At 38.9% G+C, this 72,089-nt stretch overlaps 2 protein-coding genes across 2 annotated transcripts in view; both read right to left on the bottom strand.

Moving 5' to 3' along the window:
* The window catches only part of LOC118915685 (follitropin subunit beta), a 1,967-nt gene extending 1,859 nt beyond the window's left edge, over window positions 1-108 (bottom strand). The window contains exon 1 of the mRNA XM_036891806.2: window positions 1-108. This exon is cut by the window's left edge and continues 51 nt beyond it. Coding sequence (XP_036747701.2) covers window positions 1-108 — 108 coding nt within the window.
* Window positions 109-46,743: 46,635 nt separating this feature from the next.
* LOC118915683 (follitropin subunit beta-like) lies at window positions 46,744-48,636 on the bottom strand. Its single transcript, XM_036891805.2, has 2 exons — window positions 48,483-48,636; window positions 46,744-46,970 (listed from the first exon to the last, which is right to left on the bottom strand). The coding sequence occupies exons 1-2, from the start codon at window positions 48,634-48,636 to the stop codon at window positions 46,786-46,788; spliced, it is 339 nt and encodes a 112-aa protein (XP_036747700.2). The 3' UTR covers window positions 46,744-46,785.
* Window positions 48,637-72,089: the final 23,453 nt, after the last annotated feature.

Genomic DNA, 72,089 nt, shown 5'->3' with positions numbered 1-72,089 from the left:
GCCACATTCCTCTTTCTCCACTGTGATGGTCATGTTGGTCAGCTCACAGCTACTGCAGCACATTGCTTTCCAGCAACAAAAAAGGAAACAAAACTGCACTGACTTCATCGTGGGCTGGGAAGCAAACAATTAAGTCCTATGAGAAACTGAAAAACCAAGGAATTATAATTGTGTAAGTTGATCAAATCAAAAGTAATTGGTCTACCCATCCTCCCCAGTCATATTTTGATCCAGCATTATTTTCCTCCCTGTTTCTTTTCTTCTTTGTTTCTTGAACAAGCTTTTCTTCTTTTCCTCCTCCTCAATTTTTTTTTTGTCAAAGTAGAAACATATTATAGGTCCAAATTCCAATATAATGACTTAAGCAGAGCAATATTTAAAGATGAGAGTATTACTACTCTCTTAAAGTGATTACTCTGAAGCAGGTAACTGTGATCATCATATCTGTCCCTTCATTATAATTTTTGAAGAGTATTTTTGTTTAAAAAGAAAAAGAAAATTTTATACTACAAAATAAGTTCATCATTTTTAGCATCTCACATATATTATTTGCTTTTGCCTGCATTTGTTTAAAGTAAGACTATTTCAGAGGCCAGGGAAATTGAACTATATAAAGTCAGTTGTTTTCTAATAGCAATTGCATTGTATTAACCATATTTAAGAAGCCTAGTTGAAAAGTGCAAATTCCCTACACAACAGTAGTTGAAAAGCCCTAGATTTGTTCTCCAGAAGTTGAAAAATCTAATTTCAAAAATAATGTTCCCCTCTTGATAACTATAGTTGCTGAGACTTACCTGTAGTCAGCTGCCTTGTCTGGGGAAAGCTGTAGACTGACTTAAGTCTCAGTTCACCTTTTATACAAAATTATGTGTAACTAACACCTTGTGGATTTGTCAGGTATTAATAAGACCAATGTAAGCCTGAAGCTTGTAAGTGAATCAGTGTTTAGATAGACAGGGAGATCAAGCCTTACTGTAAGTGCAGTACATGAGGAAAAATAATGTTACCAGAGATAATGATTTTGTACAAATTAAATTTGATATAGTAGCACACCCACTCCTTTACTTTATTAAATTAAATATGACTCTAGGTTTTTTCTTTTGTAACTTTAACTCAGTAAATTCAGAATCCTTTCCAAGCATTGCTTTGGTCCTATTGAGGTGGTGCATCTAAAATATATGGTTAGTTAATAAATTGCTCTGAGAGCAGATTGAAAGCTGCAAGGGAAGAAACAACTAGAAAGTCCTTCATGATCTGACTTCTGTCTAAAGTGCTAACTGTATTTCTCTATGCTTGTCACACCCAGATCCCCCAATCTCAAATGTTATTCTTTAATGCTTTATTTGTAAAGCTGTATTTGCAAGTAAATACAGCTTTACTCTAAATTTCCTACTGATTCATTTCTCCAGATCTTTGCATGTGCAAGTGTTTGCTCTGCTTGAAGTGCCCTTGCTTCCTTCCTGTGTCCCCCAACACCACTTCTAACCCTGGCATATTTCTCAACCTTCAGCACTCACCTTCTGGATTTAGGATGGGAGACGCAGGAGATCTTAAGTCACCACTTTTTGTTTGTAATCATTTCTATGCCTCTGTCTTTTCCAGTAGATTATGAGCTCCTTGGAGACTGGCATTGATTTGTTTAACAAATATTAATTCAGTGGTGTGCCTGGAGCAAAGGAGCAGTGGTGGCAGTATCAGGATATGTTGTCAGAGATGTAACAGGAGTCAAGTCATGTATGGCCTTCTAGGCCTTTGAGAGGGGACCAGTTGCAGAACTTGAGTAGAGCTGTGATGATTTGATTTAGGTCTACAAAGATTGCTCTGGCCACTGTGTTGCTAAATATAGGATAACAAAGGTATAAACAGGAAGACTTATTAGGTGCTATGACAGAAATGATATTTGTTCAGACTAGTGTATCAATGGAGGATAATGAGACATAATCTGATTCTGTGTATATTTTGAGAGTAGAGCCAACAATTTTCTGATGGATGAATGTTCAGTGTGAGAGAAAAAGGAGTCAAGGACAGCTTTGATTCTGAACTGAGCAACTTGAAGGATAAACTTGCTATCCACTGAAATGGGATGACTGTAGATGTAGGAAGTTAGGAAAAAGATAAGGAGTTCAATATGGACATGTTGAGCTTGAGGTCATAAGACTGGTCTGATGGCTGGCCTTTGTGTATTACATATTTCTAGGCTAGCTCAATAGCTATAACCATGAAAAATAATAAAGTCAAAAAGCTCACTGGTTGCCAATGCTTATAATGTACTTTATATTTTTTCCGTGAAGAAGTCAGGAGGGTAAGTCTTCCTGTGAGCAGGTAAACATCTTGTTCTCATCCACTGGGGCAGTCAGATGGAACTTAAATTTATTTCATCAGATGAGATAGTAACATGCTGTGAACAATGAAACAAAATCTAATGCTTACCTCTGTTGTATTTTCTTTTCCTCAGAGCAAGATGGAGCAAAGTGGCATAGGGTTCACCTGATAGGAACTTTTTTAAAAGCAGTAATGGCACTGAGAATATTCCAGGATAGTGTTCCAGTAAGAAGTCAGTACATTTCATATCAGTCAACTGATAATGCATGAAGCTAAAAATACTTCCTAGGCTTTACGGCAATTTTATCTTGCATAGAGTAAGCATTCAGTAAGTACTTATAGATTTGATTTTTGTTCTGATGCTGGTTGGCAGGTTTCTAGAAACTGAAGCATAAAGCACTAAGAATGGGATGTACATCCAAATAAGACAGTAATCTAATGATGGGCCAGCAGTTATCCCAGCACAAAATGCAGATGCCAGTTGTTCTACTTTTTTTTAAGAAAGAGCGTCTTATATATACATATACACAGACACATATGTATGACATACAAAGAAAACACTGATATAACAGTTTATGGTGCTTTCACAACTTCCTTAATCTTATGTGTGTTCTCTGAGAAAAGTATTTTTGTCCTCATTTTACAGAATGCAGGCATTTATTGAGCATTAGCTCTATACTAGTCACTGTACTAAATGCTTGCATGTATGACACTATAGAATTCTCAGTGGTCTTATGAAAAACATATTACTATTATCTATGAATTATAAAGAAATGAGGGTCAGAATGGTACATTGAGATGCCGAATATCACAGTAAGAGACAGAGCTTTCGTTCCAGACCATGAGACAAGACTCTAGAGTCCCTGGTATTCTTTCTGTAGTCACTTAATTATTTGTTAGACAGACTGGACCAGTGGAGAAGCAGAATCTTAAGAAGAGAGAAGGAAAAGATAAGGAAACTATACAATGAATCATTAATCCAAGGAGACTTGTTAGAAAGCTGAAGTCTGAAACTGAGTCAGTGGGATAAAGAGCCAGGACATTATTAAAGAATGAGTAAACTTTTATTGAAAATGTCAGTGCTAAGCTTAGTGCTAAGTATTTTATATGTACCATTTTAATTGATGTAATCATCAAAGGAAACCATAAAATAAGTACTATAATCATCTCCATTTTAGAGATGAAGCTGTGGCATGGAGAGTTCAAATATCTTTACCAAGTCCACATAGCTGGTAAATGGGGGAGCTGAAATGCAAACCCAAGCTGTCTGGTTCTAAGGCCTGTTTTTTACCTACTACAGTGTTCTATCAGCCACTCTCATCAGAACATAGTTTAGCCTATTTTAGAGTTAATAGGTTTTTGTACCTCCATGCCTTCTAAGATGGATTTTTATTCTTTCATTGTGTGTGTGTGTAAAGTGAATTGTGCCAGAAGACCAAGGTATTGTCTTACCTTCTACAAAACAGTTACTCAAAATAAAACCTAACATTCTCAGACAGCATGAAGAAAAAGTGAGTCAGGAAGCATTTCTTAGATAATTCAGCAATCACTGTGACATAGATAAATCACCAACTATTCCCTGTACTCAACCACATTCTCTAGCTTCCTTGTATTTAGATTGGGACCATGTGACTAGTTCTGGCCAGTGGGCTATGAGCAGTAGTGAAATGTATTATCTGTGAGCTTGTAAGACCCAACGGCCTTATTCCGGTCTGCGCTTTCCCCCCAGTGAGGAGACGAAGGCCACGGCAGATCGATGCAACAAGCAAGAGATTTATTGTTATTCCAGCTAGCTGGGGTCCAAGTGTCTGCCCGACACAGCGGGTTTCAACAAGGACCCCGAGCACTCAAAACCAAGGGTTTATATAGCATTTTCAAAACACTTAACTCTTAGTAATTTTCTACAGCTGCACATTATCTTTGCAAGACATACATCCTGGGGTTAAGCAAGAGCAAGATAAGACTACTCCTCAATTGTTAGGGAGGTTCTGCACGATAAGCTTGGTATGTAGGATTAACTGACCAAGGTTAGCTGACCGAAGGCCACAGCTGCCCCCATCCCGGTGTTCATGATTAACCTGTTTTCCAAGGCCTTACCCAGTTCCAGTTTTTTTTCTTTTAAGTCACAACTTCAGAAAACTGCTTCTAGGCCCTTAAGATGGCTACTCTTATGCTAACTTATTCTCATTCTTACAAGCTGAAGTGGTAAAAACCTCTCACATGGCTCCCCCATGCTCTCTCCTTTCTGGGGATATTGCAGACACTTTATCTTTTGTGTGGTACAGCTAGAAATTGGTAGAGACTCTCTCTCTGACAGCCTATGTCCTTAGGTGAATGTGCAGAGCACAGTTTCCTCTGACTCATGTTGGATATGTGATATGGGAAAGAAATTAACCTTTATGGTGGTAAGTCATTGAGAATATGAGATTCTTTTGTTATTGCACCATAACCCAGTCTGTTCTGACTAATAAATCTCTACCAAAAGGGCTGTCAGCAGTCTGCTTGACTTTGTATGATGACGAACAACAGGGAGAGGAGACAAAAGTACATCCAAAGCCTGGAATCTGCCCCAACATGATTTTCAGAATTGTCCTCTTTACTTTTTCAAAGCTGTCAGTCCCACCACACCTTTTGCTCTCTCTGTGCTCCCTCTGCCTCCAGCAGAGCCTGGCAAAACCATAGCATCTATAAAAGTCACCTTTAATAGGACTCCCTTTGCCTGAATTTATTCCCTCCCTTGAAGCAGTTCAAAATTACTAGATGTTTCCACACATCCCATCTTTCTACTGCTTTTCAACAAACGATGGAAGCAACAATAATGGCAGCAAAACTAAACACTCCAGAGAATTACAAAAAGAACAACAAAAAATAAACAAACAAACACACCAGCTGATTTTATAGCTCTCTGTTTGTCTTAAATGGCCCGGGTAGCTTCTTTCATAAAACAGAAGCATTAGAACCTATAATTTTGCTTGAGGAATAACTTCTGCTATGAAGCGCTATAGCAATATCTCATAATAACAATTACATATAGGAAGAAGATTGAGAGACCAGGCTGACAGTGTGAGTCTTCATAATTATTGACAATTGCTAGAGAATTTCTATTTTTTCTCTCTCATAGACCAGTGACCTTATCTGAATCACTTAATACTCAACCATATACCTTCTGGTCCTTTGGTCACTTGACATCTACCTGCTACATTTTATTAAATATCTAAAAGGAGAATGGAGATAATTTGACAGAGAGATATGCATGTTTAAAGGAGATGAATGATAATTTATTGCTTTAATTCTACTTTGAGAGTTATTTATATCTCTTTCAAAAATTACTTTTACCTTTATTATCTCAGTTAATTCCCAATGGATCTTAGTGTAACCTTTCAAGGAGGCAGGACAGAGATCACTATCATAGAATGGCCAAGAATTAAACCATTGAATGACTTACCTGAAGTTACACTTAGTGACAGAATTTTGACTTGTACCTCAACTGTTTATAAAAACATGGAATTTAAAGCACTCTATTTTAGGTGATTGCCCAGTTTAGTTTTAGAACTGAAAAAGGTAGTGATTTCAGAAGCACAATGTGACAAAGACTGCAAGTTCCTGATATCCATTCTCCCTCCATTCTCCTATTGGAATAGAATTTTTAATTGAGCACATGGCTGTTCAGAACAAAGAGTAAAATATCCCCATCTCCTTTGTAGCTAGGAATGGCTATGTTATGAACAAAAAATGAAATTGAAATGTTGTGTGAAATGTTTTCAGCAACCTCAAGAGACAGGTGGCAAGCAACTTTGGCCCTTTTATCCTTCTTTTTCACGCTTTTTCCGTCCTGCTCCTTGTAACATGGGTATGTCATTTTGGGTGTAAAGGATGAGAGCTGTTCTCTAGAGGTGGTGGTGTGGTCACCTGGAAAGCATATGAGTGGCTGAGGACTTTCCAGAACAGTATAGCTCCAGACTGTATAACTTGAGAATTTTACACAAAAGAGAAAACCACTTCTCTATTCTTTAGGCCACTGTTATTTTGGGTCTCCATTACTTGAAGGTGAATGAATTTAACTGATACATTGTGTAAAAAGCCATTATCTCAGGGCACAGCTATGATTCTTATATTAAATGCTTAGGATAACTGGCTTATATAGAGTTTTTGGAGGACAGGGGATGCCTATGTACCTTGAGGTGAACCTGAAATTGAGTCTTGGCCCTAAAATCTTGGAAATATCAAAATTAGGGGAAATTACCATTTTAAAACTGCATGTTTGTATCTTCCAAAAGATGGGGATTTTAATCATCTTGGGTGCAGAAACTTTCGGATCAACAAACATACAAGTGATATGGGGGATTTTCTGTCTCCATTTCCTTCATTCTTTTTCTTTTTCCATTTTTTAAAAAGTGAAATATAGTTGATTACAATATTATATTGGTTTCAGATATACAATGTAGTGATTCAACAGTTATGTACATTACTAAATGTGCACCACAATAAGAGTAGTTACTTTCTGTCAACATACAAAGAAATTGCACTATAATTGGCTTTATTCCCTATGATATACTTCCATCCCCATGAATAGTTTATTTTAAATTTGAAGTTTATACCTCTTTATCCTCTTCACCTACTTTACCCATACCCCCAGCTCCTTCCAGTATGGCACCTATCAGTCCATTCTCTGTATTTATAAGTCTATTTCTGGTTTGTTTTGTTTTTTAGATTCCCTGAATAAGTGAAATCATGTGGTATTAATCTTTGTCTGATTTGTTTTACTTAGCATAATACCATCTAGGTCTAACCATGTTGTTGCAAATGGCAAGATTTCATTCTATTTTATAGCTGAGTAATATTCCATAGTGTATATGTACCACATCTTAATCCATTTATCTATTGGTGGATACTTAGGTTGCATTTCCTTCATTCTTTATCTTTCTTGGTGCTGGCAGAAAACGGGTATCTTGGCATAATTTTTGGATGTGATGGTATTAGAGACAATAAAGGAATGTTTGGCTTATAGATGTTCAGCTATGAAAGATTTGAAAACCCAAGTGACAATTATGGAGGAACCAGAAAGAAAGATAGATGTGGCTTTAATTTCAGGGACAGCATGGAAACCAGCAGGCCCTGAGCAAAAGGGGAGAAAATAGAAGCTAAAGAGAGGGAGAGAGAAGATGCTCATCTGAGGCTGACTCAGTATGTATGAAAAGTGATCAGGAAAAGTGGAGATATTTAGATGATTATGAATATTCCTGGGAGACTATTAAGATGTTTATTCTAATAATACATTGTATCCATTCACCTTTATGTCTGCTCAATGCTGTGGAGCATAGGAGAAAGGGGGTTACATAAATCCAGACATTACTTATAAAATGGACATGTTTGTGGAGGTGTGACTGGGGGACTGATTGGAAGGAAAATCTCATGTTGGTAAAATGAGAATTTGGGGAAATATATTTTTAAATACTAAATTTAGACTATGGATGACTGGTTTGTGGGCATGTGAAACATCTCTTTGCATACATCCTAAAGAGTTGGGGACACTTTGGATGGGGAAGGGGGCCAAGATTCTCCCTGAGATGATGGGAAAGGGAGGGGACAAAGGGTCATCAAATTCTGGGTATATGGTGAATCACTGGTAGTAGAATGAAGATTCATCGAAACAGAAGACAAGGTATTTCAATCAAAGGAAGAGTCTCTGTAAAGTCTAGAGAAAAGTGAGAGCATAGTGCCTACAAAGGTCTCTGGTGTGAGTAGCTCTACAGGGTCACATGGGGGACTGACATAATTGACAACTGGGCAGCAGAGAGTGTGACTTTATATGGAGACTAGGATAAGTGCCAGCTAACCACCTTTAGTGGTGAGCCCTAAACTCCATTTAGGGATCAGAAATCTGGGGAGACTCTGAAAGGGCCATTATTTTTAAAAACAAAAGATAGAGACTATAATTATTTAGAATTTAAAAATATGAAGTGGGACTTTTTTAGCAAATAAGAAAAATATCCCTGTTTGGCACCACCATGTTCTTACTCAGTATCAGTCCATTTTCTATTCTTAGGCCAAATTTCCTCCAATGTACTTATAAAAGCCACTTCAGTTAAGTACTTCTACCTCTGAGCGATTTCGTTTGATGTGGCGTTTCTGCAGACACCACTATTTTAAAAGCCCAAGCCTGAAAGAATAGTTTAAAAAAAATAGTACTTTTGTGTGAGTTGACACATTTAGGGATTAAAAAAATGGGTCAGAGGGCTTTTGAGTGGGTGGAAAGAGCGTATATTATATGGTTTTGTGTACCATTGTGGAAGATGACAGGCAGCTTAATTTTAACACACCAAGTTGACCCTAGAATGAGGAAAGATATAAAAGTCCATTTTGATTTGTAACTCGAGCAGATAATTAAGAGAGTGTTCATAGCATCAGAAACTACCTGGTTTTCTTTTGCGTACCTTCCTTCTGTCTCAGCACTCTCCAGGTATGCTAAAACAACCCCAGCTTTCACACAAGTTCTTTAAAAGTCATTATTCCTGAGGCACTTTCCAGGGTCTCTTTCATAAATGCTAATCCCATTCATGAAGGTACCACCCTCATGACCTAAGCACATCCCAAAGGTCCCATCTCCTAATACATCACATTGGGGATTAGGTTTTACCAAATGAATTTATATAGAAACTAATGTAAGTGCCAGTGAACCAATTAAGCAGATTAGCCCTAAGCCAATCCACAAATATTCAGTCCATAGCAGCAGTTCCTATGGTCTCTACTGCAGTGATTCAACTCTGCCCTTATAGTGGGAAGACCATAGATGATGCAAAATAATTAGGTGTGGCTATGTTCTGGGCAGTAATGCAGTGTGATTTTGGTTATAGTATGTTCCAATAAGATCACAGAAAAGGGCACAATTAGACCCAGCTAGGATATAAGCAGCCTCCTCAGATGTTCACAGATAGTTTCTGATAGACACATGGGAATATATGTAAGGGGAAGTTGAAGTGTGATAATCAAGAACATGATAGAACAAGAAGACTGTCAAAAACTGAAATCAGAAGGCCTTAAAAGCCCAATTTTCTCATATCAAAATTTGCCTAAGGCCTACCCTATGTTGCTTTAGGAGGTTCATAAGAACTTTGACTAATTTTCACTTCTCCTGACACTTGACTATGCAAAAACTCTGTCAAATAAATGAGAGAAGACAGACCCCAACTTGTTCAGTCTGCAGAACTCAGGTTCCTTTGAACCAGCTGAGGATGAGTCATGGAGTAGTCTCTGGTGCTTTGTTACCTGAAAGTGGGAAAGGTGCCTTTGGCCATAACTGTGGCCTTTTGAAGGAATCCTATTAATAGTCTATTTGGAACTGTCCCAAGGTTCACCTCTTGGTCACTTACATTCTTGACTTTTAAGTGAGTTGCAGTCTAATTTCCAAAGTGAGGTGAGGGTTGGGAGGCTCAAACTAGCATCTCTGATGGGTGTCCCTATGAGCTCAGCTGTTGTTATAGGCTGTTGGGAACAAGGATCATGGACAGTTGTCCTAAAAGTCTTGAGAGGCAGTGAGAAGTTGATGAGATTTAGGGAAGTGGGGGTGGTGGGTGAGAGAAGAGTGATGATTCCATGGTTTAGAATCATAGAGAAGACATTAGAGCCAACATATAGTATATGAAGGGTATTGGTCTTAAACTTGATAAATCTGCTTCATGGAATATGGATAAAGTGAAGGTTCCTGTGGCCAGGATTCTCACCTGGCCCTGTTGGCTTGCTCACTACACACGTGTGGGCAATACATTGCCATTGACTCTATATAAAGAGCTCTGTCCAATGCTCTGGGTGACACAGTGGCATGACTGCAAGGCTACAGGAGAGCAGAGATGAGACTGGAGTGGTGGCAGCACCAAGGACAGAGACTGAGACAGCTGCATGGGTAGAGAGGCCCAGAGGCAGAGACCGGCTTGCTGCACGCAGACTCACTCTGAATGGATGGGATTCTACTGATTGACCTGCTACCATGGAAATGAAGTTGGGTATAACCCTTTCATTCCAAGAACATTCTACTGTCATTTCTTTGGCCACATTGAATCCATAGTGAACTTGCCAGGGGCTGAAACCCATTGGCAAAACAATTGGCATAGTTGGCAGGATGCATTGTTGACCAAGGAAAAGAAAAGGCTGCCCTCATGGGAAGCGTGCTTCAACAGGCCACATCTATGGACGGGGAGACATTCGAGTGTCCCCTGTGGACATGTGGTACTGTGAAGGGGTGGAGGACTGGGGTCCACCCCAAGAGAAAGAAAATTTGTTGCTGACTGAAATAGCATCACTACAAAGTGCTATGGAAATGGTAAAGGATGTCATTATAGCCCAGAGGAAGTAACATGAGAAGGAGCAGTAGCCCGAGAAGAAGCAGCATGAGAGGAAGGAGCACAAGAGCACAGGCTGCCAGGTGTCATGGGGCAGGTGAAGGATGTAGTGGAGCTGTCAGCCCCAGAAATGGAGAGGTGAAGCTTTGACGAACAGGTGGGGGTGGAGGGTCTGCTGCTGCTGGAGGCATCAACCCCTGCTTGGTTGAAACCCCACCTGGTTGAAAGCTGGTGGAAAGCCAAAAGGACTTGGTAACCACGGGTTCATCTAGGAGAGGTGCAGCCCCCTCCTTTGGTTGTGTAGCACTCCATGCTCCTTTCCTATTCTCAGGCTCGAGCACAAAAGAAATATGGTCTGCTTCTCAAAGGAGGAATATAAAGGGCCTTATGAAGGTCATGAGGACCCAGATGTGGGTCGGTTTGAAAAGGCAGGAGCAAACAGAAAGAAATTGGATGACTGGAGCTGTGGCAACAACTGAGACTGGAGCAGTGGTTCCGGCTGCTAAGGATAAAGGAAAAAGCAGAGGTAAAGCAATAAGTGTGTTTGCAAGACTTTTTGATGGAGAGGCTGGAGAAGTTTTCTCTCAAGGGGACCATTGCAGAAGATTGAGGGCATACAGACTGAGAGGCAAAAATCCTGAAGAGGTGGAGTGTGGATAAAATGAAGGTTCTATGGCCAGGATTCTCACCTGCCCCTGGTCGGCTTGCTCACTATACATGTGTGGGCCATACATTGCTATTGACTCTATATAAAGAGCTCCGTCCAGTGCTCTGGGTGAAATGGTGGCATGGCTGCAAGGCTGCAGGAGAACAGAGACGAGACTGGCGTGGTGGTAGCACCGAGGACAGAGACTGCGATGGCTGTGTGGGTAGAGGCCCAGAGGCAGAGACCAGCTTGCTGCATGCAGACTTGCTCTGAGTACATGGGATTCTAGTGATTGACCTGCTACTGTGGAAATAAAGTTGGGTATAACCCTTTCACCCCAAGAATGTTCTACTGTCATTTCTTTGGTCACATTGAATGCAGAGTGAACTTGCCAGGGGCTGAAACTCGTTGGCAAGACATGGACTTAAAGGATGGAGGACAGCTTTGCCTTGTTATTTCTTGAATAATCAGCAAGCATTTATGGAACTGAGAAACCAGCTCCATTCCAGGCACTGCTCATGACCACTAGTTATGCTTCATGAAGAAATATTTAAAAAATTTTTAAATATTTGAAAATTGAAATTCAGGTATCAACATTAGGGGTTGCTTTATTTCTTTGTGCACTTGGGGTTTGGAGATTGAAGTCATTAAAATTGCAGTTGAGACTTTCCATTTCTTCCTGGGAGATTTATCTCACCACAGGTGGCTGTTACCAGGTAAGAGCTGGAACTGATATTGCCATCAGCTGTTCAGCCTTCCTGCTTTCTAGCAGGTGCAGCTGAACACATGCCTGCCTCAGCGTGGGTCCTCACTGTGCTTATCCATAAATGAAATAAGGTGGACAGCAAAAGTGAGGCCTATTACTAAATCACAGATCCCCCCTGTGGTAAGCACAGTTGCAAAACAACAAGAAAATACTTGAGTGCTGAATGATCCATTGCCTATTTGAGCTGATAATTCTGATTTTGTTCCCTGATAGGATTTTACTCTTATCCAAAGCCTTTTTTCTGCAGAAACTTTCCCCACAGTTGTACTCTATCTATATTTTGTTAGTTTGGCTCAGTAGCACATTAATTTAGGAAAAAAAACCTTTATTATAAGTAGTAGCCTACTTACATTGTTTTTGAAGATTCTGTAAATCCATTTTGGAATAAGGTAGGCTGTGAATAATTAGTGATGCTCTAAGTCAAGCTGTCATTTTTCCAGACCTTTACTGACAATCTGAAAAACTGGGCCTTGGAAGAGGTTCTGGGAAAGATGCTGTGGAGAAAGTGAAGGTTCCAATGCCAGGATTCTCACCTGGCCCTGGTTGGCTAACTCACTACACACATGTGGGCAATACGTTGTTATTAACTCTATATAAAGAGCTCTGCCCAGTGCGCTGGGTGGCAGGCCTACTGGAGAACAGAGATTAGAGTGGTGGCAGTGCCGAGGACAGAGACTGAGATGGCTGTGGGAGCAGAGAGGCCCAGAGGTAGAGACCAGCTTGCTGCACGCAGACTCGCTCTGAGTGGACAGGGTTCTAGTGATCAACCTGCCACCGTGAGAATGACACTGGGTATAAACCCTTTCGCCCCAGGAATGTTCCACTGCCATTTTTTCAGCTTGGGCTCTGAGACTTCGATCTACTTTTACATTTCACCAGCTATGTGGTCACTTCTCAGTCCGCACCATTTTAGGTTGGTGAGGAATATTCTTTTGTTATAAGACTGTGCAAAGAGTAATTGATAAGATTTATGTATGTAAGCCTTATAATAGGGATTTAATATTCCTTCAACCTTTGATAGAAATATTATCTTATAGTTTTCCTTTAATTGTGTTCTTAATTGTCAAAGAAATGGTTTTTTGCTTTTCAAGAGCATGCAGGAAATCCATTCTCTTTGGCTGTTGTGTTTTCCTTTCCACCTGATGGTCAATTTCCATTACTGGTATTGAGGTTTTTGTGCTAATATTCTCCCTACAATGCAAGTAACAGGAAATGCTGCAACCAAACCCAATGGGAGCTAACGAAAAAGGAGACTTTCTAATTTGAGATTTGACACTCATTTCAGCTGAAAATGACTTGGTAAATCAATTGGTTTGGTGAATATTTAAATGGTCACACTTCTTGAAAGGACTCCCATTGAATTTTATAAGTAAGGATCAAAGACTTGAGGTTTAAGTTCTGGTTCCACATATTGCCTACTTATAGTGAAATCTTCTGTGTCTTTTTCTCCTACAGAAAAGTTTTATCAAATCCTTGTTGAATCATTTCCACTAGAAAAGTGGTCTTTATTACCAAGAAGTGACTGGATATTTTAATTTATGGTTGAATTCCAGTTCCAGAGCATCTAAATGTTCTCATCTTTTACAGCATGAATGATCAGTTAGCTCACTATATTATGACCCTGGTTTATATAAAATCCACATAGGGAAGATTTTGAACTAATTTATCCTTAATATCCTTTGAACATAGTTCTAAAAGTACAAAACATCCTCGAATGTAATGAGAATAATAACAGCAACATTAATTATAGCATCTAATGTTTGAGTGCTTAATATGTCCTAGATACTTTGTTAATGATTTTATACATATTATTCCATTCAAGTATCATAACAACTCTGAAAAGTGGGTACTAAATTACAGATGAGAAAACTAAAATTAGAAAGATTGCATAACTTACTTAAAGCAATATTAAAACTGGCCTAGTTGGAATATTAGAAATCTAATTCACTTCAGATCACATGCTCTTAACCATTAAGTGCTATAGCTAATAAAAAATAGAAGTTTATGGAAGACTGCTGTAAGGAGTATATTTATCTGTGGATTCATAGATTCTCAGAATTAGAAGACACCTGAAAGGTCATTTAATCCAATCACTGTTTATATAGCGAGTTTTATTTTGCTAAGATTTTTTTCAAGTACCTGGAATTAAGGAAAGACCTGTTCTTGTCATGGATCTGACAATTTGCTGTATTTTCCTAAATAATGTCTTTGTATCTAAGTTTTCTTATTTTGTTGTTGTTTTTTAACACAGCAAATGGTGATAATAACATTAGCCAAACAATATCAAAGTATTATTATATAACTTGGTGGGTACAGACAGGTTTTGAAAAGCATCATATATGGGGTATTATAGTAATGAATACCTTTACATCTTTACTCCACATTAGCATAGCATTCCAGCTTGACTTTGATGAAGGTCCTGATGGAAGCAGTACCCTACCTTATCTGTACCAAAATTACAATTTCAACATTGTAGAAAGTTTTGTATACAAGCTTACAACCTAACATATATTACCTTCAATATTCAGAGTTTAATAACATGTTAAGAGGGATGTTAACATATTAAGACAATTAAAATATTAAGTAATAATTACTATAAATGAATGCATTTGGAAAATATTTGTAGTGTCTAAATAAATCATTCCTAAAGCTTCAAGAACAAATGTGTTCTGGGTGTAATCCTCATGCTCAGTGATTAGATTGAACACAAATAGAGAGTGAGGGTGGTTACATTTCTACTGACCCTGAAATAAATATCAAAGGACAGAACAGTATTAAATTCCAGACATAATAATCCAACTGTATGAAAATACTTGAATCCTGAGTAACTGTCTCCCCTTGTAATAAGTGACCACATTAAAGAGTATACAACACATCTGACAGCTGAAAGACACTAAGTCAACCAAGAAAACTCATCCCTTCCACCAAACAGGTGAGTCTGTACATCAACATTTTCAAATGTCAGCTTCTGGGTTTTTATTTAATTCTGCTTGATACAAAACAGCATTAGTTCATTCATTCTAAAAGCTATTTTTTGAGCACCTACTATATAGCAAGCACCATGGCAGGCTTCAAGGGGTGCCAGAGATAAATAATACACTGGATTTTCCATAAAAGTCTTTAGTCCAGTGCAACAGATAGATGTACAAGAAGTTAATTTCATAAAGAGAAATTGCTAAAGGTGGCAGTGGCCTTGGAAGGATGGTAGGATCAGGGTTAGTAGTATAATATCAGGGGCATTCCTGTGTGAGGATATAATAGGCACAAAGGGGCAGGGGCCACAGAACTTTATATAGGAACAATTCTGTGTGACTAATGCTGAAGGATTTTGAAGGGCACTGAAGGGAGATAAAATTTAAAAGGGATTAGAATTAAATTGTGGTGGGCCTTGGATTGTGGGCATATTGTTTCCTTGCCAGTGGAGTCATTGTGGTGGCCTTGAACCAAGAGTAGAGGTGCACTCCAGGATTGGAAGGATTGTTTGTAAGGTGCTCTTTCAGGACGTACACTTTGTTGCTGTTCACCACTGTCCTTGAAACTTGCATGTCCTCATTCTCGTCTAGTTGTCCTTCTTGGGTCATGCCTTCTCTATCTCAGTTTTTTCCCCCTCTGTCATTGACTCCTCAGGCTACAGGCTCTCCTAAGGTCAGTTAATTCATACTCATGAAAGAGTCCCAGGTTTTTACTTTGTGTGCTATGTGCAGCTGCAAGACCACATTTCCGTCATCCTCTGAGAATCTTGCCCTGGATGGACATAGTTATGGGCTGAATTGTGTTCCCTTGCTCCCACCTCCCAAATTCATAAGTTGAAGTCCTGATCCCCAGTACCACAGAATGTGACCATATACAGAGATTGGTTCTTTAAAGAGGTAATTAAATTAAAATGAGGTCATTACGGTGGGCTCTAATCCAATATATCTGACGTCCTTATAAGAAGAGATTAGGACACAGACACACTGAGAGGGCATACCACATGAAGACACAGAGGAAAGGTGGTCATCTACAAGCCAAGGATAGAGGCCTCAGCAGGAACAAACACTGTGTACACCATGGTCTTGGACATTAAGTCTCCAGAACTGTGAGAAAATTTCATGTATTTAAGCCACTCAGTTTGTGGTAACTAATGGTTGTCCTAACTAATATAGATATCTCACACTGGCATATTTAAAATGAAACTCTATCATCACCTGCCTCCCAAGCACTGAAATCAGACACTTAACAAGGGATGAAGTCCAAAGTTAGTCAGAGGGCCAGTAGAACTCTCCTCTAAAATATTTATTAGGATAGGCAGATATGGTAAGGATATTATGATTCACTGGAAATAGTACTAGATTGAAAGTCAGGATTAATGTTTGGGCAATGAAAGAAAAGTAAGAACAAAAAATTAAGAAGAAAAAATTAATAAAGTCACCTGAGATCCCACCACATTCATCTAAATTTTTCCAAAATTTCTGCCAGGTGAACACTATGTATTTTTTTTGGCAATATGTTATGTTACTGTCATATTGTCCTTTAATATGCTTTTTTAAAAGTTATCAGATGTATATCGAAGTGGCTTAACAGTCCCCCTCCCCCTCCTACCCACCCCCACATACTCCCCACCCCACTGGTAACCACTACTCACTTCTTAGTGTCTATAAGTCTAATGCTGCTGTGTTCATTCTGTTTTGCTTTGTTTTTATATTCCACAAATAAGTGAAATCATATGATATATGTCTTTCTCCACCTTGTTTCACTGAGCATAATACCCTCTAGCTCCATCCATGTTGTTGCAAATGGCAGGATTTCTTTTCTTCATATGACTGAATAATATTCCATTGTGTATATGTACCACTTCTTTACCTATTCATCTGTTAATGGACATTTAGGTTGCTTCCATATCTTGGCTATTACAAACAGTGCAGTGATAAACATAGGGGTGCATATATCTTTTTGTATCAGGGATTTTATTTTCTTTGGGTAAACTCCTAGGAGTGGATTTACTGGGTCAATGGTATTTCTGTTTTTTAGTTTTTTGAGGAACCTCTGTACATGGAGGTTGCACCAATTTGCAGTTCCATCAACAGTGTAGGAGGGTTGCTATTTCTCTGTATCCTCACCAGCAATTGTTGTTTGTTGTCTTTTGGATTGTGGCCATTCTAACTGGTGTGAGCTGATATCTTATTGTGGTTTTAATTTGCATTTTACTGATGATTAATTATGTGGAGTATCTTTTCTTGTGCCTGTTAGTCATTTGTGTTTCTTCTTTGGAGAAGCATGTGTTCAGGTCTTCCACCTGATCAGGTTATTTGTTTTTTTGGGTGTTGAGGCATATGAGTTCTTTATATATTTTGGATGTTAACCCCTTGTCAGATGAGCTGTCTACAAATATGTTCTCCCATACTGTAGGATGCCTTTTTGTTCTGCTGATGGTGTCCTTTTAGTTTGATGTAGTCCCACTTGTTCATTTTTTATTTTGTTTCCCTTGCCTGAGGAGATGAGTTGAGGAAAAAGTTGCTCATGTTTATATTCAAGAGATTTTTGCCTATGTTTTCTTCTATGAGTTTTATAGTTTTGTGACTTACATTCAGGTCTTTGATCCATGTTGAGTTTACTTTTGTGTATGGAGTTAGACAATAGTCCAGTTTCATTGTCTTGCATGCAGCTGTCCAGTTTTGCCAACACAAGTTGTTGAAGAGGCCATCATTTCCCCATTGTATATCTATGGCTCCTTTATTGTATATTAATTATCCATATATGCTTGGGTTTCTATCTGGATTCTCTATTCTGTTCCATTGATTTGTGGGTCTGTTCTTGTGCCAGTACCAAATTGTTTTGATTACTGTGGCTTTTTAGTATAGCTTGAAGTCAGGGAGCATAATCCTCCCACCTTTATTCTTCCTTCTCAGGATTGCTTTGGCTATTCAGGGTCTTTTGTGGTTTTATATGAATTTTAGAATTATTTGTTTTAGTTCATTGAAGAATGCCATTGTTATTTTGACAGGGATTACATTGAATCTGTATATTGCTTTAGGCAAGACGGCCATTTTGATGATATTAATTCTTCCTATCCATGAGCATGGGATGTATTTCCATTTATTGCTGTCTTCTTTAATTTCTGTCAGGAGTGTCTTGTAGTTTTCATCATATAAGTCTATCACCTCCTTGGTTATGTTTATTCCTAGGTATTTTATACTTTTTGATGCAACTGAATTGTTTTCCTGATTTCTCTTTTTGCTAGTTCATTGTTAGCATATAGGAATGCAACAGATTTCTGTGTATTAATTTTGTATCCTGCAACTTTGCTGAATTCAGTTATTAGTTCTAGTAGTTTTGAGGTAGATTCTTTAGGGTTTTTTATGTACAATATCATGTCTTCTGCAAAAAGTGACAGTTTGACTTCTTCCTTACCAATCTGGATGCCTTTTATTCCTCTGTGTTGTCTGATTGCTGTGGCTAGGACCTCCAGTACTATGTTGAATTAAAGCTGGGAGAGTGGGCATCCTTGTCTTGCTCCCAATTTTCAGAAAAAGCTTTCAGCTTTTCACTGTTAAGTATGATGTTGGCTGTGGGTTTGTCATATATAACCTTTATTATGTTGATGTACATACCCTCTATACCCATTTTCTTGAAAGTTTTTATTATGAAAGGATGTTCAATTTTTTCAAATGCTTTTTCAGTATCTATAGAGATGATCATGTGGTTTTTATTTTTATTTTTGTTAATGTGGTGTATAATATTGATGGATTTTCAAATATTGTACCATCCTCACAACTCTGGAATAAATCCCACTTGATCATCATGTATGATCTTTTGGATCTGGTTTGCTAATATTTTTTTGATGATTTTTACACCTGTTTTCATCAGGTTTAATGGTCTATAATTTTTCTTTTTTTGTGGTGTCTGTCTGGTTTTGGTATTAGAGTGATGCTGGCCACATAGAATGAGTTTGAAAGTATTCCCTCCTCTTCTACTTTTTGGAATGCTTTAAAGAAGGATGGGTATTAGCTCTTCTTTAAATGTTTGGTAGAATTAGGCTGTGAAGCTCTCTGGACCTGGAATTTTGTTTTGGGAAGTTTTTTGATTACCAATTCAATTTTGTTGCTAGTAATTGGTCTGTTCAGATTTTCTGTTTTTCCTGGGTCAGTCTTGGAAGGTTGTAGTTTTCTAGGAGGTTGTCTATTTCTTCTAAGTTGTCCAATTTATTGTAATAAAATTTTTCATAATATTCTTTAATAATTCTTTGTATTTCTGTGATATCCATTGTGTTTATTCATTCTTCATTTCTGATTCTTTATGTGTGTAGACTCATTTGTTGTTGATATGTCTGGCTAGGGGTTTATCTATTTTGTTTATTTTCTTGAAGAACCAGCCCTTGGTTTCATTGATTCTGTTGTTCTTCTCTATTTATTTCTTCTCTGATCTTTATTATGTCCCTCCTTCTACTGACCTTGGGTTTCTGTTGGTCCCTCCCTGCTTCTGACCCACAGATAAGGGAGGAGACACAATGAGATATGGAAGATCTGAGAGGACCAACCAGGGGACTTGAGGCTTAACAGCACAAGAATGGTGCTGAGAGGGCACCCTTTGTATTTATTGAGCAAATAAATGTTGACAACAATAAAATTCTGTGTAGGGGACTTAATACACAATCATTAACTAACTCTTAACTTAATCTTTAGCAGTCTCCAGTCTCCTGGAGCACGACGTCTCACATGGTATTGAAACAATAGCAAGGGCATTTAGGTAACAGAAACTGTTTTGGTCTTGTTCTGTTCTTTATCACTTATCAGGAATTACAGGAAAAATAATCAAGTCATATATGATTATACATTTGATTCTATACTTAATTTACATTAATCCCACAGGTTTCATTTGTTCTTCTTTTTCTAGTTTCTTTAATTTTGATTTTAGACTGTTTATTTGGGATTTTTCTTGTTCTTGAGGTAAGCCTGTATTGCTATGTACTTTCCTCTTAGAACTGCCTTTGCTGTGTCCCACAGATTTTGGGCTGTTGTGTTTTTGTTTTCATTTGCTCTGTATATTGCTTGGTTTCTGTTTTAATTTGTTCATTGATCCACTGACTATTTAGAAGCACGTTGTTTAGCCTCCATGTGTTTGTAAGTCTGTTTTCTTTGTGTAATTTATTTCTAGTTTCATACCTCTGTGGTCTGAGAAGCTGTTGGTACTATTTCAGTCTTCCTGAGTTCATTGAGGCTCTATCTGGAGAATGTTCTATGTACACTTGAGAAAAATGTGTATCCTTCTGCTTTTACATGCAGTGTTCTGTAGATATCTATTAAGTCCATTTGATCTAATTTATTGTTCAGTGCCTCTGTTTCCTTATTTTCTGACTGGTTGATCTGTCTTTTGGAGTAAGTTGTGTGTTGAAGTCTCCTAAAATAAATGCATTGCATTCTATTTCCCCCTTTAATTCTTTTAGTATTTGTTTCACATATTTAGGTGCTCCTATATTGGGTGCATAGATATTTATAATGGTTATATCCTCTTGTTGGACTGACCGCTTTATCATTAAGTAATGTCCTTCTTTGTTCTGAAATCAATTTTGTCTGCTACTCCTAGCAGAGTAGTACTGCTACTCCTGCTTTTTTCTCCCTATTATTTGCATGTAATATCTTTTTCAATTCCTTTACTTTCAGTCTGTGTATGTGTTTGCATCTGAAATGAGTCTCTGGTAGGCAGCACATAGATAGGTCTTGTTTTCTTATCCATTCTGCCACTTTATGTCTTTTGATTGGTGCATTCAGTCCATTTAGATTTAAGGTGATTATTGATAGATATGTACTTATTGCCATTTTATTCGTTTTTTCTGCTGTTTTTTTATATCCCTCTGTTCCTGTCTTCCTTCTTATACTCTTCTCTTGTTACTAATGGTTTTCTTTAGTGTTGTAATTGGATTTCTCTCTCTTTTTAAAATTTATTTATTTTTGTGTGTGTATTTGTTGTATGCTTTAGTTTTGTGGTTACCAAAAGTTCAAGGATAGCTTCTTCACTATATAATAGTCTATTTTAAATTGCTGATTACTCTATTTCAAGCACAATCTAAAGCTACTTTTTTTTTCTTTCTTCTCCTTTCTCCTCCACACTTTTCATATTAGATGTCATAATCTGCACTTTTAATACATCCCCAGGCTGATTTTTTATATAGTTGATTTTACTTCTTTTGTTTTGTTTTAGTTTGTACTTGCTTGGTAATTAATTGGTCTACCACCTTTACTGTGGGTTTATTTTCACTGTGAATGCTATGTAGCCTTAGGGTCTTTCTATCTACAGCAATTCCTCTAACATATCTTGTAAGACTTGCTTAGTGGTGGCAAATTCCTTCAACTTTCATTTATGTGGAAATTATTTAGTCCCTGCTTCAAATTTAAATGATAATCTTGCCAAGTAGAGGATTCTTGGTTGGCAGTCCTTCTGTTTCGGTACATATAATATATCATGTCACTCTTTTCTGGCCTGTAGTGTTTCTGTTGCATAGTCTTCTGGTGGCCTGATAGGATTTCCTTTATAAGTAATCTTTTTCTCTCTCTGGTTGCTCTCAACACTCTTTCCTTATTCTTGATCTTTGTCCTTTTAATTATTATATTTCTTGGTTGTCTTCTCCTTTGTTAGGGGATCTCTGTGCTTCCATGACTTGAGTGTCTTTCCTTCCCCATATTGGGGAAGTTTTAAACAATTATTTCCTTAAAGAGACTTACTGTGCTATGTCTTTCTCTTCTCTTTCTGGTACCCCTATTAAGTGAGTATTGTTTTGGATTGGTATCAGAGCTCTTTTATCATTCTTTCATTCCTAGAGATCCTTTTTTCTCTCTGTTCCTCAGCTTCTTTGTTGTCCTGTTCTCCAAATTCTATTTCACTTACCATCTCCTATATAAGATCTAATCTACTTTTAAATCTCTCCATTGTATATTTCATTTCAGATCCTGTATTCTTCAACTCTGAATGACTCTTTCTAGGTTTTCTCTCTTTTCATTGAAGTCATCTCTGAGATCTTGAATACTTTTCTATAAATCTGTGAGCATGTTTATGACTTGTATTTTGAAATCTTTATCAAAAAGATTGGTGATACTTGTTTCATTTAGCCCTCTTTCTGGAGTTCTCTTTTGTAATTTTGTGTGGATCAAATTCCTCTGCCTGCTCATTTTGTCAGGAATTCTGTGTTTCTTCCTTTGTATTAGATGTCTCTGCTATGCTTTCTGGTCCTTTTCTGTGTGGTCCTCTCTTCTTTCTCAGTTGTAGGGGTCTGTTCTGAAGTCTTCATGTCGTTTTCAGGTCTAGTTGCATTTGCTGTATTTTCTTCTTTTATGTGTTTTGGGAGGAGGTTTCTTTCTTGCCTTTCTATTCTGCCATCTTTAATCCTCTTTAATATGCTTTTTTACTGTCATACTGTGAATATATTTCTACATACACACACACACACACACATATATATATATAATACAGGATTTATCTCCAACCCAATAGCATCTCTTGTTTGAATTATTGCTGTAGGTTACTATCAAGTTTCTGTTTTTTTTCCTGCCTTCCTGCAATCATTGTCCACTTAGCAATCTAAGTACTGTTTAAACCTGATGATGTTCTAGATCATCTCTTCCCCATCCTTAAACATTAAACCTCTATCCATTGGTGGCATATTGCACTTCAAATAAAGCCTACACTTTCACCATGACTATAAAGTCTTCATGCCTATCTTTCTGACCACATATCTCACCGCCTTGCTTGCCTCAGCACTGGCACCCTTTTTTTTTGTTTCATAGACTGTTGTAAGACTTCAGAGCCTTTACATTTTCTAATTGTTCTTCCTGGACTCCTTTTCTTCTTTGAATGACTTATTTTTATTATTGTTGTGTCATATCAAATGACACCTTCTCAGTGATCATCTTCCTGTCTACCTCATAAGAAACAACATCTGTGTCGCCCATTATCACATTCATCTGTTTTATTCCTTTGGTGCACTTACCACTCACTGACTTGGCCTTATTTGATCCCTGCCTGCCTTGACTAGTATGTCATCTCCATGAAGGCGGTGGCTTTGTGGGTCTTTTAGAATCTAGAAGAGTACCTAGTATATTGCCAGCATTTAACTCACATTTAATTAATAAGTTAATAAAACCCATTTTTCACTGTGGTGTTAAAAGTATCTTTTTAAACTTTTTATATTTTTTAACTGGGAGATATTTTTTGCATTTAGAGAAGAAAAGAGGTTACTACAATTGACTCTTGAACAACATAGATTTGAACTGCACAAGTCTGCTTATATGCAGATTTTTTTCAATAAATACATTGGAAATTTTTTTGGAGATTTGCAGCAATTACTTTACATTATTTTATTGTAAGAACAGTGTGTAACACATACACAGAATATGTGTTAACTGACTATGTTATCAGTAAGGCTTCTGGTAAATAGTAGGCTATTAAGTTTTGGGGCAGTTGAAAATTACCTGTGAATTCTCAACTGCACAGGGGGTCAGTGCCCCTAATCCCCAGATTGTTCAAGTGTCAGCTGTATAACAAATGTCTTTATACCCATCAGCTAGCTTTATACTTATTAATATTCTGCTATTTTTGATTTTTTATTCAGATTTTATTTCTCAGAGCTTCTGTATTGGTTTTTATTAATTTGTATTGCTACTGTAAGAAAATACCACAAACATAGAGGCTTAATCAACACAAACTTATTATATTATTGTTTTGGAGGTTAGGAGTTGGAAATGGATCTCTCTGGGCTAAAATCAGTGTGTTGGTAGGGCTCTATTCCTTTCTGGGTCTAAGAAAGAATGTTACCTTGCTTTCTCCTGCTTCCAGAAGTCACTTAAGTTCCTGCACTAGTGGCCCCTTCTCCCATCTTCAATAAGCCAACAACATTTCATCTCTGTGCCTTTCTTTCATGGTCACATCTTCCTCTGACTGACTCTCTTTAGCTTTCCTTTTCTACTTCTAAGGATCCTTGTGGTTGCATTTGACTCATTTGGATAATCCAGGATAATTTCCCCATTTCAAGGTTAGTTGATTTTCAATCCTAATTTCTCTAAGGGGAACTTAGTTCCCCTTGACACATAATGTAACTTATTCACAGGTTCTAGAGATTAAAATGTGGACATCTTTGTGGGGGAGGGTGCATTCTTCTGCCTACCACAGTGCCAGCATGGTAGTCTGCTATTAAACAACAATAGCTGCAGCAGTGGTGCGACTGCTGCCTTATGTGGTATTGCAGTGCAGTAGAAGGGAGATGATCTGGTTTGAGTCCTATTGTTGGCTCTGCCAGTGAACTGAGCCATCTACTTTCCACCTCTGGGTTTCATTTTCCTCACCTCTTAAAGAAAAAAAATGTCTTAGACCAACAAATACTTCATTTTTTTAGTGGCAAATCCCCTTTAAATAAAATAGAAAAATATAAAACCTTTAAGGCTGCACTGATATTGTGGCTTATACAAAAAGGGCCCAATTCAACCTTCTTCTCTGTATCCACATATTTTGCCATTGTGCTGGGTTGAATAGTGTCCTGTTCAAGCTCATGTCCATCCAGAAGCTCTAAATGTGACCTTATTTGGAAATAGCATCTTTACAAATGAAGTTAGTTAAAATGAGGTTATACTGGATGAGACCCTAATGGAATGACTGGTGTCTTTATAAGAAGAGAAAAGAGACACCCAGGGAGAACATGTGGCAATGGAGGCAGGAATTGGTGTGATGTATCTGTTAGGCAGAAAGACAGACATGAGAGGGGTGGAGAGAGAATAACACCAGTAAAGACCACCAAAATGGACTCAAAAGATTTAACCAGATAAAACAAGAGAGTCAGAAAGGACTCACAAAATTAATGAGTTAATTAGTTGAAGTTTCAAAGGCCAGGAATGACTTGGAATGTTGAGATATTCCCTAGATAAAGAAAAGTAAATCAGAGAGTTCTCTGCCCTACCCTATGAGGTAGAGCAGGGAAATAAGACAATGGTCATGACATTGTATAATCTATCTAGCCTGAAAAAAGGCCCATTTTATTCTTTAATTTAATCTATAGTTCTTCCTCTTCTTCCAGCCCCTTAATCAAGTAATTTTGTAAGAGATAGGTCTCTGAAGTGTGAATAAATGTATGTAGATAAAGAATGTTGAGATCTAGACCAACACAGTCACATAAATAACCCTGTTCTTAAGGCAAAACTTCAAAGGAATTATGAATCACCTGTATATATCACGCCTTATGTTGATTCTTATTCAACAAGCCCTATAAGACACTAGACCTTAAACCCTTAAGTGCTCCTCCTCTTTGAGGTTGGTCACACTCCTCTTTCTTTAAGTGTGTTACTCTCTCTGTTCTATTTCAGATAAGTAGGGAGGGGCTACTGAGAGATCTGTTTTGGGCTTGCAAGTTCCTGTCACCTGGGTGACCCAGACAGGACTGTAGCTGTATGATCATGCTCCCTAGTCGCGTGCCTGAAAATTTCCTTTCTTTGCCTTTGGGAAGTTCTCAGAACATAATCTCACTCCATCCAGTGTTCTGGGGCTCCCCCAAATCCTGGGGTGGTAGGGACTTAGTTCCCACACTGTGCAGATTCAAGCAGACACTGATGCCAGGTGATCCTGGCTTTAGGAGTTGGCAAGGTATTTTGCCCAATGCTGAGCAGGAGTTCAGTGGCTTTCCTTTTCTAGTCTTTGTCTACCTTAACTGGTATTCTGCTTCCTTGGAGTGTGTTCAAATAAAACCTTCATTCTGCTTTGCTCCTGTGTCTCTTCCTTTCAATTCTTTGTTGGGGTAGAGACAAGAACCGAAGAGAACGAACTCAACCCATAACATGTCCACAACTGAGCAACATCAAGGATTGCCAGAAACCACCATAAACTAGGAGAATGGCATGGGACAGATTCTCCTTCAGAGTACACGGAAGGAACCAATTTTGCTAATACCTTGATTTCAGACTTCTAGCCTCCAGAATTGTGAGAAAACAAGTTTCTGTTGTCTTAAGCCACTCAGGTTGTGGTACTTGTTATGGTAGCCCTAGGAATCTAGGAAAGCCATGAAAAAACTTTGCAGTGCCTTCCAACTCTGACACTAGGCTCAGCCATGTGACTTGCTTTGGCCAATTGAATGGTGGCAAATGTGACATAAGCAGAGACTTGAACAAAGGTAGTGTGTGATTGGACTTGCCTTTGCTTCTGTGCCTCTTCACTTGCTTAAAAATGCCCAGGTTAAGACTTATTAAGAAAAAAAGACAATCTACACACATAAACAAAATCAGAAATAAGAAAGGAAAAATCACTATGGACATCACAGAAATACAAAGAATTATTAGAGAATACTATGAAAAACTGTATGCTAACAAACTAGATAAACTAGAAGAAATGGACAACTTTCTAGAAAAATGCAACCTTCCAAGACTGACCCAGGAAGAAACAGAAAATCTGAACAGACCAATTACAGGCAATAAAATTGAATCGGTAATAAAAAAATTATCCAAGAATAAAATTCCCAGACCAGATGGATTCACCGCTGAATTTTATCAGACATTTAGAGAAGACATAATACCCATTCTCCTTAAAGTTTTTCAAAAAATAGAAGAGGAGGGAATACTTCCAAACTCATTCTGTGAAGCCAACATCACTCTAATACCAAAACCAGACAAAGACACCACAAAAAAATAAAACTACAGACCAATATCCCTGAGGCACAAGGATGCAAAAATAACAAAATATTAGCAAGCAGATTCAAAAATACATCAAGAGGAACATACACCATGATCAAGTGGAATTCATCTCAGGGATGCAAGGATGGTACAACATTAGAAAATCTATCAACATCATCCACCACATCAACAAAAAACCACATGATCATTTTCATAGATGCTGAAAAAGCATTTGACAAAATTCTACATCCATTCATGATAAAAACTCTCAAGAAAATGGGTATAGAGGGTAAGTACCTCAACATAATAAAGTCCATATATGACAAACCCACAGCCAACATCATACTTAATAGTGAGAAGCTGAAAGATTTTCCTCTAAGATTGGGAACAAGACAAGGATGCCCACTCTCCCCACTTTTATTCAGCATAGTACTGGAGGTCCTAGCCAAGGCAATCAGACAACACAAAAAATAAAAGGCATCCAGATTGGTAAGGAAGAAGTCAAACTGTCACTGTTTGCAGATGACATGATATTGTACATAACAAACCCTAAATAATCCACTCCAAAACTACTAGAATTAATATCTGAATTCAGCAAAGTTGCAGGATACAAAATCAATACACAGAAATCTGTTGCATTTCTTTACACTAACGATGAATTAGCAAAAAGAGAAATCAGGAAAACAATTTCATTCACAATTGCATCAAAAAGAATAAAATACCTAGGAATATACCTAACCAAGGAGGTGAAAGACCTATTATCGTGAAAAAGACAAGGTGCTCATGAGAGAAATAAAAGAGGACACTAATAAATGGAAATTCATCCCATACTCTTGGGTAGGGAGAATTAATATAGTCAAAATGGCTGTCCTGCCTAAAGCAATCTACTGTTTCAATGCAATCCCCGTTAAAATACTGACGGCATTCTTTAACAAACTGGAGCAAATGGTTCTACAATTCATATGGAACCACAAAAGACCCTGAATAACCAAAGCAATCCTAAGAAGGAAGAATGAAGCAGGGGGGATCTCGCTTCCCAACTTGAAGCTCTACTTAAAAGCCACAGTAATCAGGACAATTTGGTACTGGCACAAGAATAGACCCATAAACCAGTGGAACAGAATAGAGACTTCAAATATTAACCCAAGCATATATGGCCAATTAATGTATGATAAAGGAGCCATGGATATACAATGGGGAAATGACAGCCTCTTCAACAGCTTGTGTTGGCAAAACTGGACAGCTGCATGTAAGAGAGTGAAACTGCATTAGTGTCTAACTCCATATACAAAAGTGAACTCACACTGGATCAAAGACATTAATGTAAGTCATGAAACCATAAAACTCTTAGAAGAAAACATAGGCAAAACTCTTGAATATAAACATGAGCAACTTCTCCATGTACATATCTTCCCAGGCAAGGGAAACAAAAGCAAAAATGAACACGTGGGACTATATCAAACTAAAAAGCTTCTGTACTGCAAAGGACACCATCAGTAGAACAAAAAGGCATCCTACAGTATGGGAGAATATATTCATAAGTGACATATACAATAAGGGATTTACATCCAAAATATACAAAGAGCTCATGCACCTCAACAATCAAAAAGCAAATAACCTCACTAAAAAATGGGCAGAGGACCTGAACAGACACTTCTCCAGAGAAGAAATTCAGATGACCAACAGACACATGAAAAGATGTTCCACATTGCTAATCATCAGAGAAATGCAAATTAAAACCACAATGAGATACCACCTCACACCAGTTAGGATGGCCACCATCCAAAAGACAAACAACAAATGTTGGCAAGGATGTGGAGAAAGGGGAACCCTCCTACACTGCTGGTGAGAATGTAAATGAGTTCAACTGTTGTGGAAAGCAGTATGGAGGTTCCTCAAAAAACTCAAAATAGAAATTCCATTTGACCCAGGAATTCCACTCCTAGGAATTTACCCTAAGAACGCAGGAGCCCAGTTTCAAAAAGACATATGCACCCCTATGTTTATCGCAGCACTATTTACAATAGCCAAGAAATGGAAACAACCTAAGTGTCCATCAGTAGTCTATCAATGGATAAAGAAGATGTGGTACATATATACAGTAGAATATTATTCAGCCATAAGAAGAAAACAAATCCTACCACTGCAACAACATGGATGGAGCTAGAGGGTATTATGTTCAGTGAAATAAGTCAGGCAGAGAAAGACAAGTACCAAATAATTTCACTCATCTGTGGAGTATGAGAATAAAGCAATAACTGAAGGAACAAAACAGCAGCAGACTCACAGAACCCAAGAATGGACTCAAGTTACCAAAGGGAAAGGGACTGGGGGAGGATGGGTGGGAAGGAAGGGAGAAGGGGAATAAGGGGCATTATCATTAGCATACATAACGTAGGGCAGGGGGCACGGGGAAGGCAGTATAGCACAGAGAAGACAAGTAGTGATTCTATAGCATCTTACTATGCTGATGGATAGTGACTGTAATGGGGTATGTGGTGGGGACTTGATAATGGGGGGAATCTAGTAACCAAAATATTGTTCATGTAATTGTATATTAATGATACCAAAAATTTTTTAAAAGTAAAAAAAAAAAATGCCTAGGTTAGCCTGCTGGAGGTTAAGGAAACAGAGAGCAGAGCCAAGTTGCCTTGTCATCCTGGATAAGCCAATAACCATACCTCTCCCAAACATGTGACTGAGTCTGGTCAAGATCAGCAGAACTACCTAGCCAAGATCCAATTGATTTCAGACGTTTGAATCAAGAAATCCATGCTTTTTATGCTGCTGGGCCCTTGTGATGTTTTGTTAATCAACATTGTGGTAATAAATAATTAATTCAGAGAATGTCAGCAGTGAGGTGACCAGAACAACTGAAGTATCTCTGTAGAACCAAGATTTCAAACCCCTGTACCAAATGGATTTTGAACTCTCACCAGTTCTCACCTTTGATCACCTAAGATACTATAATGTAGTTTATATGGCTTACCCTTTTGAAGGTCATGTTTTTCGAAGCTCACTTTTGGACCCAGGCAAATTTAGACTAGAATCTTTCTTGACTGTAAACTGAATAAATGATTCAATCTCATTGAGCCTCAGAGATTTCCTCACACCTATAATGGGAAAATAATATCTAAGTCACAGATCTACTGTCAGAACTAAAGAAGATGGTGAACTAGTACTTAGCCCAGTTCCTCTCTATCAATAGCACACACCATAGATTGAAGAACACAAATCTCAGCACAGTGATGCAGTGAAAGTGAATTTTCCCCCTTGTTCTTGACACATCAGAGACATGCTGTGAATGTCCACTTACTGACTCTACAACTGCCAATATATATGTGTAGTTTGTATTTACATATATATGTGTATATATATTTGTGTACAAACAACATACAGTCAGCAATTTTTACAATATCCCTGTAATTAATAATATTTGCTCAGTTTAAAATGAACAAATAGAGCCTCTAAGAAATACAGTGGTTTGCTCATAATCAGATCTTTAAACTGCAAGTCCAGCTCTGTTTAAACAACGTCCAGGAGCTTTCTGCTTTATGGTTTACCTCTCCTTAATTTCCAAATGAAAGATAATGTCAAGGGTGCTAAATGATGGATGTCTCTGAAACAACGCTGAAGATATTTTACTTTTGTCTTTCTTGACCTGGAGAATTTCATCCCCTTAAAATCTTAGCAATCAAGACTGCTGAAGTTGAGGAACAAGAGTGTGCTTCGGGCAGACGGCCATTAGGTGGCAGAGGCGCGCACCACAGTTCAGGTAACCCGTGCGGTGAGCCAGCCAATTGGATTCAGGTAATGGGTAACCTTGTGCATCACCCTGCCTCTCATCAGCATCAAATTGTGCCGAAAGAGCAAGGCTCTGATGTTTTGATGCAGAACATTAATAATATAAATGGATGGGAAACCTGAGAATTGAAAATGCCACGTTAGCATCAAGCCCCAGGCGTAAGACACACTCACTGATTCCAAAGTTCCGAGCACCGTGTGAACAACAAAGATTAACTGTTCTGGACTATCTGAGTATCACTTTCCCTCTCTGGTGTGTGAATCCTTTTTGTTTTGAAATAAAGAAGCCATGCAGAAAAGCAAGGAATTGTACTGCTTGGAATTGGAGTCTTCTCTTGAGTGGGTGTCTGCTTGTTTTCCATCTTTCCCCTCCTTGAATGTATTCAGGCTGATCATTCTTTGGCAGGGACAGCTTTATTCCTCAGTCCTGCTGAAGGCAGGGCCTGTGCACTCTCTGCCAACATGTGTGGGGCCTTGTATGCATGGGGTCAAAGGCTCTCCCTTCCCTCCTCTCATTACCTCACAGGGGCTGTTTTCCTCTTCAAACCTCTGAGGGGAGACACAGGGTGCTAGCTGAACCTTCCAACCATGGCCTCACCACTTTCTGCGTCTCATTTAAGGCCATTCGTCCTGACTTTAAGGCCATAGCAAAAAATAAGATTCTGTTTCATTTGGTCATCATTTTTGATTCAGGGAGTTTAAGTTCATGTAACGAAATATTTCAGACCATTCTATAAACAGTAGTTTTTTTCTTTTTGGGTGCTTTGTGCGTGATGATGAAAGGAGTCAACCATCAAATATATTTGAGGAATTCAATCTGGACAGTAGTAGGCACTTTGTGTCGTTGCTTCTGGGCTTCTTAAGACCATTAATTTGCTCTTACACAACGGGAATCTTTAAGTTGGAGATACACTCAGTATAAGTGACCTCAGAACTACCATTCTCACCCCTGTCTTTATTTTCTTCTCGGAAAACTTTGTGATATCTCAAGGACACAAAGGTTTCTTTTAGAGTGGTGTAGGAAATGTTGGCCTATCGCTTATCATATCATTTTTTATTGCTGCATAATACACCACCCCAAATTTAGTGTAATAAAAGAACAACCATCATATTACAGTCAATATTCTGTGATCAAGAATATGTGAAAGGCACAGTAGGGATAGGTCGTTTCTGTCTCATGATGTCTTAATGCTCTACTGGAATATTCTAAGGCTTGGAGTAACTTGAAGTCTGGAATCATCTGCAGCCTCCTTAACATGTGTGGAGCGGCTGGGGTCAGCTGAGCTATTGGCAGGAAAACTTACACATGGTGGCTCCATGTGGCTGTCAGGCTTCTTCACAGTATGGTGGCTGCATTCCACAGTGAGCATCCTGAAAGTCCCAGGCAGAAGTCATATTACCTTTTATGGTCTTGCTGTAGAAGTCATATAGTGGCACTTCTTTTATAGTTACAAGCCCACTCAGATTCAAAGGGAAGGAACATGTCACCCCCTCAAGTGGGCAAAACGTTGATGTCTTATTGCAAGAAGACCATGGGGGATTGTGGCAATTTTTGGAATATACAGTCTGGTACACACCAGTAGTTCATTTTCAGAAAGCCATTGCTGAACAACTAGAGGGATGCCTGGGATTCATATCTCTATAAGGCCAAGCATTCCCTATATGTAGTTAGGTCTTGAAGCATATTATAGGATATTAGAAGGGAGGTTATGCAGTTGCACTCTCCATGGAGTATAACTTTCATTTCTGGAAGGAGAGTATGCAGCCAGGACCTGAGAATATCAAAATACATAAAGTTTTAAACTTGTTTTTAAGAAGCTCACAGTCTATCAGGGAGAATCAGGGAGACAGATTTGTAAAGAAAATAAATACAAACACAGAGATAGTACTTTGGAGTTGGGCAAAGAAGGTTTCAAAGACAGAGTGGAGTATGAACTGAGATTTGAAGGATAAAAGGAGTTCCAGAGACAGCAGGAAGCTGGAAAGGCACTGAAGTTCGCAGAGACTAGCAAAGCAGGGGCAGGAAGTGAATCAGCATGATGTGTTTCAGGAAACTGAAGTAATTTATAAACAAGATGGCAAGTACAAGGAAAAAGTGAAGAGTGCTTGTCCATGATCATACGAAAGAATTTGAATTTTATCCCTGTAGCCACAAAAACTATGCAAGGATTTTGAACAGAAAACGACAAGATCAGGTTTTGGTATTAGGTCCTTTGTCACAATGTGGAGGATAGACCAGTGGTCTGAGAGGGCCAGAGTGAGGGACACCAGTTAGGCAGTTAGGAGAAGATTGTGATCCAGAGGAGAAATGATGGGCTCCTGACTTAGGAAGCCGGCAGTAGCAATGGAGTGGAAGGAAAGGATTTGAATCCTACTTAAGGCCATGCATGAATTTAATGTATGTAAAGCACTTGGGACTGGCATATAGAAACACTCAAAAAGTGTAAGCTACTGTTAGTATTGTTACTAGTTGTTTTTGTAGGAACTGAATTTCCTGAGTCACTGGTTTGTAGGGGTGAGGAAAAGAGTGTCTGTAATGACATCACATTCCTAATTTAGTGACCAGGAACAGTCGGTGCCATTTCCCAACATAGGTAACAAAAGAGAAGGAGCCAGTTTGAGGAGATACATAATGAATTGGGTTTTGGGCCTGTGAATTTTTAGGTGTTTCTGTAATTCTACAGAGATAACTATTAGTACTTTGTTGGAAATATGGGTCTGGAGCACAGAAGCAAGTCTTGGCTTGATGTAAGGATTTGGTGATCATTTCTAAATGCCAGTGGAAATTGTATCAGCACATTTCATTAAGTGTTTTAGCACACTTGTCTTATCCCTGCCTCATTCTTCCCCCATTCCTCATGTGCTGCAAGGGCACTTTATTTTCTCAATATTCTTTTTAAAACACATTTTTAATATGGCTCTTAAAATATGATATCATTTAGAAGGGACGTTGGAATAATTTTAACCTATTAGTAGAATTGAATGTGAAGGAACACAAGCTCTTTTTTAATAGAATCCATTGCCCCATTGCAAAAGAAAAAAAAAGCAGATTTCCTCTTGTCAAGATTTATCTTGATTCCAGGTTCTATGACTTTGGTTACATGGCTTTTGTTTTAAGACAGTTTTATTAAACTGTTGTTTTGTTAACATAAATTGTGCTTTGTTAAGAAATTCTATCCTAGCAAGTCAATGAAACACATTCAGGGCTAATTCTAGGGATGAGTAGATTCAGTGGCAGCAAGTCTAAGAAGTTCTAGAATTGTTTTTGACTTAAAATGTCTGCAAGGTCTTCCACTGGATCAAGAGGAGGAAGAGAATTAGTCTCTTCTTTGGAATAAGGCCGAATTGGCAAATTTGTGACATATGGCAAGTCGTCCCTTCCTCATCTATGGGAAACACCAAGGGTCCCAGAGGCGGCCCCTAACCTATCTGAAAGCATGCCCCCTACGGCCACTAGCTGATGAATGGGAGCTTGTAATAAAACCAATTTTCCATTCCATCAAAGGCAATGTCTTCATCAGGCTCGTATCAGAATACTTGGAAGAATATTTTACCAACACATTAATGGGAATTACTTTCAGAGTGGTTAGAAGTCACTGACACAGACAATCCTGAGCAGACTTGCCATATCCTTGAGCCTATTCTCCTTGATATCTTTGCCAAATACTTGGAGAAAGACAAAATAAAATCAAGCTAATATATTTTCTGGGAGATGAACCTGGAATGCTCAGTCATAAGATTCCTCCTAAATCTTGGTGGGCTAGAATAAAAAACTAAAGCTAACAAGATAGATAAAACTGATTAGTGAGACTGGAAAGTTCTGCCAAAAGTTTCGACAAATCAATAATCCAAGCACAGTATGGGAGTGAGGATAGGAGGCTTATCAGATGTTTCTGAGGAAAAGTACAGTTAATGGCTCATTGCATGAATTGGTGTCTTTAAAGACACTGTGCTAATGGGGAGCAGCATTGCCCAAAGCCTGTTCTAAAGGATGAGCTATTCAGTGAAAAATGTCCATTTCAAATGATTTTGGGAAATGCTTTGTTAAATTCAACTCAACAGGTTTCTTTACTGCAGGATCTCTCAGAACCCTAGATATGCCAATGTGCATTCCAACTCCAGAAGAGGAGCAACATTTTCCAAACTTACTTAACCATAAACTATTCTCCCTACAGAGAAAACATGCTGCCCATGTGGCAAACTCTGGGAAATGATTGTCTAACTATTTTAATTGACTCAAGTTGAAGTTTTAGCTCATGGTAAACCAAAAGCACAATGTATGGATAAAGGCAGAAGATAATCCCACTACATTTTAGGCTGATTAGGCTCTTTATTCATCGAACAGTTACATGATGCTTAATATGTGTCAGACATGTAATAACAATGCTACTAATTATCTCATGGATGAGAAAACTGAAACGAGAATGACTTTATGATATGGCAAAAGACACAGCTAACAAGTGACAGAGTAAGCATCTGTCCCAGGCATCCTGTCTCCAGAGTCTATTATATTCTTCTGCCATGTTTGGAAAAGTATATCCAGTGCTTTCCATGTTGAGAGCCACAGTTAGCCACCCTTGTGAAACCGAAGTGATAAAAGTATCACAGGTGATGGGGCAGAAGATGCTAAACAGAATGGTGACATGCCAGTGGCAAAACATACCTATGGTTAGCCTTACATTTAATATCAAATTTCCAGTGAGAAAGTTTCCAAGCATCTTTAAGAGAACAACTTGATTCTCCTGATGTTTAAAGGAACACTGGATGTATTCCTGGGGTGTGAATAAAGAGAGCAGCCGCTTCCAGGAGACATGTTCCTGTGATTGCAATCAACAAATTCCCAGGAATCCTTAGCATACTAACATTATGGCCTCTTTGTTATTCAAACAGCTTTCTGTTGAGAAGTAAAGTCACTCTGATTTATTCCCCATTTCTTTCAGACAAGTAGGAGGGCTGGACATGTGTTCCAAGCCAGGATAGTCTTTCTAACCGACAATACCTCTTAGAAGTGTTAAAAATGTGTGTGCTCTTTGACTCTGTAAGTTATCCCACAGATTTAAGACAATTTGAAGGTATTCAAGAATATTCAGTAATTCTGAACTGGAATGAAAAATGTTTTGAAAAAAATCCATGTCTAACATCTGGTTTCACAAATTATAGTAAATCAATACAGAAAAATATTTTGCAGCCACTGAAAGTGATCTTATAGAATGATGATAATGAATTAGAAGGCCATATTAAATCCCAAATTTCCTACCCAATAGAACTTTCTATGATGATGGAGATACTCTATACCTTTGCTGCCTGATATAGCTACTAGCCACATGTGACTGGGAGCACTTGAAATATGACTGACGCAACTGTGAAACTGGATTTTCAAATTAAATTAAACTAGAATTAATTTAAATTCAAGCTTAAATTTAAACAGTCATGTAGGACAGGTGTCTACCTTATTGGGCTGCACAATTTTAGAGGGTGGAAGAGTAAGTGTGGTTAATATTCTTCTTTTCTGTGTTCATATTTTTTTTAATTTTATACTTTTTAAAGATAAAAATGCTGTCTGTAAAAACGAATTCTCAGACTGATGGGGCTAGGAAGAGAGAAACAAGGATTTAGAAAGTCAGAGGGGTAGTAATTCTAGGAAATCCACAGGATAAATGTTTGGGAGATATTTGAAGGTGTTCCAGCAGCTAACAGTCTTTTCCATCTGAGTTCTGAACCAGATGAGAAACCAGAGGGAAAAAAAAAGCAACTAGAGGCAACTAACTCAATACATTTTCATTCCATCTATTCATTGGCTTTACTCAATACCTAATAAAAAACAAACATTAAAAGATAAACCAACATACTCTTGTCCTGTGTGCTCAAAACTTGGACAGCTTGGCTCATTAACACTGGTTGACTTAATATTGCCTGTTAAGTCTCACAAAGATTAAAAATTCTTTACATGATGCATAAGGCTTTAGTGTTGTAATTATGAAAATTGGTTACTTTTAATTTGAGTGGATATGCTGGAAACTGATTCTCATTAATTCCATTAACCAATCTTTGTATTTCCCCCAAAAAGGAAAATAAAATAAATTATGAGTCTCTGGTTGATTGGATCCATCCTGGGTGAATAGGAGTTTACAGTAGGCTTTAATGCTATTATTACCATTTTATATTGTATTTCTCTTTTACCCTTCAATGAATTAATCACCTCAGGTGCAAGTAATTAAAGTCCTTTTTGCATAGTAGAGATTTTTTTTTCTTAAACAGCCAATCCATGAATAGCCCAATAAGGAGTACGCGCCTGCCTGTTTTATCTTAGAATGCTTAGTGATGGCAAGGTGCACTTTAATCTGTCACTAAAGCACAAAGGTGGACAACTTTCTTCTAGTGAGAAGAAAAGATAGGATTACATTGATCTGATTGGTGCTACTTTGAACTTCTTTGATTTGGTTTAGGAGTGGGGTTGGTCAGCCTTTTTCAATAAGTACAGATGGTAAATATTTCAGTCCTTGTGGGCAACCTGGTCTCTGTTGTGACTATTCAACTCTGTCCCTGCACAGAACTGTATGTGGACAATGTATAAAGAAATGAGCATGACTGTACTCTAATACAATGTAACTTACAAAAGCAGGCAGCAGACTAGTCTTAGAGCTGTAGTTTTCTGACTCCTGGTTTAGGGTACTAGGGATTGGAGGGGAGATGCTGTCTAATGTAATGGAAAGAACACCAGCAAACAGTCAAGTGACTTGGTTTTCAGTCATAGGCCTGCTAGTTTGATTGAACTCAGTGAACATTTATAGAGCACTTACTGTAGGGTTGGAAATACTGAGCACTGTTGCCTCCGTCTCTCCCTTACCTGTCAGCAGGTGGCACAAATCACACTACTTCTTCAGAGTCCAGATGCACTCTCAGAATCCTTCTCAACATGGTGTTGCTGGGAGCCACTCTGAGAGGATTGGAGTTGCTGTGTGAGATGAAATGATTTCTCACCCCTGAAACACTGTGTGTCAGTTACTGGGCAGGACAGTTAGCTTGTCAGGATTCCTTAGACTTAGTGCTTACCCTCCAGGGGCTCAGGGTCCAGTGCTCTTTTCTTAGTTCAGATCATTCAGTAGTTCTGAAATCTGTTAAAATGGGAAGACAGAATCCTACTCTGTCATTCTCAGTAGACTATTGTAAGGATCGAATGGGGCACTGCCAGTGAAAACATTCTGTAAATGGCAGAACATTGAATGACCTGTCTTTATGTGCTTTCAGTACCTGTTTAATAAGTGAAAGCACCAGACAGGTATCTGTCAAACAGGTATTGTTTCATTCCTTAAAATTTGGACAGCACCTGGATGCTTATCAAACCTCTGCAAACTTTCAAGGTTTACATGAAACCATTCAGCAACTGGGACATGAGAAATTTAACCACCCATACAAATGACTTTATTTTGAGAAATTAGGCCAAACATTTCACTTCTGCAAAACTGATGTGTGAATTATGTTGCCTAAGGTGTCCTCTGTTCTCAAGTCTTATAGAAGCCAGGTGCCAAATTCTTCTGAAATAGTTCCTAAAGGACAGGGATCTGAGCACAATAATAGTAGAAAACATTTTTAGCAGAGACAGCAGTGGGTGGGAGCCTTCAAGGGAAGCTCTTTGAGAGATCTCAGGAGACTGTAATACTTTTTTAGTTTCAAGTAACAGAAGCCGATTTGATCTCACCTAAGGAAGGATAAGAAATTTATTTTAAAGAAACAGTGTTGTCTCTTCCAACTCAAGGACAATAATGAAGTTAAACCTCAGGAAGTGACTGGAAGTAGAAACATAAAAGCCACGAGGCTCCTCTGGATATCACTTTAGTCTCTCTGCGTGTGATTGTTTCACGTCTTACTGGCTTTCTTTTTGTGTAAAATGGTTTTCTCTACATCCCCAGTCTATGATGGAGAAAGATGGTCATGCTTCATCTTTGAATTTCTATGTTACAGGTTTCAACTAACTCAACTCTTGGTTTTAATTCCAAATGTCCAAGGATGGAGCTGTATAAACCAAATGTCTGCTGGTTCAATCAAATGAGTGACTGCAGATATGCCAGGAAAGCATTTCAGTGAGTCAGAGGGAGATGCATATCCCAGAGAAAGGGGGCTGGCCATCGACTTAGGAATGGGGCAGACACTCCAAAATATGTCCACTTCAGGATTCTGATGAAAAGCCTTCCTGCTTACTAGTTTATGGCTGTGGCATTTGGGTATAAAGCTTGATTTAGGGGAATAAGGTGGTCCTGGCATGTCCTTTCCAAGTTTCATCTCCAAGTTGTTGACCTTTCTTATACCCTGGGACTATGTTTTCACAGCCTGTGTCCTGTTCAGTGTGAATTAATAAGGTTCATATGTGGAAATGGTGACTAATGGATGTTCTGTCAGGTGTGTCAGTAAATGGATTACATGACACATACCTGTGTAGTATTCTGTAAAAAAATGTGTATCTCCAATATTTCCTCTAGATATAATGAAAATCTTTCTTGTGAAGTGACTGCTCAGAGCATTGTACCTTCTGGAAATTCTTGTTCTTCCCCAAGTATATGAGAATCTTTGGAATAGAAGAGAAAATTTGTTCTTACATATTTAGTTCTCCCCCTGTCCCTAGCACATTTTTGGGCACATGGCACACCCCCAAAATATTTGCTAAAGTAGCTTCTCTGATAGAAGGCTGAGAAAATAGAATCATAAGAAAGATGGCATCAGAAGAAAGTCATCTGGGAGAGAATCCTTAAATGTATAAGCTGGAAAGGAATTTAGCTTATAAACTAATGTGGTAGGCTGAATACTGACCTCCCCACGTGTGTCCACATCCTAATCTTTCAAAACCTGTGAATGTTGCCTTGTATGGCAAAAGGGAATTCTCAGATGTGAAATTAAGGCTCTTGAGGTGGAGAGATTACCTTGGATTATCTCTGTGGGCCTGAGGTAATCATAGCACTCATATAAAACACATGGAGGAACAGTCGGAGTTGAAGAGAAGGCCCTATGTTGACAGAGGCAGAACTGGAATGATACGGCTTAGAGATGGAGCAAGGGTCCACAAACCAAGGAAAACCAATGGCCACCAGAGGATGAAAGAGGCAAGGACATAGGCTTTCCTTTCAGAGCCTGGGGAGCCAGTCCTGCCGACTCCTTGACTGTGGCCAACTGAAACTAGTACAAGTAGAGATCCCACATGAAAGTCACAGGCCAAAATCCAGTGAGCATAGCTGTTTTATTTGGCCAGTGTAGTATTTTAAGAAAAGGAAAAGAAATAAGCCAATCTTTAAAAATTGGTATGTTTCACATAAAAATCTGGAATTCTGGTTTATCTGAAAAATAAAACCTCAGGGATGTAGGAATACAGGCTCTGCCCTCCTGGGTGGCAGCCGTCCCCTGAATCTGTGCTGCGGCTCCTCCCGTTCCTGGGATTTGTGCCTCTGTACTCTCGTTCTATCTCTAATTGAGGCTGAATTATCAAGATAAGATTGTTCGTTCTTTAATAGAGGACTATTTCTCTTTATCTGTAGGTAGCCTGAGAGGGCTGCATATTTTAAGAAAAAAATTGTTTTGATAAATGTAGATACTAATATTAAGATGTTAACAAGAGGGGAAACTGGGTGTGGGGTCTATAGACTACTGTTTTCATGACTTTTCTGTAAATCTTAAACCATTCAAAATTAAAAGTTTACTAAATGAAGTTGGCATATCCCTTTATGGAAGCAAAGTATGCTATTATGTGTTAGACATGCAATCAGGGTATTTGTTGAAAGATACTCCTTCATCTGTTTCATTCATTGCATCACTCTCTGGGCCTCTCTGAGCATGCATTTGTGACCTGATTAGGATTGTGAGGCCCAGGGACATAAAGTAACTTTCTCAGGGTCACAGAGCTAGTCAGAGAGGAACTATGAGTAGAACCCAGATCTCCTGACTTACTTCTAGCCCAATATTCTCTTTTCTGTTGTTGTGGGGAGTAATGGTAATAAAGAGGGCTTAATAAGGTCAACTTTCAAGAATGCGGTGAGAATCTCACTTAACTTTGTAGAATCCTCTGTTGGAGGACAGAAGTAGCACCAGATACAGAGCAGCCTGCTTGCTTGCCTTTTGCTTTTTTTTTAAATTTTCTCATTTATATTTCATATCTGGTGCATAGGGAAAACATCTGACATTTGTTCAAATACTAAATGTACTCTGGATTTTATCACATACATATTAGCAAACTCTAGCTATGCATGAGAACATTTCCTCCAAAAGCAGGAACCTCAGAGTTTGAGAAGGTCTGACTGGAGCCTCATGGTCAGAGCAGACAGGCTGTGACGGGGCTCAGGTCTTTGCTGCTGCTATTGCATAAAGGCTGAGGCAGGCATTCTTTGTGGGCTCCCACCCTGTTAGGAGGTGGGCATTAAGGGATTAAGTGGATTTGGGAGGTTATGACTGCTTCTAGAACACTGCGCTTTCACAGCCTTGGGTCTAAAGAGCCTTTCAGGTGGCTGGCTCAGGGCTGGCCAGAAGATCAAGGTCAGCTGTTGGAAGACTAAACAAGCTTAGAAATGGTGGTCTCTGGCCTTATCTCTGTGAGGCTTTTTCCATGCTAATAGCTCTCTCTGGGATCTGAAGTGGTGAGGGTAACTGAGAGATGTAGCTTTTCTAACTTTTCCTAAAGTTGGAAACACTGGAGGTGTGACGGCAAAAAAGGAAAGAAAAAGTAAGTGATTAACGATAGCTGTGGTTGTCTCAAGTGCTTCCTATGCACTCATGGAATATATGAATTATATTTGCAAGCAAAATATTTCTCTGTGGAAAGAGCAAGCCTTTTAGTCTACTTCCTTGAGTTTCCCTTGGGCATTTAGAAGCATGTATTCATGGACCCTACTGGACATTTCCATTCCAAGGATGAGTATTCTGAGGCCCAGAGTGATCAGTAATTTGGTCTGGGTCAGAGCTAGTCAGGGAGGAACTGCGAGTAGAACCCAGGTCTCCCTGACTTCTAGCCTAATGTTCTCTCTTCTTTACTGCTGCTGAGGAGAGTGATGGCAATAAGGAGAGAATACTCTGGAACTCATGCTTATTGTAGTGTAATGGTTGTAAGCAGAAACTTTGGGGCTTGACTGCCTGGGTTTAAATCCTAACTCCCCCACTTATAGCTGCGTGGCTTGTGCAAATTATTTCATCTTTCTGAATCTGTTTCTTCTGTAAAATGAAGATAGCACTCTGGGGAAGTCGGGGTTCCTATGACCAGGATCCTCACTGAATTTAAACCACCTGATGATGTAACTGTCCTGCTGCTAGGCTACTGCTTCCACACCTTTAGGCAATAAGCTATTACTGTGCTATATAGAGAGCTCTGCCCAGTGCTCTGGGAGGAGGCAGAGACGCTGGTGCTTGACCTACCGCCAGGAGAACAAGCCAGGTAATAAACCCTTTCACCCCAAGGAATGTTTTGCTGTCAGTTTCTTTGGTCACATTGAACCATAGGGAACTTGCCCGTGGCTGAAACCCATTGGCCAGACAATTGGCAAAAGTCAGCAGGGTTCATTGTTAACCAAGGAAAAAGACAGGCTGCCCTTATGGGAGGGGTGCTTCAGCGGGCTGCCCTGTGAATGGGGAAACTGGATTGTCCCCCAATGGGTATGTGGTCTGAGGTGACTTGCCTCCTAGAGGACTGGGCCGCACCCCAGGACTGGAGGCAAGTGGAGGTGACACCTGAGGCAGTAGGGGTGGCCCTTGGTATAGTAAGTAGATCCTTTGAGAAGCAGAGTGCCTGTGAGGCAGCGGGGACTGTGGGTTGGCTGCTTCTCACTGTCTTAAAAAGGTCTACAGAGGAGACCCAAGAAATGGCGGCATGAGAACACGAGCTGCAAACTTCTGTGGGTTCCCTGAAGAAAGAGATGGCCTTGATGTGAGAGGAGGCAGCATGAGAGCACTGGCAGCAAGGTGCCATTGGTTGACTCCTGAGGGAAGCACAGGCGGAGGTGGCATGAGAACGTCAGCAGCGAAGAATTGAGGTGAAGGTAAGAGACCTTCTGAAGACTGAGCTAGCATTGCTGCAAGGCACAGTAGAAAAGGAAAAGGTTGTAGCAGAGGAGGCACTCGGGGGAGGGGAGAGAAAGGTGCCATCAGCCCCAGAAATGGAGGAGCTGGAGAAGGATGAAGGGGTGGTGCCAGAGGCACTGGCGCCTCCTTTATTGAAAGCACGCCCAGTGGTTGTAAAGAAAATAAAGACCCAGCAGCTGAAAGTTCCCCAAGGAGAGGAGCAGCCCCCTCCCCAGGTCGTGGAGCACTCTATGGTCCGCCCCTATACTCAGGCTGAGCTGGTGGGCTTGGGCTCCTGGTTTAGGCAGAAGCCCTTGGAGTCAATATCCTGTGTCTGTGGGACTTAGGGGTGGGTGGAATTGTTCTGTCGGGATCAGAGATGGGAAAGCTGTCTTCCCTGACAATGCAGCCTGCCTTGAGGCAGCGATTACAAAATGCACCTCCAGTAGCACTATACAGACCCTTCAATAACCCCCATGGGGAAAGGAGTAAAAGTATGGTATACTAGACCTGGAAGGGACTTGCTTCCTGCTACAGTCCTATCACAGGGCCACTCTCTTCCATGCATCCTACCTGATGGACAAAATTTGCCTATGTTGATGGCATTAAAACATGTGTCTTATCATCCCTAAAGTCTTTGTGGATTGGGAACTTCCTCCGGTTTGAGGATTATTATAATTTTTGTTGTTAGGAACCTCCTCTGGCTTGAGGATTATTATAATTTTTGTTACCTGTATCAAAATCTTGCTCTATCTTAATTTTTATTATCTCTAAGTTGTAGTTATCCTCTGTTGCTATTGTGGAATCTGGTTACAGTGCTCTAACTTTCTCGCACAGGGACCATTGTGGAAGATTGAAAGTGTGTAGATTGTAAGGCGAGAATCCTGGAGGGGTGGAGTGTGGGGAAGTTGGGGTTCCTATGGCCAGGATCTTCACTGAACTTAAACCACCTGATGATGTAACTGGCCTGTTGCTAGGCTACTGCTTCCACACCTTTAGGCAATAAGCTATTACTGTGCTATATAGAGAGCTCTGCCCAGTGCTCTGGGAGGAGGCAGAGACGCTGGTGCTCGACCTACTGCCAGGAGAACAAGCCAGGTAATAAACCCTTTCACCCCAAGGAATGTTTTGCTGTCAGTTTCTTTGGTCACACTGAATCCATAGCAAACTTGCTGGGAGCTGAAACCCATTGGCAAGACAAGCACCCACTCCAAAGGGGTATATGAGGATTAAATGAGTTAATAAATAAATAGTATCTGGCTCATAGTAGCTGCCATGTAAGTGTTAGCTCTTACTGACTTAATGATCATATCATCCCTATTTTGAAAATGAAGACACAAGCTCAGAGAGGTTACGTAGTTTAACCAACAACACACAGAAAGGAGCCAACTGGAGATGGGACTCACATCTCTACTCTCAGTCATGTATTGTGTTACCTGATAGCAACTCAGGTTTTCTCAGACCAGCATCCTTGGCCACTTCTTTGGGCAGCCTGTGGTATGTTGGTAAACTGTCAGTATTTCTGTAGGTTCTAGATCTTGCAACTCCTCCATTTAAGTTCTTCCCATGAATATTTTTTCCTGTTTTTCTATGTGAAAAGAAATAGATGGAATACATGATACAAAACCCAAACTTAACAGGCTGACTGTATTCCATTGGTAGGTAGTAACAGTACAAAAAAGAATGCTTGTCTTTGAAATGGGCAAAAGGCTTTGCCTTAGTGGTTTCATACTTCACTAAGCAAAAGATCTCACCAAGTAAATCAAATTTCACTAAGTAAAAATTGAAGTTCACTTGAGAAGGAGTGGTATTTGAGACCACAGGCTTAATACAAAGGTCAATAGTGCTACAAGAGCAGTAGGACAGTGGTCTGATCAGGAATTTAAAAACACTCATTAAAGTTTAATATGTGTCGGGCACTGGTCCGGAGCCTCAGGTCATAGTCACATTTGTTGTTTCGAAGACTTTCCATTTGAATTTGTTGTCTGCACCTATTTAATGTCTTCAGTCTGGGTCCATTCTGCCCTTTGTAATTCCACAGTTTTAACACAGAAAAGAATATTGATCAGATTGTGGAAGAGCCTGTCTGGACATTGCATTATTTAAAGAACAGTTGACTAAACTGCTAATCTGCAAGCTGGAATGAAAGACATAGTTGTTCTATTTGAATGGTTTTCAGGCAGAAAAGAGGTTGATCTTATTTTGGATGGCTCTAGAAGTCAAAACGGGGTGGAATTTACAAAGAAAGAGATTTTCATTTCAGCTTGAATGAGTCCATTTGGACCATTAATGTTACCTACAAACATCCAAGGATTTACCCAGAAGTGAGTGAGGCAGACAGAATCCCTGTAACCAGAGTCACTAACTTCCTCTTATTTCATCACCAGAGCTGCAGTCTAATTCTGCATATAAACACTGTAGAGAATATAGGTGTATGTGATAGTCTGCACTTTACAGAAGCCATATTTGAATAAGCTAGTTTGGTTGGCAAAGTGTTTTCATGGCATAGTGGGAGGTAGTCCAAAGAGAGACTAAAAATAAGGAGTACAAAGTTCTAATTCATATCCTACTACAGCCTACATGACTTCAGGTCTCAGTGTTAACATCCAGGAACTGGCAGCATGGAACGAGGCGGCCTTCAGTCCTCTCTCTACTCCAGGATTCTGTTAAACTTTCATTTTTGTCCTTACATCTTTGCAGTCTAAAAATATAATCACATCTGTTCTTCAAGAACAGGACAGATGATTATAATTACAAGAGGCCCACTGATTTAATATGTACTCAGTTTGAGAATTTCAAATTAGTTGAAAAAAATCAAATGGAAAGAATAATCTGTTTTTATTCTCTAGGAATTTCATTTTAATTTTTTTCCAACTTTAATAAGATGTAATTGACATACAACACTGTTTAAGTTTAAGGCATAAAATATGCTGATTGGATATATGTATATATTATGAAACAGTTACCACAATAAATTTAGTCAACATATCCACTACATCACAGTTACCTTTTTGTTTATTTATTTTTTGTGGTGAGAATTAACTGTAGTCACTATTCTGTACATTATAGCCCCAGAACGTATTCATCTTCTACCTGGAAGTTTGTGCCCTTTGACCACCTTCACACATTTTCAATACCCACTACCTCTCCCGCCCAGCCCCTGCAACTACCAGTCTGTTTCTGTGAGTTCATTTTTTTAGATTCCATATATAAGTGAGATTACACAGTACTTGTTTTTCTCTGTCTGACTTATTTCACTTAGCATAATAGCACCAAGGTCTATCCATGTTGTCATAAATGGCAAGATTTCCTTCTCTTTTATGGCTAAATAATATTGCTTTGTATGTATGTATGTTACAATTTCTTTATCCATTCATCCATTGATGGACACTTAGGTTGTCTCCATGTCTTGGCTATTATAAATAATGCTGTTACAAACATGGGGGTGCAGAGATCTTTTTGATATCTCTATTTAGGTCCTTTGCCCATTATTTAATCAAATTATTTTTTGCTATTGAGCTATATGAGTCCCTTATGTATTTTGGATTTTAACTCCTTATCAGATGAGCTAGTTTGGTTGGCGAAGTGTTTTCATGGCATAGTGTTAGATATTCCAGGAGAGTGGTTTGCAAATATTTCCTCCCATTCCATAGGCTGCTTCTTCATTCTGTTGATCATTTCTTTTGTTGTGCTTTTTAGTTTGAAGTAGTCCCACTTGCTTAGTTTTGCTTCTGCTGCTCGTGCTTTAGGTGTCCTAACCAGTTAGACATAGAGCCAGGTACCTGTTCTATGGCACTAAAGCATTATAACCCTCCTCTTTCAGGCTGCATATCCAACAGGAGAGTTTGCTCCATTTAGTTTTTCTATCCAAACACCTTGAAACCTCTTCCTCCTAAGTCTGGATTTTCTCATCTGTAAAATCATGCGATTGCTCTAGAGGACCTCTAAGTCTGTTAAAAGTGGGAAACAACTTTCAGCTCCTAAATTCAAGCTGAACAAAACTGACAGAGCCGAGACCTAAGAATTCGAGTGACAGGCTCCAGGCCCCAGCACTCTGTTCCTGGAGCTCCCCCTCTGCCAGGAGAGCAGTGGTCAATGGGGTCTGATGATCCCCTGGCCCACAGTGGTTTGCAGCCTGGGCATATTCTACACAGACAGACTTCTTGGACACCTTGGTCCTTCAGGACAAGGGTAGGCAGCCTGAAATGTCTGTTGCTCTTCATTCTTTCATTTCACTGAAGGAGAGGTAGCTGAGCCCCAGACTCACACGGTACAGTCACTGCTGGCACTGTCACACTTGCCATGGTGACGTTCAGTGGCTACTGGGTATGTATACAGGGATTCTGCATGGTGAGCACAGCTAGGCACTTTCACTATGTTGTATACCAGCTCCTTGAAGTCACATGTTTTCTGGATGTTGGGCCCAGCTGGATCCTTGTATACCAGATTATGAGGAGTTTAAGGAGAGTGTTAGGTTACAGTATTCTGGAAGTTTCTGTTTGTCTTAGTCAAAATGAGACAGGGATTTAATACTGCCTGCTCTAATATTTGCTCTCCGAAGACCAGCTTCTAGGAACCTCAAGCACAGGAAACTTGGCTTCATAAAGGAACTATCCTGTTATACCACTTTTCTGAACTGTCCTGGAAGTATTATAGAAAATATGACTGCCTTTTTCCTCTCCATCATGGTAGTACCCACATATTTAATATTTCTAAAAGTCTATAAAAAATCTGAATTTGTATGGCTTGAAAGCATGTAAAAATAGAAGAGTAAAGATATAACCTTTGGAATTTGAAGGTTTTTTTGTATTTAGTAATCTGAAATTACATTGACAGATAGAAAACATATAACACTTGGGTTTAATTGCTAAGAAAACTATTTTCAAGTACTCCTTTCTATGTATATATAAAAAAGGAATAAGAGTCATAAGTGAAATTTCTGATACTTTGCCTACAATGTATTTTGAGAAGTCTAATATTGGATTCTGGACATTCTATTGTCTTTTAGCTTTTTCCTTGTCACTGCCTTAATTTCTGTATATTTTCAGGGTTCTTAATCTGAAAGTATAGGACACAGTTTCAATATCAGAACATTCAGCTCAAGCCAAATATATTTCACTTTTCTATTTGCCCAGTGAGAAAATAATTGGCTTTAAGAGAGAAAAGGGGCTGGTGGTTAATTCATTTCTCTGCCTGACCATTGGATCTGTATCCCACCAGAAGTGCAGTAAGTTCAATTTTACTGATCAAATTCACTTAATATCAAATAAAGTATGTTCATTAAAGTGCAGCCACTTTCAATTTCAGTTTATTGAACTGCACAGCCAGATGCTACAGAAAAATGACAAAGTAGAAATGCTTTGCTCTTTAACTGGTCTATTGTGAAGAAGCTATGAGAATATAGAAGCTTCTATGCCTTGATTTTCTCAACAGCATAAAGAAGTGAGTGGGTTTGCTGCTTTATTTTGTTTCTAGTCTAAAGGGACTGATTCTCAGGCTGTTTGTTGGCATTTGTATTAAAGGTAGAACAATACAGTGAATTTTATAATATTGTTTGCTTGCATTTTTATTTGGCTTTCAAATGAATTTTGGTACTATCCTTGTTGCAGAGGTCTGCCCTTTATTATTGCAACTGGCCTTTGGGGACTATTGACAATATTCCAGATTGAATATACATGTGTCCTCATGTCCATGTTTATCACTCAGTAGGTAAAGATAACAGAAAAATGCTCTTTAAAAATCAGTCTGAGCTCCCCCAATTTGTTTTACCCAAATTAAATCCAAAGCTAAACATCTAAATGGTATCATGGTAATTAACCCCAATTACAATGCAGACAGTGTTGGATAAGAGACTCATAGCTGTCATTCAGGAGAGACAAAGTGTTGATAAAGTGGGAATTAGTGAAAGTTGTCTTCTACAGACCTTCAGCACCCTTACTTCCATAAAGGTAAAATGTCTTCCCAGGTGTAGCAGCCCATGCACCAGATGGTGTTGATACTTGTGCAGAAGCCACATTCCTTTCTCCATGTGATGGCCATGTTGGTCAGCTCACAGCTACTGCAGCACATTGCTTTCCAGCAACAGAAAAGGAAACAAAACTGCACTGACTTCATCCTGGGCTGGGAAACAAGCAATTAGAAACCCAGAATATTTTAACTGTTATGTACTTTGACTCAATCAAACTGAACTAAAATAAACCTCCTCCCCAAACTCCACATTCACATTCAACTTCAGCAAGTACTTTTGAAGAAAAGAGAAACCTATTATAGGTCAGAACTCTCCCTATAATTCTTTAAGTTGGATGTATTTTTTTAAGGGTTAAAATATCACAGGGGATTACCTTAAAATGAAAGTTTTAGCCTGAAGCAAGGGAATTGTCTTCATAAGTGGCCCCTTCAGTCTCAGTCTTAATGACCATTTCAATTTTCATAAACAAAGTTTTATACATGAGAATTAATTTTTGTGTTTTGAGCTAACCTAAATATGGGCATATAATTTTGGTCACATTTTATTACTAGAAGAATGATTTAAAGGCCATGTTAATTGGTCTATAAAATTAGTTACTTGCTATTTCTGTGTGTAACAGATACATATATTTTGAGAAACTGAATTGGCATGTCTCCCTACAAGACAGTAGTGAAGCTCTTCTCTGAGAGTCTCAATTTGTTTTTTAGATTCTGAAAATCAATAATTTAAAAAATAACAATCCCACTTGTTCACTATAGAAGTACAGACCTGTGGCCTACTGGCTTGGCTTGAGGAATAGACAGAGGCCAGTCTCAAGTTTACCATTTATACCAAACCATGTGTACCTAATACCTGGTGGGTTTGTAGGGTATTAAAATGTTCCAGGGCTTAGCTAGTGCTTAAAGGAAGTATTTTAATAGCTACAGTGATCAAATATTATTAAAACTGTCCAAACACAATATATTAGGGTAAATAATACTAAGATAGATAATCTTTCATAATTAATTTCACTTAATAGCATATAAACTACTTTGTCAGTTTACCATGGCTATAGCTTTCTCTTTGGTGTCTGTAATTTGGTGAGCTCAGAATGCTTTGCAAGTGTTGCCTTTGGCTATGTTGAGAATGGTGGGTCAGAAAGATGAGTATTAGATTTCTCAAAAAGCAGTCCAAAGTTTATGATCAGTATCAACAGTCTTTCAACCCTTCCTTAGACTCCTGCCGCCTCTAGTCTCCCTAATCCCAGCTCCACTCACTGATTAAAGACAGAGTAGTGATCTTTTGCTCAATTTCCTTCATATGCTGTTGATCCATTCTTCCCTGAATCTACTGTGGATCCAAAACCTCCAAAGAGAAGGAAAAGCGTACGTAGACTCTTCATCCTTCATGTCTGTATAAGATGTGATTCTATCTGCAATTCTAACGAAAGTAGGGGAGTTGGTAAAGGAGCCCCCTTTCTGACTGCCTCAGCATCTAGCCCTATTCCTGCTACATTGTGGTGGTTTGTTTCCTAGTCTGTCTCTGTGGTGGATTAGAGCACATTTGAGGGCAGGGGTTGATACGTAGTCATGCACATTTTCTTGGCATTAGCAAAGGCTATACACAGTAGGTTCATGATAAATATTCACTAATTAATGAAAGTGAAACTACAAGTATTTAGTAAGCCATTGGAAGTGAACATATGGCAAACATATATTCAAAGCTTGAAAATGAGCATGTAATTAAATTTCATACATTATTTAATAATCAAATAATACCAGCTTGTTTCTGAAAAATTCAGTAGTATCAAATATTGTTTTAAAATTACAGCTACTTTTATTACTTAGTAATTACTACCTAATTATATATATATTTTTTATTCAATTTTATTGGGTTTATTTACTCTTCTTTTTCTAACATCTTTTTTTTTTTTTGAACTTTAACTTTTCTTTTTTTTTTTTTTAAGTAATTATTTTTTATTGAAGGGTAGTTATATTACATTAGTTTCAAGTGTACAACACAGTGATAAAACATTTATATACATAATTCTAGGTTCCAGCTATCACCCTACCAAGCTGTTACAATATCTGGACAATATTCCTTATGCTATACATTACATCCTGGTTACTTATTTATTTTACCATTGGAAGACTGTCCTTTTTTTTTTTTTTTTTTTTTTTTTGAGGGCATCTCTCATATTTATTGATCAAATGGTTGTTAACGACAATAAAATTCTGTATAGGGGAGTCAATGCTCAATGCACAATCATTAATCCACCCCAAGCTTAATTTTCGTCAGTCTCCAATCTTCTGAGGCATAACAAACAAGTTCTTACATGTAGAACAAATTCTTACATAATGAGTAAGTTACATAGTGAACAGTACAAGGGCAGTCATCACAGAAACTTTCGGTTTTGCTCATGCATTATGAACTATAAACAGTCAGTTCAAATATGAATACTCATTTGGTTTTTATACTTGATTTATATGTGGATACCACATTTCTCTCTTTATTATTATTATTTTTAATAAAATGCTGAAGTGGTAGGTAGATACGAGATAAAGGTAGAAAACATAGTTTAGTGTTGTAAGAGAGCAAATGTAGATGATCAGGTGTGTGCCTGTAGACTATGTGTTAATCCAAGCTAGACCAGGGCAATAAAACATCCACGTATGCAGAAGATTTCTCTCAGAACAGGGGGGGTGAGGTTCTAAGCCTCACCTCTGTTGATCCCCAATTTCTCACCTGATGGCCCCCCTGCGACTGTGCCTGTCTTAGGTTGTTCCTCCCTTGAGGAATCTTACCCGTCTCTGGCTAACCAGTCATCTTCCAGGGCCATACAGGGAAATGTGAAGTTGGTAAGTGAGAGGGAAGCCTTATTGTTTGAAAAGGTTAGCTTTTTACTTCTTTGCATATTTATGCCCTGTGGCTTCTATGCCCAGCATTTGTCTTGAGGTATCTTTACCACTTGGAAGAATTATGATACTCGGTAAATTTGATATGAGGCACGAATTCTATTCAAGGGTTGTAATTAGGAAGGAAGAAGAAAAGCTATAGAAGTAGCAGGCGGAAGAAAACATGGGAAGATTGATTATTTCTTTGACATATCTTCTTGTAGAGTAACTTCAGCATGTATAGGTTTTAAGCTACTACTTAAATTGCGCACACACATTAACATAATAGGAGTATAGTTACATAACCAAAGCATACCTGTAATTACCAGCCATCTCCAGTGAAACCAAGAAAACCAGTTAGGCACCTTAGGCATTTGTGAAAACTTATCTATGATATGGTGGATATTGTCTAACTGAACTTGAACAGTCTGAGAGAAATCAGAAAAAATTAAAACAACCCATTCCTGGGGACTGTTCACATGCCATATGTTCTTTTAACAGTAAATAGTCTGTAGTTGTAAGACTTTGGAGCGCTACAATTTGCACGTCTCCAAATTCTTGGTTGAGTTCCAACAGTATAGATCCAGTCAAATTTGTTGTTTTACTGTATGCACAGGCCAGCTTAGATAACTCCTTCCTCTTTCCCATAGCAAGTCCAGGAACTGGTGGGATGAGTGCATCTACAGCTGTAGCAGTGCATGGATCTTTGTTGGGGTTTTTTGATGATCATCTTCTGGCATGAGTCTTCCCGAGAGTGCAGATGTTGGAAGTTCTTTTTCAAATCGTATCTTAGTTCATTTTCGGGGTAGCCCAATTAGGCTTTGATCCTCTGTATAAACACAAACAGACCCTTTGCCTACACTTTTATATGCCCTTTATACCCTTGTGTAGAACTCGTTGGAGGTTACCACACAGGAACTGCCCTTTTTTTTTTTTTTGCTTTGTTTTTGGTATCATTAATCTACACTTACGTGACGAATATTATGTTTACTAGGCTCTCCCCTATACCAGGTCTCCTCTATAAACCCCTTTACAGTCACTGTCCATCAGCATAGCAAAATGTTGTAGAATCATTACTTGCCTTCTCTGTGTTGTACAGCCCTCCCTTTTCTCCTACCCCCCCATGCATGTTAATCTTAATACCCCCCTACTTCTCCCCCCCTTATCCCTCCCTACCCACCCTTCCTCCCCAGTCCCTTTCCCTTTGGTACCTGTTAGTCCATTCTTGAGTTCTGTGATTCTGCTGCTGTTTTGTTCCTTCAGTTTTTCCTTTGTTCTTATATTCCACAGATAAGTGAAATCATTTGGTATTTCTCTTTCTCCGCTTGGCTTGTTTCACTGAGCATAATACCCTCCAGCTCCATCCATGTTGCTGCAAATGATTGGATTTGCCCTTTTCTTATGGCTGAGTAGTATTCCATTGTGTATATGTACCACATCTTCTTTATCCAGTCATCTATCGATGGACATTTAGGTTGCTTCCAATTCTTGGCTATTGTAAATAGTGCTGCGATAAACATAAGGGTGCATCTGTCTTTCTCAAACTTGATTGCTGTGTTCTTAGGGTAAATTCTTAGGAGTGGAATTCCTGGGTCAAATGGTAAGTCTGTTTTGAGCATTTTGATGTACCTCCATACCGCTTTCCACAATGGTTGAACTAACTTACATTCCCACCAGCAGTGTAGGAGGGTTCCCCTTTCTTCACAGCCTCACCAACATTTGTTGTTGTTTGTCCTTTGGATGGCAGCCATCCTTACTGGTGTGAGGTGATACCTCATTGTAGTTTTAATTTGCACTTCTCTGATAATTAGCGATGTGGAGCATCTTTTCATGTGTCTGTTGGCCATCTGTATTTCTTTTTTGGAGAACTGTCTGTTCAGTTCCTCTGCCCATTTTTTAATTGGGTTATTTGTTTTTTGTTTGTTGAGGCGTGTGAGCTCCTTATATATTCTGGACGTCAAGCCTTTATCGGATGTGTCATTTTCAAATATATTCTCCCATACTGTAGGGATCCTTTTTGTTCTATTGATGGTGTCTTTTGCTGTGCAGAAGCTTTTCAGCTTAATATAGTCCCACTTAATCATTTTTGCTGTTGTTTTCCTTGCCCAGGGAGATATGTTCAAGAAGAGGCCACTCATGTTTATGTCTAAGAGGTTTGTGCCTATGTTTTCTTCCAAGAGTTTAATGGTTTCATGGCTTACATTCGGGTCTTTTATCCATTTTGAGTTTACTTTTGTATATGGGTTTAGACAATGGTCCAGTTTCATTCTCCTACATGTAGCTGTGCAGTTATGCCAGCACCACCTGTTGAAGAGACTGTCATTTCACCATTGTATGTCCATGGCTCCTTTATCAAATATTAATTGACCATATATGTCTGGGTTAATGTCTGGATTGTCTAGTCTGTTCCATTGGTCTGTGGCTCTGCTCTTGTGCCAGTACCAAATTGTCTTGATTACTATGGCTTTATAGTAGAGCTTGAAGTTGGGGAGTGAGATCCCCCCTACTTTATTCTTCTTTCTCAGGATTGCTTTGGCTATTCGGGGTCTTTGGTGTTTCCATATGAATTTTTGAATTATTTGTTCCAATTCATTGAAGAATGTTGCTGGTAGTTTCATAGGGATTGCATCAAATCTGTATATTGCTTTGGGCAGGATGGCCATTTTAACGATATTAATTCTTCCTAGCCACGAGCATGGGATGCGTTTCCATCTGTTAGTGTCCCCTTTAATTTCTCTTAAGAGTGACTTGTAGTTTTCAGAGTATAAGTCTTTCACTTCTTTGGTTAGGTTTATTCCTAGGTATTTTATTTTTTTTGATGCAATTGTGAATGGAGTTGTTTTCCTGATTTCTCTTTCTGTTGGTTCATTGTTAGTATATAGGAAAGCCACAGATTTCTGTGTGTTGATTTTGTATCCTGCAACTTTGCTGTATTCCGATATCAGTTCTAGTAGTTTTGGGGTGGAGTCTTTAGGGTTTTTTATGTACAGTATCATGTCATCTGCAAATAGTGACATTTTCACTTCTTCTTTACCAATCTGGATTCCTTGTATTTCTTTATTTTGTCTGATTGCCGTGGCTAGGACCTCCAGTACTATGTTAAATAACAGTGGAGAGAGTGGGCATCCCTGTCTAGTTCCCGATCTCAGAGGAAATGCTCTCAGCTTCTCGCTGTTCAATATAATGTTGGCTGTGGGTTTATCATAGATGGCCTTTATTATGTTGAGGTACTTGCCCTCTATTCCCATTTTGCTGAGAGTTTTTAACATGAATGGATGTTGAACTTTGTCAAATGCTTTTTCAGCATCTATGGAGATGATCATGTGGTTTTTGTCTTTCTTTTTGTTGATGTGGTGGATGTTGTTGATGGACTTTCGAATGTTGTACCATCCTTGCATCCCTGGCATGAATCCCACTTGGTCATGGTGTATGATCCTTTTGTTGTATTTTTGAATTCGGTTTGCTAATATTTTGTTGTGTATTTTTGCATCTACGTTCATCAGGGATATTGGTCTGTAGTTTTCTTTTTTGGTGGTGTCTTTGCCTTGTTTTGGTATTAGGGTGATGTTAGCTTCATAGAATGAGTTTGGGAGTATCCCCTCCTCCTCTATTTTTTGGAAAACTTTAAGGAGAATGGGTATTATGTCTTCCCTGTATGTCTGATAAAATTCCGAGGTCAATTCATCTGGCCCGGGGGTTTTTTTCTTTGGTAGTTTTTTGATTACCGCTTCAATTTCGTTGCTGGTAATTGGTCTGTTTAGATTTTCTGTTTCTTCCTGGGTCAATCTTGGAAGGTTGTATTTTTCTAGGAAGTTGTCCATTTCTCCTAGGTTTCCCAGCTTGTTAGCATATAGGTTTTCATAGTATTCTCCAATAATTCTTTACATTTCCGTGGGGTCCGTCGTGATTTTTCCTTTCTCGTTTCTGATACTGTTGATTTGTGTTGACTCTCTTTTCTTCTTAATAAGTCTGGCTAGAGGCTTATCTATTTTGTTTATTTTCTCGAAGAACCAGCTCTTGGTTTCATTGATTTTTGCTATTGTTTTATTCTTCTCAATTTTATTTATTTCTTCTCTGATCTTTATTATGTCCCTCCTTCTGCTGACCTTAGGCCTCATCTGTTCTTCTTTTTCCAATTTCGATAATTGTGACATTAGACCATTCATTTGGGATTGCTCTTCCTTTTTTAAATATGCTTGGATTGCTATATACTTTCCTCTTAAGACTGCTTTTGCTGTGTCCCACAGAAGTTGGGGCTTAGTGTTGTTGTTGTCATTTGTTTCCATATATTGCTGGATCTCCATTTTGATTTGGTCATTGATCCATTGATTATTTAGGAGCGTGTTGTTAAGCCTCCATGTGTTTGTGAGCCTCTTTGCTTTCTTTGTACAGTTTATTTCTAGTTTTATCCCTTTGTGGTCTGAAAAGTTGGTTGGTAGGATTTCAATCTTTTGGAATTTACTGAGGCTCTTTTTGTGGCCTAGTATGTGGTCTATTCTGGAGAATGTTCCATGTGCACTTGAGAAGAATGTATATCCCACTGCTTTTGGATGTAGAGTTCTATAGATGTCTATTAGGTTCATCTGTTCTACTGTGTTGTTCAGTGCTTCCGTGTCCTTACTTATTTTCTGCCCAGTGGATCTATCCTTTGGGGTGAGTGGTGTGTTGAAGTCTCCTAGAATGAATGCATTGCAGTCTATTTCCCCCTTTAGTTCTGTTAGTATTTGTTTCACACATGCTGGTGCTCCTGTGTTGGGTGCATATATATTTAGAATGGTTATATCCTCTTGTTTGACTGAGCCCTTTATCATTATGTAGTGTCCTTCTTTATCTCTTTTACTTTCTTTGTTTTGAAGTCTATTTTGTCTGATATTAGTACTGCAACCCCTGCTTTCTTCTCACTGTTGTTTGCTTGAAATATGTTTTTCCATCCCTTGACTTTTAGTCTGTACATGTCTTTGGGTTTGAGGTGAGTTTCTTGTAAGCAGCATATAGATGGGTCTTGCTTTTTTATCCATTCTGTTACTCTGTGTCTTTTGATTGGTGCATTCAACCCATTAACATTTAGGGTGACTATTGAAAGATATGTACTTATTGCCATTGCAGGCTTTAAATTCGTGGTTACCAAAGGTTCAAGGTTAGCCTCTTTAGTATCTTACTGCCTAACTTAGCTCGCTTATTGAGCTGTTATATACACTGTCTGGAGATTCTTTTCTTCTCTCCCTTCTTGTTCCTCCTCCTCGATTCTTCATATGTTGGGTGTTTTGTGCTGTGCTCTTTCTAAGAGTGCTCCCATCTAGAGCAGTCCCTGTAAGATGTTCTGTAGAGGTGGTTTGTGGAAAGCAAATTCCCTCAGCTTTTGTTTGTCTGGGAATTGTTTAATCCCCCCATCATATTTGAATGATAGTCGTGCTGGATACAGTATCCTTGGTTCAAGGCCCTTCTGTTTCATTGTATTAAATATATCATGCCATTCTCTTCTGGCCTGTAGGGTTTCTGTTGAGAAATCTGACGTTAGCCTGATGGGTTTCCCTTTATAGGTGACCTTTTTCTCTCTAGCTGCCTTTAACACTCTTTCCTTGTCCTTCATCTTTGCCATTTTAATTATTATGTGTCTTGGTGTTGCCCTTCTTGGATCCTTTCTGTTGGGGGTTCTGTGTATTTCTGTGGTCTGTTCGATTACTTCCTCCCCCAGTGTGGGGAAGTTTTCAGCAATTATTTCTTCTAAGATACTTTCCATCTCTTTTCCTCTCTCTTCTTCTTCTGGGACCCCTATAATACGGATATTGTTCCTTTTGGATTGGTCACACAGTTCTCTTAATATTGTTTCATTCCTGGAGATCCTTTTGTCTCTCTCTATGTCAGCTTCCATGCGTTCCTGTTCTCTGATTTCAATTCCATCAATGGCCTCTTGCATTCTATCCATTCTGCTTATAAACCCTTCCAGAGTTTGTTTCATTTCTGCGATCTCCTTTCTGGCATCTGTGATCTCCTTCCGGACTTCATCCCATTTCTCTTGCGTATTTCTCTGCATCTCTGTCAGCATGTTTATGATTCTTATTTTGAATTCTTTTTCAGGGAGACTGGTTAGGTCTGTCTCCTTCTCTGGTGTTGTCTCTGTGATCTTTGTCTGCTTGTAGCTTTGCCTTTTCATGGTGATAGGAATAGTCTGCAGAACTGGGACGAGTGACGGCTGGAAGGACTTCCTTTCTTGTTGGTTTGTGGCCCTCCTCTCCTGGGAGAACAGTGACCTCTAGTGGCTTGTGCTGTGCAGCTGCGCGCAGACAGGGTTTCTGCTTCCTGCCCGGCTGCTATGGAGTTAATCTCCGCTGTTGCTGTGGGCGTGGCCTGGCTCGGGCAGCTACTCCAAAATGGTGGAGTCGCGTTGGAGCAGGAGCTGCTGGGAGGCTATTTATCTCCGTAAGGGGCCTCCCTGCTCCCTGCAGCCCAGGGGTTAGGGTGCCCAGAGATCCCGGATTCCCTACCTCTGGATTAAGTGACCCGCCCTGCCCCTTTAAGACTTCCAAGAAGCACCCGCCAAAACAAAACAACGCCCACCAAAAAAAAAAAAAGAAAAAAAATGTTTTTAATTAAAAAAAAAAAAAAAGAAAGTTTTTTAAAAAAAAAAGGTGGTCGTTCGTTTTTCTTTATTCTCCGGTGCCAGCCTTAGGCCTCTGCTCACCGGTCTTTCTGCCCTGTTTCCCTAATATTGGGGTCGCTATCCCTTTAAGACTTCCAAAAAGCGCTCGCCAAAACAAAACAGCAAAAAAGCAAAAAAAAATGGTCGCGTGCTTTTCTTATGTCCTCTGTCGCCCAGCCTCCAGTGCCTGCTCACTGTTCTTGCTGCCCTGTTTTCTTAGTATCGAGCGCCCTGCACTCTGGCCCGGATGGCGGGGGCTGGGTGCTCGGCAGTCCTGGGCTCCGTCTCCCTCCCGCTCTGCCTGCTCTTCTCCCGCCGGGAGCTGGGGGGAGGGGCGCTCGGCTCCCGCGGGACCGGGGCTTGTATCTTACCCCCTTCGCGAGGCGCTGGGTTCTCTCAGGTGTGGATGTGGTCTGGATATTGTCCTGTGTCCTCTGGTCTTTATTCTAGGAAGGGTTGTCTTTGTTATATTTTCATAGATATATGTTGTTTTGGGAGGAGATTTCCGCTGCTCTACTCACGCCGCCATCTTCTGCCCCTCCTTCTCTAACTTCTTAAGATGGAAACTTAGATAATTTATTTTATACCCATTTTCTTTTATAATACAAGCATTTAAAGCTATAAATTTCCAAGTGTTGTTTCAGATTCATCCTAAAATCTTAATTCATATTGAATTGTCATTAATCATTCAGTTAAAAATATTTTCTAACTTATATCTCTTTTTTTTTTGACCCACAGGTAATTTGGAATAATTTTGCTTAATTTTCAAGTTTGGGCAGATTTTCAAGATTTTTAGTTGTTGTTGATTGATTATTTAATTCCATCGTGTTTAGAAAATATACTTTATATTATTTCTATCATTTAAAATTTTTTGAGATATATTTTATAGCCCAGCCTGTGGATTATTTTGTTTAACATTTTTATGCATTTGTGAAGAATGTACTTTCTGCTGGGTTGGGGTGGAATGTTCTATAGATGTTGATTAATTTAACTTGACTGATAGTGTGTTGACCCCTTTTTTCACTGACCTTTTCTGTCTGCTTGTGCTGTTGATTACTGAGAGAAGAATGTGGAATTTCCAGCTAATTACCTATTTCTTCTTGAAGTCTATCAGTTTTTTGTTTAATCATTTTGAAGTTCTGTTACTGGGTGTGTGCACATTTTGGATTTTTACATACTCCTGATGAATTGACCATTTTTTATCTCATGGAATGTTCCTCTTTATGCATGGTAATATTCCTTCTGAGCTCTACTTCATCTGATATTAGTGTTGTCAATTCAAACGGTATGTTCAGTGTTTGTAAGATATGTCTTTTTCCATCTTGTCTTTTTATTTAAAGTACATTTCATATAGACAGAATATAGGTGAATCTTGCTTTTGTAAAAAATCTGGTCTGATAATCTCAACCTTTTAGTTGGAGTGCTCAGAACCTTTACATTTAATATAATTTTGATATTTCTGGGTTTATGTTCACCGTATTGTTATTTATCTCATCTACACTTGTTTTTGTTTCTCTTTTTTACATTTTTCCTGTCTTCTTTCAGCTTATTTTCTAGTTTTTGTTTTATCTTCACTATTGGCTCAGCAGCTCTATTTATGTATTTGTTGTTTGTTTGGTTACTCTCAAGTTTAAAATGCATAACTTTGCCTCAAATAATATTATGCCACTTCACACATAATATATCTTGTAACATTATACTAATATTTTCCCTCACCCTCGTCCTTTGTGCAGTTGTTGTCATTTATTTTACTTTAAAATTGTTCTGATACTTCAATTCATTGTTACCGTCTTTGTCCCAAATATATTTTTAAAAGTTTAAAAGATGAGGAAAGTCCTTTATGTTTAGCAACATATTGCCTTTTTCAGCACATCTTGTATTATTATCTTTTTACCTAATGAACATTCTTCAAAATTCTTTGTCATATACATTCTCTGGCAAAATATTCTCTCAATATTAACTTTACTAAAAATGTCCTAATTCAACTTAAAATTTTTAAGGATATTTTTGCTGGTTACATAATTCTAGGTTAGTAAGCTTGTGTGTTGGTTGTTTTGTTTTAGTACTTCATCTCTGTTTACTTTGTTTTTGATGCAACTTCTGCAGTCATACATTTACCCCCTCTATGTAATAATGTGTTATTTCCTCTGACTACTGTTGCTGATTTTATCTTTATCACTAATTTTCAGCTTGCCTTGCTGAATTTATGCTAATGTATGATATGCTTTGGTGGTGTTTTCTTTGGGTTTATCCTGCTTGAGTTTCAGTGAGCTTCTTGGATACACAGGTTTATGGTTTTTATTAAATTTTAGAAATTTACAGAAAATTGCCAAATATTGCTTATCATTGCTTTGAATACAAAATAAATAAAACTCAGTAATTCTTTGACTTCATCTCTTGGTGTTTTGAAATACCAATCTTATTGTTTATTATTAGGTGTGCTCCTCTGCTAGACTGTGAACTCCAAGGGAGACTAGTAGGAACAAAGAAAACACTTTGTAAGTATTTTTTTTACTGAATGAATAACACATGCTTGATAACTCAGAGTGGGGCAATATGGATTTCTCAAAACACTAAAGTGGGGAGATAGTCAAGCCAGGGGAAGGTGAGGTTTCAAGGAAGGAAGCCACACTAGACATATTGTTAGAGGAATCTCCACAATTTCAGTTCAAACTCCAGTCCAAGGTTGGTACCAGGGTGGCTAATCAGGTGGGTGGGCCTCCAAGAATAGCAAGAAACTCTCCCCACCTATACTGCATGACTCAACAGACAGGCATGGATTTTCGGAACCCAACTATAATAGATTTTTAGAGATTTCATAGCAAAATACTATAAACTAGGCACCTTAAACAACATGAATTTATTGTCTCACAGTTCAGGAGGCCAGAAGTCCAAAATCAAGATGCCCATTGGGTTGGTTCCTTCTGTGGACTGTGAGCAAGAATCTGTTCCCTGCTTCTTCTCTAGCTTCTGGTGGTTTGCTGGCAGTCCCTGGAGTTCCTTGGCCTGTAGGGTATCATCCTGATCTCTGCCTTCATCTCCCCCTAGCATTCTTTCTGTGTACATGTCTGTGTCCAAATCTCCCCATTTTATAAGGACACCTCCTATTGGATTAGGGATCCTTTCTATTCTAGTATGATCTCATCCTAACTTCATTAATTATATTTGCAGTGACCTTATTAACAAAGAAGATCACATTCTGATATTCAGGGGGTTAGAACTTCAGTATATGAATTCTCATGGGGAGTATCACAATTCAATTTATAACATCAACAGATTTGAATTTGAATCTTACTGACTTGACATGTTTTCACATCCGAAAATGGGGATAATAGTGCTTACCTTGCAGGGAAATTGTGAAGATCAAATGAGATAATGTTGGCAAAGCACTTAGCTTGCAGATATGACTTATGTATGGTAAGCACTCAATACATGGTTGCTCTTACTGTTTTTAACCAAATGCCCAGTGATTAATTGAATATATCATGCTCCTCCTGTATACAGTTGAGGAATAGATTCATTTTTCATTTGACTTGCATGTCCGATAGAAATGAATCTGGCCTCTGTGAAATATTTGCCAATGTCCCTCTCAGATTGGTTTCTGGGGAGGCAGGAAGATAACTATTGAATCACAAGTGCTTAAATAATTTAGCCAAAGCAAGGAAAAGTTGATAATAACCACTTTTCTGTGCATTACAATTGTAAAGCAATATCTCCTACATAGTTAACCCTGGAGGCTTTACTTATTTAAGTGAAACCTAGTCAACTAACAATTCAGAAAAACTGTTGGAAGCACTTCTCCAGAGGACCACTGTAATTAGCAGCTGGACCTCTTCTGGGCTGTGGAGCTGCCACCCAGCTTGTATGTGGTCAAGTAATCTTTCAGTCGAGTGATCATCCCAGAGGATATCATTTCCTTAAGACAATTCCCTCTGTTTTGCTGGCCACAGCAAATTAGCCCCAGCTTTGCTCCTCAAAATGGTCAGGACTTTAACTTGAGTCTCCCTTTTCTTTGGGATGTGAAGGGACATACATTTAGAAATTCAGAGTTTAAGAAGTAACTCTGATAATCTTGACTTATGTGTGGTCAGGTTAGGGCTTCAGTTGCTTCTACCTGTTTCTGCCCTTTCTCCTAAGTATAACTGAGACTGATTTGTAGTTTGTTTATTTCTTCCTTGATTTTATGGATGGACTGTCTTTCGTGAACAAGAAGAATGCCTTTTTCCCACTTCCAGCTTCTGTATGGAGGAATTTTCCTCTGGGGCTGTCCTAGCCTCTGTTGAAATCCTTACTGTTCCACCCTGGGGATGATGGAGGGTTTTTGCCTGGTTGTAAACTTGGAAAGAAAAGCTGGATCCGCTTGCCCTGCCCTTCCTTCTCTTGGACATGGACTGGCTTACAGAGAACACTCCTCTCCTCCACTGCTCCTCTTCCTTTGCAGGGAAAGGCCAGGCTCTACCTCAGTTGGGTGTCCACTTAATTTAGGGGAGGAGTTAGTAGGCCTGCATTGCTTTTCACATCATTCTATGTTGCAACTTAACCTCTATCAGTAATAACGGACATGTGGGGTTGTTTCTGGTATACCTTTGGTTTTACTTCTCAAAATTCTGAGGACTCAGGAAGGGATGTGGAGTGTTATTGATTTGGGTCTTTTAAGGGACAATGTTAAGCCAGCCTGTGAGAGTTATCAACAGAAGTGGTCTCTTTAGTTAGTCAAGAACTTTGATAAGGAACAATTTCCATGGATCTCTAGCTGTAATTCAACCAGGGATTAGAGAATCTCTACTTAGGAAGGACAAGTCCACCAAGGCAACTGAAGATTAGACACCCAAGATGCTTAGAGAAAGAAGGACAAAGTTGAGGAATCATTTATAAAGTTCCAGATCTTGTGGTGAACATGTTACTCACATAATTTCATTTAATATTGAAAAGGATGTGGAACCTGATCAAAAATCAGAAGATAGCACTTTGCCTTGTTAAGTCTTTTCTGGTTTGTGAGAAAAGGACAGAAAGCTAGTCCTTGTCATTGAACATACCCTCCTAAAGAGTATGATTACACTGAGTGGACCATCACCAGGCACAGGAACCAAATATTTTTCTTGTTTCTTTCTTAGATGAATGACTCTTCTAATACTAAACCCAAATTTGGCCTGAAGAGTTGCTCATGATCTAGAGATGGAAAGGATGTCACAGATGATGGAGTTCTGGTACTAAATTTTTTTATAGAGGAGAGAGATCTGGGGAAGTTAAGGAACTTGCCCCAAATCACATTGCTATGCAGTAGGAGAGCTGGGAAGGGAAGTGCCTATGCTGGTGCGTTTCTGCTCTGTCCTACTGCCCCCTTGCCAGGCAGTTAGTATAGTGATCAGCCACTTGTGCCACTTCTTTAATTTTGAAGACTATCTTTTGCTGGCAAATGGGAAAGCAGTAAAAACCCAAGAAGAGCACTCTAAGGTGACCCTTCACTTTGTAAATATTTATTTCTTAGTAGGTTATGCCATCCTTACCATTGCCAAGAATTAGCATCTACTCCCTTTCCTTTAGGATGCCAGGAAGCACACAGCTACCTGGTGGCAGCTACAACTTGTCTTTTTGACAAGACAGATAGTATTTCAGCAGAATTATATTCTGTAGCATCGATCATCATGACAGGACATATGATAATAATTGGAACACTCACCATGTACCCCATTACACTTCTAAGTTGTTCACCAAGATTTACATTTTTCCTATTATTCTGTTTTGTTGGCAATTTGTTGAAATTCTCCAATGGTGTAATCATTTTTTAAGTGCTTTGCTTCTGGTGAATTTAAGGAAATTAGACAGTGTATGTAGTTGCTGGCTTAGTTTTTTTTTTGAATGACTCAAGAATCATTTGGGATTAAGACTTAGTTCAAATGCCACTTGCCCTGGGGTGTATTGAGAAGCTAGTCTTGACTGGACCAGGGGCTCACTTTTGGGCCCCAGCACACCTTGCATTTCCTTCTATCAGAGCCATTATCATTCTTTACTACTGCTGTTTGTTTATGAGTTTTTCTCCTTTGTTGGAAGGTGGATTCTGTTAAGGTGAGATTTTTAGAGTCAGATGGACCTAGGTTCAAGTCCTAATTCTGCCACTTACCAGCAGCACATTTTTGGGCAAGTTACTTGAACTATCTAATCTCAGCTAGTTTATCTGTAAAAATGGGCATAATTATATCCTTCACAGAGAGATTCTGAATATTAAATGAAGATGTCTGTCAAGTGCACAGCACAGAATTGTACAAAGGAAGCATTCACTTTGCTGTTGTCCGGGCATGATTATTAATAGCTCCCATTTCACTTCATTTGAATGATAAATTATATAGTTTCTTTTTACTACATAATATATTAAATAAATAGACATCATTACTGCCCAAGGAAAGCATATATCTAAATGTACGGACCATGAATAAGAACTTAACGCCTACTCAGGTAGATAATTTCTTTCAAGTTGATTCACAGCACTAATTTAATTTTCGCCCATACATCTTTCGTCCCTAATTTGAGATAAGGACATATGTGGTAGCCTTTTGTTTTTAATTGAGGTGCAGTTGATACACAATGTTATATTGTTTTCAAGTACATAATATGGTGATTCAATAGTTAACCCATGTTATTAAATCCTCACCCCGACTAGTGCAGTTACTGTCAACATGGAAAGATGTTACAGAATCATTGATTATATTCTCCATGCTGCACTTCCATCCTGTGACCACAGCACATGATGGTTGAGATTTTTGTGCTTCTTTAATTCCCTCACCCACCCCACCCACCCAACACACCCCTCCCCTATGGTAAGCATGTGATAGCTTGTATCTGTAGCCAAACTCCTAGTGAAGTCCCTCATACCCAGAACATTGCACATATGTACAAATCTAGAGCATGGCCAACTAGGTAAGAAAAATAGGCAGCACTGTTTTTCTAAACTAAAGCTGCCTGCATGTCAGTGCTGCCCCTGGAGTTCTCATTCTTCTCACCGAGTATGTCCGAGTCAACACTGTAATCATCACAGGACCAAAAGGGAGTCGATTTTGTGTCTGTCTGGCCCTAGGAAAGATTATACTTACATAACTGCAGATAGAGGCTATCATGTCTCCTTTTTTTATTGCCAAGCAAGGCAGTACAAAGTGCTTCCCAAAGAATGAGTATGGCTCACTTTGGAATCTTATTGTTTGTTGTTTTTTATTACAGAGTTAATTTTTTTAGCATATATATAAACACATATAGACACACATATATGTAATAAGTCAATATTTTTAATATGATTCAGTTTTTTTAGATGTTCTGAAATCTGATATTCTTTTTTTTCATTAAGGTATCTTTGATATATAATCTTATGAAGGTTTCACATGAGCGACATTGTGATTACTGCATTCACACATACTATCAAGTCCCCCCAAACCCCATTGCAGTCACTGTCCATCATTGTAGTAGGATACTATAGAGTCACTACTTGTCTTCTCTGTGCTACACTGTCTTCCCCATGATCCCCCCGACACCATGTGTGCCAATCATGATATCCCTCAGTCCCCTTCTCCCTCCCTCCCCCTCCCCACACCGTTTCCTTTGGTAAACGCTAATCCCTTCTTGGAGTTTGTGAGTGTGCTGCTATTTTGTTCCTTCAGTTTTGCTTTGTTGTTATAATTCACAGATGAGTGAAATCATTTGGTAATTGCCTTTCTCTGCCTGGCTTATTTCACTGAGCATAATACCCTCTAGCTCCATCCATGTTGTTGCAAATGGTATAATTTGTTTTCTTCTTATGGCTGAATAATATTCCATTGTGTATATGTACCACATCTTCTTTATCCATTCATCTACTGATGGACACTTAGGTTGCTTCCATGTCTTGGCTATTGTAAACAGTGCTGTGATACACATAGGGGTGCATATGTCTTTTCAAATCTGTGATATCATTCAATATTTCTATGTCTTACATCAACTGCATTTTTAATACATTTTTAATGTGTCATTAGTATTTTAGTATTTAGATAAAATACTTGTATTTTAATTATTATTATCCTGGACAAAGCACAATGCCTGTCACATAGTAGGTGCTAAAAATGAGTACTTGTTGAATAAACAACTGACCTTCAATATTGTTTAAGCTTTTCTACTCTGATGTTATTTCTCTTATTTGCCTGATATTATAGTTATGTCTACTTATCTCAGTCTCTTTCTTACTGGAGCATCTAGTCCAGGAGACATTGATTTCACCTTTACCACATGAAAAGAGAGATGTGAGATAAATGGTACAGGTATAAAGCATGTTTGGTCTGGTCTCTATTCCAGCCTCTTCCTGAACTCCAAAGGATACCAGATTCACAAAATCAGCTCAGTCACCATCCACAGATATTTAATGGTTAGAAGGACCAGACTGCAACCAGCAGGGGTCAGAATAAATGCCAGAGCCCATTCCTGAGCCTGTGGGTACATTGCCTTTTCTGAGAATTGCCTGGGGCAGGTCTGATATTCTCTGGTACACAGTGAAATAGCTATATTGTTGTTAAACTATTAAAATGCTTTCTTTCCAGGGCTAAATAGTTCTGCCCTTAGCCCTCTGTATAACCCTACATACAGGCACTCTGGCCACCTTAGACCCTCTCCAGAACCTCATGGACCTCCCCATGGTCCAGCAACTGAAAAGTTAACACCTAGCATGGCACAGGGCCTCCAGGAGTCATCCATTCTGTCCCAGTGCCTAGCTGCCAGGTGCTAAGTACTCTGAGCAACACCCCTTCGCAGGGGGGTAACTGAGATGCTCACTGAGTTCCTCCTTGGTCTTGGAGGTTTATTCTTCCTTCCCAGCCTGCCAGTGTTCTGTCTCATTCTGCCAGCTCCGTGTCTGGACCTAGTACCAGCCCTCCTCACTGTACCCACCCCGCTCCAGTCTTCCTCTGTTCAGCCTATTCCTGGTGCTGTCTGCATGTGGCATATCTGCCAGTGGTTGAAGTCTCCTCCCTTGATCCAAGTTCCTCTCAAACCTCATCTTAGTGGGTAGACCTGGGCCCCACAGCTGCCCCAGCTGACCCCCGAGAAGAGCTCTTGGCTGACCCCTCTGGTGTGTGGTGAGGGGCTTTCTCTTCCCCTTCCTGTTTCAGTGCCCCTGCCCCCGAAATAGGTAGGTTTGGACCTCTCCCCTTAGGGTAGGTTTACTAGGCACCCTGTATAGACTGGACAGGCTCTTGTTTTTAGTGATTTTGACTTGTATCCTATGTTGATATTAGCAGGACATCCTAAGTATCCTGATTTCAACTATTTTCAAAGAAATTGCAAAATAAGATAAAGCAATTTTTAAAATTAAGCTAGGTATTCTGATTTTTTACCCCCTATCTTCTTACTGTGAGGACCATAATTTTACACTCATTTCCTATTAGTTTCTGCTCTTCTGTTTCTCTTTCTAGGCTAGGGTCTTTTCCTCTATCTACAGTGCTGTGTGGCCTGTAGGCCAACACAATTTGCTGCAAATTAAGACAAAACCAATGTTTACTGAATGAATGAAAGAAGAGATGAATAAAAGAAAAGAGTTTGCTCCATAGGATTCTCTTTCTCTTTAGGATCTCATTCAGAATACAACAGGGCCTTTGAGTCTGAAAAACAAGTAACTATAATGGAAACTAAACTCTGTTCTGAGGAAGCCAACCTGCTTTATACTGCTGTTCTCTATATTTAATTACCTTTTGTTTTCCCTTAGCAATTAGTAAAGTGCCAGTCTGTCTCAGATGTGCTAAGGAGTACCAAGAGAAGATGTTTTTGTCCACACTTGAGCCAAAGTGCTAAAGGAACAGTGGCATGCTTAGAGTGGGGGCTAGGGGAGAATAGAGATGGAAAGTAATTAATATTTATTGAGCAACCGTCATGTACTTTTTAAGACATGATCTCACTTTATCCTCACAGTAACCCTGCAAAGTGTATTCTAGATAAAGAATCATGTTTAGCCAAGCTAGGAAAAATTGCTCAAATCCTAGTTAATAAATAACAGCACTGGAATTTAAACCTAGGTCTTTCCACACAGTACTATCCTTCCTCCCATTGCTAGAAGAAGAATCATGGTGGTGACAGTGTCAGTGATGGCAATGCCAGAGAACCCAAAGGGAGGGTAACACTCTAAAGCGGAGCCAGACATAATTTTTCTCCCCTGTCTGCCTTCCATTCATTCTAGAACATTCCTGGCATAGTTCTAGATTCTCAGGATACTAATGAGTGATGAATAAGATAAACACAGTTCCTGATGTCATACAGTTATAGAGATTATAGAGATTGAAAAAGTAATTTCAAGCATGATGTAATTATTAAACTTATTTTGTAAGCATATAGGGAGATAATGGATGATGACAGTTGTTGGAGGGGTGGAAATCAGCAATAGCCTCATGAAGATATGTGAATGTTGAAATGTGAGAGATATGAGTAACTGAGCTATGCCAAGTGTTGGGAGAGAAGTTGTTTCAGGCAGAAGAAACTACTAGATGACAAAGATGTAATGTATTCAAGACAGTGTAAGAAGTTTGGATTATCCTTCTAAAGAGAAAACTGGAAGATCCATTTTATTTCATTAAGGGAGTTTACCTGTTATAATAGGAAGAGGTCATGAGTCCTGAGTTCTCAGGAAACGATATTATGTGGAGAAATATTTGGATAGAAAATGGGATACTCATGCAGGCTGGTTTGATTACAAGTGATTGAAAGAGGCAGAGGCAGAAAGTGGGAATAATGACATGAACAAACTAAAGGCTGAAAAGGGACATTTAAGGTTGAGTCATTTTATGAAGAAAATCTCCAACTGCAGTGGCAGCTCTGACTTTGCTGGTTTTGAAATTGCATTTGGAATGAGGAGACAGTAGAATTGTAAAAAAAATGCTGCTCTGCCCTGGCAAAGAATATACTGAGTGGCAGTTGGGAACGTGATCAAATCCAATCTCCCCAGTTCTCCAATTATAAACTGTTTTCCAAAGCTGTAGGTAGGGAGGCTGATTAAAGTACATGCTCTAAAATAGCCAAATGCTTCCTCCAAATGTTTAAATTCCAAGCAGGTCCTTCATCACAGAACACTTTCTGTATTAAATATTAATCAAAATAATTTCATTTTGCAGATTCAATACTTAAAATATCAATTTAAATGATGGATCGTGGACTTTAAAGCTGGAAGAAACATTAAATGCATCTCTCTCTCCACTCCCTGCTTTTACAGATGAGGGAGCTGGAATCTGGAGAGAATAAGTGAATGCTCAGCATCACAAAGCTAGGTTATGGGAGTTAAACCAGAATATTGCATTTTTTCCTGACAAAAGAAAAGAAAATCAGATTGGCATGGAGCTTTAGATTTAACTGAGCTGTCCACTGATGGTATGTAGAACTTTTCCCAGTATTTTGTCTTTTGACAAGTATTCGTTTTCCTGGCTTTTACCTCTAATAAAAATCTCCATACTGAAGTGATTATTGTTATTAGAAATCTGGATGGCATTGCATTAAAGTGGAGAGTGGGAAGTGTTTGTAAATGTGGCAAGTAGAATTAGCTATGGAAAATGGAATATCCCAGAATCATTGTGCTTTCCTTTTTGCCATGGCCAAGTGCTCCATCAGCTTTGAAATCATAAGGTTTTCGATAAAAGTGGCAAACAAAATTGCTAGTAGGGCTGGAATCAATATTTCTGTAATTCAACCTTGAGGGTAAAGTGAGACAACCAACATGTCTGAGACCTAGAGTTATTTCTCCCTTTGTCAGGGAGGAAAGAGCTAAAAAGGAGATGATGAACCCAGATCAGAGGGATCTTTTGGACTGGGACTTGAATATAGAAGAGGGCTGGAGGAGCCAATCAGAACTTTGCCTACCTTAAGGAGTCAAGTTACTACATGTTCCTTTACTGAGTGGGTGATAGGAATAGTGAGATATGTTAGACAAGAGATTATATAGAACCAATAACCAGGAACTCAGTAGTAAATGATATTTAAGTCCTTCTGCTTCTGTCTGGGCTCATAGGCAGATATGACTGATCGATCATGGCATTTCTTTCCCCTCGGAGACTCAGTTTTTCTCAACACCTTGTTTCAGACAAACACTAATTAATGGAGTTAGTGCATGAAGTGAAATTGAGTTCCAATCCTTGTGCCAAGTTGTATAGTATGCAGTGAAGGGACATCAGTAATGCTTGGAGTATCCTGTGTGGTCCAGTAGAAGAGGTGGATGAGTCGGGCTTTGACAGCTAGGTACATTTTGGGTAAGTGGAAAATAATTTTTGGAAAGAGTACCATGGGAACTGAAGTTTAGAGATGGTGATGCATATAGAACAGGAAACCAAAAAGTTCATTTGACTGACTTTATTGTAATTCACTTTATTGCAGTAGTCTGGAATTGAACCTGCAGTATCTCTGAGGTATGCTTGTAAATCTAACCCTAAGAGCACGAAGCCTTAGGACATGTAACATGGTCTATAACTCCAAATGTAAAGGAAATTGGGGCACTGGAGTGAAGCAAGCAAGGGCTTTGCAGCCAGACAGAGTTAGCTTTAAGTCTTGTCTTGGCCTTAGAATTTTCTGGCTGTGTGACTTTGGGAACCTCTGAGCTTTAGTTTCCTTATCTGTAAAGCAGAATACTTTCAGTCACATAAAGCAGTTATGAAAACTTGGTACAATGCTCAGGATATAAGCTACTCAATACATGGCTGTGCCAATATTTAACAGGAGCTTAGTTTTTAATGACAAGGCAAAGGTCATACCTGAAATATTTGGGAAACAATTATGGTAGTGTATAACTGCAAAGTTTGTTTGTGGGCTGCAACAGGCAGGAGACTTCCCAAAAGGGAAGGATTAATGTGAGAAGGACCTCAACGTAGGAGTGGATGAGTTAGGAGACAGAGCATTCCAAGGAGCCAATGGATAGTTTATAGTAAGTAGTAGGTGGGTGAATACATCCAATGTAACAGGAAGATGTTTAAGCCTTGTCCAGTGTGTGGAAAAACACAGTTGTTGCTTCTGTAATTGCTAGTTCCCTTGGTGAGTACATCTAAGGCCTGCAGTGAGAGGGGCTCAAAGATAGAACAAGGGCACAGAGTACTGGATTCATAGCCTTCCCTGGCTCCCTCAAGGCTGCCCTTAGAGCTTTCTGGTCCCAGCACAGAGCACTGTACACTCCTCCAGTTCTCAGGCCAGAGAGGGGATATCTGCAACTAAGGAGCTGTGGGACTTCCCTTCAGCCTGGCCTGGTGAACATACAGAGCTGGGCTGAGGAAACGTGTTTTGCAGTCAGCTACAGGAAGCCCCTCTGTCTTAGGGAAAAGCTGAAGGCATTTTGAGAGCATCCTTCAATTCTTGCTCAAAAGCAGCAGAGAGAAACTCATACATGCTTATGGAAAAATACAGCATTTAACTGCTCAGTACAAGATTGGCAGCAAGGTAAGTATGAAAGCATTTTCAACACATTACAATGTTGTAGCTCATGAGGTTTACCCAAAAAGTTGAGATTTCTGACAATAAATCCTCAGCTTGAATTTGACTGGAGGTGCATGTTCTCAGGGGTCACCACTTGCGTATTAACCCTTTGTGATCTATTTTCATAGGCGTTTGCTTTCTCTAAGTATACTAGTCCCTCATGTCCAGGCTTGAATTTGTATCTTGCTGTATTTCCCAAATATGTATGAATATGTACTGTGCTTGTCTGTCTCTTTTTCTACAGAGCATCTTGGGTCTAGATATTTATAGAACACACATTTTAGAAAATGCCTCTCCAGAGGGTTATAGAGAATTTTTGGGTTTTTCAGTGATAACTCCTATGTATCTGTATAAATCTGCCCTTTTAACTACCCATGGCATTACTTCTCAATACCTGACCTTCTCCACTACACTTAAGAAACAACTTAAAAGAACACAGTTTTATAGGATTCTATAAACAAGCAATAATTCCTTGTCTTTCATTGTTGCTATAAGAATCTATAAGATATATGGACCAATGGGAGTCGCAAGTCTTAGGATATAAAAGGCTAGGAGTACAACTTAGGTTGGGCTTTTGCCATACATCTGATGGAAGATTTCCCTGCCTAGATGAGCTGGAAGTAGTAAAAAATTAGAAGAG

This window comes from Manis pentadactyla, chromosome 9 (assembly GCF_030020395.1).
Source record: "Manis pentadactyla isolate mManPen7 chromosome 9, mManPen7.hap1, whole genome shotgun sequence".
Classification (NCBI taxonomy): domain Eukaryota; kingdom Metazoa; phylum Chordata; class Mammalia; order Pholidota; family Manidae; genus Manis; species Manis pentadactyla.
The sequence above is the reverse complement of the archived record's forward strand: the minus strand, read 5'-3'. Positions and strand labels throughout refer to the sequence as shown.

Coding starts and splice junctions, on each gene's coding strand:
- LOC118915683 (XM_036891805.2), bottom strand. CDS start 48,636: ATGAAGTCAGTGCAGTTTTGTTTCCTTTTCTGTTGCTGGAAAGCAATG. Junction 46,971..48,482: donor CATGGGCTGCTACACCTGGG/AAGACATTTTAC, acceptor AAACTCCTCATA/ATCTGGTATACAAGGATCCA.